Below are 71,943 nucleotides of genomic sequence, written 5' to 3' on the forward strand. Positions count from 1 at the left end.
GAACCAATATCCTACAGACAGATACCAAGGGATGACTTTATACTGGAAGTTTAGAATTTTTTTTTTTTTTTTTTTTTTTTGAGACAGAATCTCACTCTTGTCACCCAGGCTGCAGTGCAGTGGTGTGATCTTGGCTCAATGCAGCTTCAGCCCCCTGGGGTCCAAGTGATCCTGCCACCTCAGACTCCCAAATCACTGGGATTATAGATGCATGCCCACATACCTGGCTAATATTTAATATTATGTGGAGATGGGGTCTCCCTATGTGATCCTGGCTGGTCTCAAACTCCTAGGCTCAAGCAATACGCCCTTCTAGCCCTCCCAAAGTGCTGGGATGACAGGTACGAGCCACTGCACCTGGTCAAGTCTGGATTCTTAACTTGTCCACTATTAACACAACAGTGGCCAAGGGAGGGGTGGTCCCGCCTAAATGGAGCACCTCTGGCAGGAAACACAGACACTGAACAGGTAACTCCAGGAATTCTGAGTGCTATCCATAAAAACCAAGGTGTACAGTCACCATAGACAGGAATGCCTACTGTGTGACTTGAAGGAGAAGAGAATGATGAAGAAGATCCAAACACTGCCCCCAAGATGCTCCCAGAGTATTAGATGGTAGCCAATCTCATTAATCAAAGGGACTTACCAGTTCAGATGGGAAGGTCTTGTGATCTTAATGTGCCCAGGGCAGATGGAGTAAATATTTTAGATCTAGAATAGTAAAATAATGATGATGACAACTATGATAACTATCCTTTACTGAGAGTTTACCCTGAGCTGGATACAGTGTTAAAAGCTTAACACACATTATCCTGTTGAACCCTTACAACAACCTTGCAATGTAAGAACTGTTATTATCCTCCTTTCACAGATGGAGAAACTGAGACTGAGGGAGGTGAGCTCCTTCACTCAAGGCGTGCGGCTGGCATCAGTGTTGGGGTTGAGCCAGCTCTGCTGACCCTCAGGCTGATGCCCTTGTAAACCACCACCCTGCCCACCCTTGGCCCCTGCCCACAGACCCCTGTGCCAATATCTCCCATGGCAAGCTGAGTGAATGAGGCTTAGGTCCAAGGGGCAGCATGGGCCACACCCCATTCCCCAACAGGGCAGAGCCTTTGACATGACACAGGCACAGTAGATTTCAACACTCTGATTTCCTCATCTTCCTTTCCCAATACGTGACCTGCTGATCCAACATGTGACCAGGCAGGGGTAAGTGGACTGAAGACATAGAAGGAGATGGGCCTCACCTGTTTCCTGGACTCCCACACTCACCTTCCCACAGCTCCCATGGTCAGTCCCTGGCAATCTCTGCTCCACAGCAGCTCGAGGGAGCTTGTATTTTATTTCAGTTTTGTTTTTATTTTTTTGAGACAGTCTCACTCTGTCTCTCAGGCTGGAGTGCAGTGGTGTGATCTCAGCTCACTGCAAGCTCCGCCTCCCGGGTTCAAGCGGTTCTTCTGCCTCAGCCTCCAGAGTAGCTGGGATTACAGGCATGAGCCACCACACCCTCCTAATTTTTGTATTTTTAGTAGAGATGGGGTTTTGCCATGCTGGTCAGCCTGCTCTCGAACTCCTGGCCTCAAGTGATCCGCCTGTCTTGGCCTCCCAAAGTGCTAGGATTACAGGCGTGAGCCACCATGCCTCACCCGAAGGAGCTTTTAAAAGCGTCAGTTTGATTACGTCACCCCGCAGCTACATCTTTTGGTAATTTGTGCACTGCTCAGAATAAGAGTCACGCTCCCTGCTCTGGTCTCGAGGCCCCACATGCAACTGCCTCCCTGCAACCTAGCTCTCCTGACTGACCTCCCTCCACTCTGCTCCAATGTCCCTTCCCAATGGGGCCTTCTCAGGTGCATTCACTCACTCTCCATCTTCACCCAGTTACTCTCTAGCACATAACCTTTTTTTAAAAAAGTCATTTTTTTGGCTGGGCACGGTGGATCATGCCTGTAATCCCAGCACTTTGGGAGGCTGAGGCGGGCGGATCACAAGTTCAGGAGTTCAAGCCCAGCCTGGCCAACATGGTGAAACCCCCATCTCTACTAAAAATACAAAATTAGCCAGGCACGGTGGTGGGCACCTATAGTCCCAGCTACTCAGGAGGCTGAGGCAGGAGAATCACTTGAACCTGGGAGGCAGAGTTTGCAGTGAGCTGAGATCACGCCACTGCACTCCAGCTTAAGCAACAAAGGGAGCCTCTATCTGAAAAAGAAGTCATTTTTTTTTTTTGGTGGTAAAACATACATACATAAAATGTATCTTTTTAGCCACTTTTAAGTGTATGCTTCAGTGGCAGTAAGTACATTCCCATTGTTGTGTGACGATCACCACCATTTGTCTCCAGTCATTTTCTTCATGCCAAAGACAAACTCTATACTCATTGAACAATAATTCTCCAGCCCCTGGTCACTTCTACTCTGCTTTCTGTCTCTGTGAATTTGACTACTCTGGGAATCTCATATAAGCAGAATTACACGGGTTGTGTCCTTTTGTCACTGGCTTATTTCCCTTGGCATAGTGTCCTTAAAGTCCATCCATGTTGTAGCCTATGTGAGAATTTCCTTTCTTATTAAAGGTGAATGTAGATACCCACATTTTGTGCATCCATTCATCTGCTGATAAACGGGAAGTTTGTTTCCATCTTTGGGCTACTGTGAATAGCGCTATGTGCACTTGTGAACAAGTGTCTGTTTGAGTCCCTGCTTTCAATCCTTTGGGGTATTGCGCAAGCTTTTGTATTGTGTCTCTAACACACCACTGCCTGAAATGATTTGGCTCGTTGCTTTGTTTGCTGACTTGTTTTCTGTCTCTCTCCGGTCATCTCCTTGGATACAGGAGCCTTGCCTGTTTGGCATGCAATTGTTATCACAGGCCCACAATGGTGTCCTGCTCATGCTAGGTGCTCAACAAACTTTTTTTTTTTTTTGAGACAGAGTCTCGCTCTGTTGCCCAGGCTGGAATGCAGTGGTTCGATCTCAGTTCACTGCAACCTCTGTCTCCTGGGTTCAAGTGATTCTCCTGTCGTAGCCTCCTGAATAGCTGGGACTACAGGTGTGCACCACCACACCCGGCTAACTTTTGTATTTTTAGTAGCATTGGGGTTTTGCCATGTTGACCAGGCTGGTCTTGAACTCCTGACTTCAGGTGATTCGTCCAGCTCAGCCTCCCAAAGTGCTGGGATTATAGGCGAGAGCCACTGCACCCCGGCCTCAACACACATTTTTGAATGAAGGATGACTAACACCGCAGATGGCCCAGCCTGTTGGGCACGAGCCTAATCACCACTTCTAAGTGAGGACGTGTCTGAAACACTAAAATGCTCACAGGCATTCACAGGCAGTGTTTTAAAATTTTCATTTATTTGTCAAATTTAATACAACATTTCCAAAAGTAACATGTACCCTGTGGCCCATGGAAACGAAAGGTGTGTGTGCAATCAACAGAGCCACAGGGCCTGGGAGAGCAGGGTTAAATGTAGGAATCCAAGGAGTATTCCACCAATCCGCCGAGCGTGTCTGTGCTGCTTAAGTCAGATAAGGCGAAGGTTTGGAATGTCCTGAGACAAGGGAGGGGTATTCCTCTCCCTCATAAAAACTCACCACCATGTTTTGGGCACATGTTCTTTGCCAGCCTCTGATTATCTGGGACTGCTGTGAAGAGGAAGAGCATTTCAGGGGAGAAAGCAGCCCCTTAAGCCCCAGTGAGACAACAGCATCATCATGCCCAAAACTGTTTCCTCAGCACAGCAGTGCTAGGAAGAGGAGCCAGGACTCCTGCATTCAGCCTGCTTTGCCACCCTTGGTTAGGACTGGATGGGTGTTACTCGTTCTTTTTGCTATTCATGGCTTCTCACTTTTTCTGAGCCAACCAAGGTCCAATCTCCCATATATCCTTTTCCTCACATGTGTATGTGTGTGAAAGTGTGTGAGACAGAGTGCATGTGTGTATGTGTAAGTGTGTGAGTATGTGTGAGACTGTGAAGGAATGTGGGGTGGAAGAGTGTATATAAGTGTATATGTGGGCCAGGCGCAGTGGCTCACGCCTGTAATCCCAGCACTTTGGGAGGCTGAGGCGGGCGGATCACCTGAGGTCAGAAGTACAAGACCAGCCTGACCAACATGGAGAAATCCTGTCTCTACTAAAAAGACAAAAAAATTAGCCAGGCGTGGTGGTGCATGCCTGTCATCCCAGTTACTCGGGGGGCTGAGGCAGGAGAATCGCTTGAACTGGGGGGGCGAGGTTGCAGTGAGCCAAGATCACGCCATTGCCCTCCAGCCTGGGCAAGAAGAGTGAAACTCTGTCTCGAAAAAAATAAAAAATAAAAAATAAGCGTACATATGTACATGTGTGTGGATGTGTGTGTGTGTTTTAACTGTAGTGACATTGGATAAGTCACTTAAACTCGTTGAGCCTCTTTTTTGTTGTCGTTCATAAAAACAGACCAATGGAAAAACCTCCTCCCTGCCAGGGGATGTGTGAACTCAGCGGGGTAATATCTGTGGGCATTCCACATGGTGCTGGGCACATGGCGAGTGTTAACAAATGATACCTGTCACTTTCAAACTCTCTGTCACTCAATCTCTTGACCAAGAATATAGCTGTTAGTCACCTCTTAAGCTACATAAACTACACTCTGCTTTTATTCAGCTGGGGGTAGAGTGCAAACAGGGGATATTTGTCGAAGGAATGGAAGAGACAGGTTTTTATGCTGACATCCACTTTGTGTTTTGTGTCCATTTTCTCACCGGATCCTCACTTCAGCTACCTGTGAAGTTGTTTTAGTGATAATCAGTTTACAGATGGGAAGCCTGAGACTCAGAGAACAACAGATCACACATCCAGCAAGTAGCAGAGCAGGCATTTGACTCCAGACCTGGGCACCACAAAGCCACCGTTCCCTCTGCCCTCCAACACTGAAGGATGGCTCTGGAGTCAGCCAAAGAGGCTGCGGGGGAGCTTGTGTGCCAGTGCCAGGCAGGGGACACAGGATAACCAAAGGCCAGGAGAAGAGAGAAATAATAAATATGTGATTCTGGAGCCCAAAGAGAATGTGAGGAGAGAAAGGGTGAGGCTTGAATTTAGGGTGAGGTTGAATTTTGCAGAGCCTTGAAGTCTGCATTGAGATGTTTGGGATTTATTTCAACAGAGAACCTAGATCAGATTTGAGCTTAAACAAAGTGATTTTGACACATCCAATAAAAATGATCATAGAGCTACTCCCAAGGAAGAATCCTGGAGAAATAGCAGTGGGCTGGGGCAGCTCTCGGAGAAGCTGGTGGGGGAAGCCACCAGCCGCCAGGATCCTGCTGGAGCCTCACGCTGACCACCCGGCTCTAGGACCCAGTTGCTCCCTCTCCATCTCTCACTGCTGGGAGCAAATGGATCTCGTGCTGCAGGCAATAACTTCAGGAATCCACTCAAATGTCAGTGGGGGATCTACGTTCCATGGTTCCATGGCCACCAGGGCCTTCTGGAAAAGAGAGGTTTCCAGAAGCAGTGGGTACCATGGCCATTAGAAACACCCTAGTTGATTGTCATGATGACCAGTGGGGCGCTGCCTTTCCTTTCTGTGCTCCTATACTCCGTCTTCCTTCCTCCAGTACAAACTAGCCCCATGCTACCTAGAAGGTAGTCAACGACAGGCGGCCGCCTCTGGCTTTGAGTAAAAGCCTGAACTTGAGTTATTATGCTGCAGGGGAGGGAGAGAGTCAAGTGCCTTTGAGTGCAATGAGACAGGGAGATTGACCAGGACTGGGCGGGGGTGGAAAATTCGGTGACCAATAGGAGTGGCTGAGTGGCACATTTGATTCAGGGAGGCGAGACCCTGGCACAGCAGTACAATAGATGCCTACTATAGAGGCCCCCACAGAAGGGATGAGGAGAAGGTCAGCAGTAGCCATGTCTGCGAGGCTGGACTGAAGACCTATTTCAGGTGGGGGCTTCACAGATGGTGCACTGCCCGAAGAAGAGGGATCCTGGGCCCGGCGCGGTGGCTCACGCCTGCAATCCCAGCACTTCGGGAGGCTCAGGAGGAGGATCTCTTGAGTTCAGGAGCTTATGACCAGGTGGGTCAACATGGTGAAACCCTGTCTCTGCTAAAAAATACAAAAATTAGCTGGGCATGGTGGCACGCACCTGTAGTCCCAAGCTACTCCACTTTGGATTTTATGTCCATTTTCTCACTGGATCCTCACGAGAGGCACTAGAATCCCTTGAACCTGGGAGGCAGAGGTTGCAGTGACCTGCGATGGCACCACTGCACTCCAGCCTGGGTGGCAGAGTGAGACCCTGTCTCAATAAAATAAAATAAAATAAAATAAGGGGGTGCCCCCCATCTCATCTCACTCACAACTGACATCAATTTTTCAGGTACCTCAGCAAGAAGTACTTGCTTCTTGGAGTCAGGGTCAGATTTAATTAGACCTCAAGGAAATAAAATAGTGTAACATTTCTTGTGTAGTCAAGTTTATGGAGTAGGATGCATATCCCAGGATCTTAATTAGTAGGACATAGACATCATCATAACACTGAGGTCTTTATCAGGGACTGTCTGGTTGCTAGAAATGACTTTTACTCAGAAAAGTTTACGTGAATGGGAACTGGCCATCAAGATTCAAAGCAATCTCACAACTGAGGCTGCAGAACGTGCGTGGGGCTTCCAGAGAACGAAAGTGTCCTCTCCGTGTCTCTCTGGGGCTCCTGGAGTGCTGCCCTGCTTCTCTCTGATCACATGCTCCATCACCCTCTCTGCAGATCTGCATTGTGTCTGAGTGTTTTCTTCTCGCTTTTCCAGAACTTCAGCCCACCTGGGATTTTAATGTACAGGGCTTAGATCTGGTCCAACTCTCAGCTACCTGTGGGGGAGGCAGGAAAGTCAAGTGATAAAGACCCAGGTCATATTCTGTCTATGGAACTTTGTTACTGCAGGAGCCGGTGGAGTAGCATTGCAGCCAAATTGCAGCAATGCAGACAAACTACATCCACATCGCTCCTTTCCCCACCGATATATCCCGTGTGTCCATATTGCCGAGAAGAGTCCTGTGTTGAAAACGTCAACCAACAGATGCTAATGGTAGATACAGGCTCGAAAGATCTCAGGGAAGGTCCTTCCCGATATAGAAAACCCATGTTCACTTCACTCCTTAAATTCTTTATCTACAGTGTCAGTTTCCAAGAAACATTTCGTTTCAGAGTTAGTAGAACTTATTCAGAATTTCCTATTGGAATTTCAGTCCATGGTATATGGTATTTACATAAACAAAATACTATAGGTTCCTCTAGAGATATCTTACAATTATTTTTAGTGTATATACTAAAAATGGAAATCTTTAGCTTTTAGTATATTTTTAGTATATATAATATGTACTATACTCAACTATACTAAATATGTATATTAATATACACTAAGCTTAAAATATACTAAAAGCTAAACATTTTGATTTTTGTTTTAAACTTTTTTCTTAGAGAATTGGGATGCATCATAACCAGCTGCATGCCATAGTCTGACAAACATGGTCCTTCATTAAACTTGATTTCCTCATCTATAAAATGGGCGTACAAACAGAGCTTACTTTGCAGGGTTGATGTGAGAATGAAATAAAGCTCAACAAACACTAGTCTTTCTTCTTCTTATAATCTTGCATCTAAGGGCTAACACTATCTCATTGATCCAGGGCCTGGATCTCTTGGTTTAAATTCTCCAAAGGATTCGTCTGATTGGCTGTGAAGTGTGTCTCTCCAGGGTCAAGAATCTTCCAGAGTCAGGTTGGAGGAGAAGGATCATGTGAAGCACGCATGAGCGCACAAGCTAACCATGCGGTTGGTGGGGAGGGTGATTGCCGAGAAGCCAGGATGGGTAGGTCTGCCATGGCAGATGCAAGATCGACAATAAGAAGATTCTAGAGTCCCAGAGCTGGAAAGGCAATTGAGACCATCTGGCCCAGTCGCTCCAATTTTCCATGTTTAGAAACCAAGGCTCTGAGAAACACAGTGACCTACTTCTACTTGGGTATTGACCTACACAATGAATCAGAGGCAGGATCTGCTCTTCCCACCCTGCGTCCTATCTAAAGGGGCAGGACGCCTGCCAGGCAGGGAGGACAGCCCATCACTGACCCTCCCACCTCACCACCTCAGAGCCTCTGAGTTAGCTGGTGTTGCAGCCTCCTCCTGTCAACACCCTGGAATCCAGGCTGCAGGAAGTACTCAGTCTCCTGGCCTTCTGCTGCCCAGCCCTGGCCACCTATACAACAAGGTTCCACCCGTTCCTTCCAGCTAAGCAGGTTTGATGGCCACATGCATGCCTCCCTCCATACCTTTGCTCAGGTAGTTCCCTTACCTGGAATGCCCACCTTCCACTCCCCGCCCTCCTGAGTTCCACGGACTCTGCTGGAGGCCACACCCTCTGAGAGGTCTTCCTGAGGCATATCCCTACCCTACTCCAACCTAACCATTTCTGTGTCTTTTTCTCTCTCTGCACTCCGTCAACTGCCACCTGCCCCATCCAGGAGGCACATAATTACATGTTGCTTGCCAATTTTAATTCAATTATAAGTTCTCTGATGAGGTTAAAAACCTTGTCTTAAATATTGCAACAACAAAGCACTCAGTGCTGTGCTGGGTGCCTGGAAGGTGGTCAGTAAACATTCGTTGAAGGAGTGAGTGAATGGAGTGAGTGAACACAGTGAGCGAGTGAGTAATTGACTGTCAGTTGGGAATTGAACCAGCAAGAGCCTTCCTGCTCCAGGATATCCTGAGAAGGGTGGTGAGGTCCCTGGTTAGAGCGGTCCCGGCAAGTCGTTCACAGGGGCTGAACGCAAGCTCCGTATCACCTACTGCTCCCCACAGCTCACAACAGCCCCGTTATAAGGACACTGAGGCTCAGAGACGAAAGTGATTTGCCAAGGGCACTGGGGCAATGTGCACCTGAATGGGGATCAGGCTGCCGTTAAGCTGACTTCTTGACTTGGGCTCTGACCACCTACCCCATGCACGGGATGCAAATGAGGAGGACACGCTCTTGACCTTCAGGAGCACCTGGGGTGGGGGTTGCAGGGCTGGCAAGGCGTGGCTGGAGGCCAGTCCTGAAGAAACCATTGAAACCCAGGGGCCCACACACCCCTGGGACAGAAGCAAAACCAGGGGCAAGTGACCTCTCTCTCTCTGCATAACAAAGTCTCTGGGTTTCCTTTGACCTTCAAAACCTCCCTATAACACAGGCAGGACGAGGGTCATTAAATCTGGTTCACAGGATGGCAAATTGAGGGTCAGAGAGGTTGGTGGGTGGCCTTGGGAGCCACTTACAAAGACTAGATGAGGAACCCACTTTCCCAGCCTCCTTCCTAACCACCCTTCTCCCCACTGCCCTGTGCGGGTAACCCTGTTCCGGAGGGTCAGTCAACACTTGGTTCCCAAACACGCTCTTCTTTATCCTGCTGCCTGGCCTCTGTTACCCCTGCCTGAATGCCCTTTCCCCACCCCAAACTCTGCTACTGCAGGGCTCAGATCCCAGATCCCACCTCCTCTCCAAACTTCCCCAGGTCTCCTCTGATCAAACTCCTCTATGGACCTCAAAGTCTTTCTCTCTATATCATACCCTGATCTACTACCTTTTAAAATAAGAACACAAGTGCCTGGCCCATCATAGAGCCTGAGGCAGTATCCTCTGGAATGAAGTGGTGCTCAGCAAAGTTTGGCGTAAAGAACGTGTGAATGAGTGAATGAACAAATGAATGGGTCTCTTGCCTACGTTTCACTGCTGTTGAGGGGATTCATTTCGGTGAAGTAACCCACAAAGCTCCCAGCACAGAGCTGGGCACAGAGCTGGGCACAGAGCAGGTAGCTAGCCAGTGCTCGCTGGCATGAGTCAGTTTGAGGCAATGCTGTCTTCTAGGCCACACCTAGCCTAGACTTCCTGAATGGGCCAAATGCCAGCACGAAGGCCCCAGCAGGCATAGCGCCGGGCAGCTGCCTATGGATCTCCCAAAAGGAGCAGTCTGCGGCCCCGCCCGCCTGCCCACCCCGTCCGTCCTCCCAGCTCAGGTGCAGTCCGTACTGCCCCAGCCTCCTTCCTGGGCATGCAGTTTGGGGAAGAAAGAGGAGGAGGAAAAATCAGGTTAAACCAGATGGTAAAGCTGTTCTTTTAATCAGTAGTCGTGGAGCCCTGGAGCGGGGGCCAGGAGGTGTGGCTGTGAAGCAGGCTGGAATGGCTAGCGGACAGGCGCAAAAGCCCTGGCGTCTTCAGGAGCTGGGTTCAAATCCTAGCCTGTGGGCTTCCGCTGTCATGATGCCGGACAAAGCCCACTCCCTCTCTGAGGCTCAGATTCCTCACCTGTAAAATGCAATAACAGTAACTTGCCACATGCTGGTCTGCAGACGAAAACTGACTTGGGACAGGTTCTTACCCTATGCAGCATAAACTAATGACAAATTAATGTATCTCCCTATGCATGTATATATATATCAACATACTAGGTCACCAATTGCCCTCCCTTAAGAAGGACTGGCCCTTATTCTGTGATTATATCCTTCCTTTATTATTATTCTATTTTTATTACAGAAACGGTCTCACTCGGTTGCCCAGACTGGAGTGCAGTGGCACAATCACAGCTCACTGCAGCCTTGAACTCCTGAGCTCAAGCGATCCTCCCACCTCAGCCTGTAGCTGGGACCATAGGCACACACCGCCAGGCCTGGCTAATTTATGCTTTTTAGAGACAGTCTTGAACTCCCGGCCTTAAGCAATCCTCTGGCCTCGGCCTCCCAGTGCTGGGATTATAGGCATGCGCCACCTCACCAGTTCCCTTCTTTGATGATGATTTTTTCAGTGGAAAGGACTGAGGGCCTTTGTGCTGCTGTTCCCTCAGCCTAGAGTCCTTCCCCCACCCACCCCCACCCACAAGACTCACTGCCTCACTAGCTTCAGAACTTAACTCACACGTCTCCTTTTCAAGAACGCCTTCCCTGACCACCCTATTGAAAATTGCCATAAGCCCACAGTGTGCCTTTCCCTTGCCTGACCTGTTTTTCCTCCATAGCGCTGAGCCCATCTGACCTCTGATTTACTTCCTGCTTGGGCCACGGTCTGGCTGTTCCCAGGAGGGCAGGCAGTTTTGTCTGTCTTGTTCACAGCTGTATCCCAAGGCTTGAAAGAATGCCTGGCACAGAGTAGACCCTCAATAAGCATTTGTCAACTGAATAAACAATTGAGTGGATATTTGCTTTACACTGTCTTTCCATGGCAAGATAAAAAGCGAGCAGTCCTATGTCGGCTCCCAACATCGAGGCCTTGGAAAGGACAGGATTTCACTGGTCTATGAGGTCCTTACATTACCGAGAAAATAGAGGTAAAAAAATGCAACACGGATGGGCGCGGTAGCTCACGCCTGTAATCTCAGCACTTTGGGAGGCCGAGGCGGGTGCGTCACAAGGTCAGGAGATCAAAACCATCCTGGCCAACATGGTGAAACCCCACCTCTACTAAAAATACAAAAATAAAAAATAAAAAAGTAGCTGGGCATGGTGCTGCGCATCTGTAGTCCCAGCTACTGGGGAGGCTGAGGCAGGAGAATCATTTGAACCTGGGAGGCAGAGGTTGCAGTGAGCCGGGATCGCACCATTGCCTTCCAGCCTGGTGACTGAGCGAGACTCTGTCTCAAAAAAGAAAAAAAACAAAAAAAGCAACACATACTATGGCACCGGGAAAAACTCACTAAACAGTAATAATTAGTCCCCTCCTCCTCTGGTCCCCTTCCTCTCCCCACATTCAGCCTAAGGCCTTATCTGTCTCTGAACACTGCAGAACTTAGAGGCCCATACCAGCTTTTCCCAGCACTAAGTCAGCAGCCCTCTGTCCTCTCATTTTGCTTCATTCATTGATTTTCTTTAAAGATCCTGATGACGGACCCAGCTCGGGAGAACCAGCCAGACCTGTGAACAGGTCTGATGGAGGCCCGTCCTGCCTGGAAGACCTGGACACCGGGACAGGTGAGCCTTGTCGGGATTCCACAGCTTTCAGGATCCCAGGTCACAGGTGAAAGAAATAAAAGGTTTGCACGCGTTTGCTTGCTTTTCAGTTCCAGGCCTGCTGGGGAGGGAAGTCCAGGTGTTAAATACCAAGGCTGATTGTAGCCCTGGAGGTGCTGGCACCAGGCAGAAAGGTTTTACGAAGCTGATGACCCATACCCACTGGCCTTAGGAAGGGCAGGAGCAGCTTTAGGACGGTGGCCAGAGCCAGAAGGAAGTGCAGAGACTAAATTGTTTGATTCTGGGGAAGACTAAGGGCCAGAGAGGTTGTGGGCCTCACTTCAGATCTCACTTGGAAATAGCAAAATCAAAAAGCTGATTTCCAGCCGGGCATGGTGGCTCACGCCTGTAATCCCAGCACTTTGGGAGACTGAGGTGGGCAGATCACTGGAGGTGAGGAGTTCAAGACCAGCCTGTCCAGCATGGTGAAACCCCGTCTCTACTAAAAGTATACACACCAAAAAAATTAGCAGTGTGTGGTGGTGTGCACCTGTAATCCCAGCTACTCAGGAGGCTGAGGCAGGAGAATCATTTGAACCCAGAGGCAGAGGTTGCAGCGAGCCAAGATTTTGCCACTGCACTCAGCCTGGGTGACAGAGCTAGACTCAGTCTAAAAAAAAAAAAAAAAAAAAAAAAAAACCCTAACATTCTTGCATCTCCGATTCCCTGTCCAGCACCCTCTGATCAGGGCAAGAGGGGCTCCAGCCCTGGGCCCTGCATTTTGGAAGGTCTTGCTCAGACACTGCCCCTCCCTGCAAGTCAGGAGTCTTGGGGAACAAAGGGCTATGCCCATTAGGAACCCACATGCCTCCCTTCCAGAGGACACGCTGGGTTCCCAGGACCCTAGGGTTCCCTGTCCAAATGCCCATGCCCAGTTCTGAGGCCTCCTGGACCTCTCCCATTTTCCCTAGTGTGGACCACATGGCCAGTGGGTGCTCCAGCCCTGAAGGCTGGTCAAAGGGCAGCTGCTTGGGGGACCTGGTTAGAGCTCGGCCACGTAGGCTGAGTGCCTGGTATCTGTTTTTCTCTCGGTGCAGGAAAACATGGAGAATGGGGAAAGTAGCTGCCGCATGCCAATGTGAAACTCCGAGGAGTCTAGCCATTCTGATCTGGCCTTCTAGGTCAGCAGGAGGCTCTGCCATCACGTGAGGAGGTATGACATACTTTATCTAGCAGTTTGTTAGCTTGCTTTAAAACTTTTAATATTGAGACATTTGGTTTATGACCCTGCCAGGGAGAGCCTGCTGTCTGGAGAGCATGCTGGTCTCCAGCGTGGGGAGAGAGAGCGCCTCCGGGCTTTGCTGAGGAGGATCTTGGGAATAAAGAGTGAGTGGGCATCTCCTCGCACAGGTGTTTGGTTTGCTAGACCTAGGGTCATTCTCACATCACCTTTTCAGCTGAGGAAACTGAAAGTTCCAAGGTCACACAGCTGGGAATATACGACCAAATGGCCTTCACCTTCCCCTAAATGATAAGTTTCAAATAACAAAAACAGGGGACAAGGAGAGATGGTTTTGTCTTTCTTCTGGGGGCACCTTCAGTGCCTGCAGGCTTTCCTACCTGTGCATCTGCCCGGCCACTTTGTCCAGCCAGCCCGGGTGTGCAGGGCTGTGTGGCTTGTGTCTTTCCACCTGGCTGCTGCTACAGTCCAAACCTCCACTGTTGATTTGACTTCCTAGAAACGAGCCTGATTTGGGGGCTCTGGGGGTTTGAATGCAGGAAATATTGGGATGTGGTTTCCCAGAAAGTCACACATCCCTTTAGCTTTCCCAGGAAGTGCCGAGTCCTTGCTAAGACCATTTCCTGTGGAGGGAGACACTTGCTCTCCGTGAGTTTCTGTTTAATTGTTTTTGAGAAAATGATCTGCACCGGAGGGAATGAATCTGGACCAGACCTTGACACTGCCCCCGTTAAAGAACTTGTGAATACTGGTCCCATCTTTCCCTCTAATTTCCCTTCTTCCCATCGCTTCTGCTGGTGCCCTGGGCTCCACTTACAGTCCCCTAAGCAACCACTGCATGTTTGCAAATGCTGCTTCCACCTAGGATGGATGCCTTTTCCCTCCTTTCTTCACTCCACCAGCTTTCTCCTTCAGGTGCCAGCTTAGTCCCTGGCTCCTTGGGTCCCTCCCACTTGTCCGCCGGCTGTACCTTTTATGCCTCCTCTGTACTTCCCAAGCTCCAGAGTGTCCTCCTATAAACAGACTCTGTGTACTGTACTGTGGGCTGATTGCTACTTGTCTGTCTCTTGTCATCGCTGGCAAGCAATGTGGGGTAGGGATTACATTTTATTCACCTCTCTGTTCCAGTGTGCAGCTCAGACATGGAGGGCAGAAGGTGCTCAGGAAAGATCTTCTGCATGCAGGAGCTTCCTCTCTCAAAGGGTATTCTCCAATCATGAGCTTATTTGCTATTTACATGCCCGAGGAGGACTGACCTTAGCAACTATGATGACCTCATTTATCACTGTAAATAAGCACTTGACTAGGGTCTCGGCCGGCACCCCGGGCCCAGCCTCCTGGTCTACTCATTTCTGGGGGTGGGGGCACCTGCCCACGGTCCTGAACTTTCCTCTGCTTGGGTAGGGACAGGGAGCCCCAGCAGCACTTGTTCCAGGATGACCCAGCAAATTGCAAGGTGGCATTTGGCCTTTTTCTCAGCAATTGCCAGACTTTGTCCCAGGGTGAGGAGGAAGCCAATAGAAGAGCTGGGGTGAGGAGATCAAAGACCTTCCCAGAGACTCAGGCAGGGCCCAAACCGAGGGCATTTCCAGGCAGGCACTGGGGCCGGCCCCAGGGACACGCCAACGCAGTGCTGGGGCCAAGGGAAAAGGTTGGTTTCGAAACCACATGTGCGGCAGCCTCACCACTGAGTCATGCTTGTGAGGCCTGCTGGAGACCAAAGACAGGGGCTGCAAGCTCAAAACCACCTGGTTAAAGCTGACTCCATTGATTTCCTGGCCTCCCACTTCCAAACCTTCCTTGAGCGGCTCAACTCCTGAAAGACACACCTGTTTTTCATATTTGCCTGGTATACCCCACGTCTTTGAGTGACAGCACCCCAGAGAGCCCCTTCTCCACTCTCACTCCGTGTAGTTAAGGTGAGGTTGGATTCTCTCCTCCCTGCCCCCCAACCCCCCTGCCCCCAGCACTAAGGACCCAGGCTCAGTCAATCAGAATATCTCTCGTGCCCACCGTGGGCTCTAGGATGGGAGCATGATGGAAGAGTGGCCATTGAGGCTCAGTTCCAAGACTTTTGTAAGAAATGCTGGGGGAAGAGCCCCTCTCTTTTCCCATAGGGATTACTCACTGTGCAAATATGCCAACCTGAGGCAGCTGGAGCCTCCATGTGCACAGTGGAGAATCAGGTCACCCCACAGGAAAGCAGGACCATAACGGGGTACTAGGCAGAGATCCAGCCTCCTGGTCATGCATCTCTGAACTTTTCAGCTGTGTGGACTGATTCTTTTTTGCTTAAGCATGCTTTCGTTTTTATTTCATTTATTTATTTACTTCGAGACAGAGTCTTGCTCTGTTGCCCAGGCTGGAGTGCAGTGGCGTGATCTCAATCTCAGCTCACTGCAACCTCCGCCTCCCCGGTTCAAGAGATTCTTCTGCCTCAGCCTCCTGAGTAGCTGAAACTACAGGCACGTGCCACCACGCCCAGCTAATTTTTGTATTTTTAGTAGAGATGGGGTTTCACCATATTGGCCAGACTGGTCTCGAACTCCTGACCTTGTGATCCACCCGCCTCAGCCTCCCACAGTGCTGGGATTATAGGTGTGAGCCCCTGTGCCCGGTGAAGCATGCTTTCAAGTGGGGTTTCTGTCAATTGCAAACAGAAGATTTCGGACTAATATTCCCTGGATGATATTTATTCTATCTTCCTCTCCATTCTTACTCTCCGTGCCACAGCTTAAGCCTCCTCATCTACTTCCACATCTCCTACCTTAGATGATTGTAACAGACTACCAACACAGAATTACAACGGAATCCCTGCCATAGATGACTAACTGCTATTTGCATGCATGTTTTATTTGTGACAGTGATCTTACAAATCAATTTTCATGTCTCACTGATGAAGGCACCAAGCGTCAGGAAGACAAGGGACTTGTGTGCAGCCAGTAAGTAGCAGAGCTAAGACTTGAACTCAGATCGTCTGACTCCAAAAGGCATGCTCTTTCTCCACAGCTCACTGTCGTGTCTTGCTTCTTTCGACTCTAGGTACTGCCAACAATAAGGCCCAATCGTGATCCTCCCACAACAAGAGCAGATTGTGAGGTAAGAGCACTTTGGTCCCTAGGAAACACAGAGCCATGAGTGTGGCCAGACTCTGTCAAATATCTTAGACTTCACGGACACACTATAAGGGTACAAATTCTAGTTTTGGTTTATCCTTTTCCTCCTGCCCTCATCTGCCCTCCACTCAATTTCCAAGCTCATCTTTAATTTTGTTGCCATGGTCTCATGGGCCAGGCTTGGGTGACATGCCCATCACTGAGCAGTCTCTTAGGTCAGGGGATGCGCTGTCCGATGGGGTTGCCTTAGGTCATATGCCCTGCCTGCATCTCGGTCAGTCCCATTCAAGCCAGATGGATGGAAAGTGGGGAAGATGGTTCCCCAGAGGCAAATAAGGTGCTGTTACCAGGAAGGGTGGCCACTCCTTCTCACTCCCTTGCCTAAGACCTCAGCCACCCAAAGCAACAGTCATCTATGTGGTTCTATAGTGTGGCAAGCTCTATGCTGAGCACTGGAAGAACAAAGAGAGACTGGGCACAGACTTCTCCATGACCAGGTGATGAGGAGCTCACATCTGAGAGTATGTGACCATGGATGAGCCACCAGAATGCCATGGGATCCAGCTACAGCCAAGGAAGCACAGAGCACCATGGGAGTGATTTGTTGTGCTTGGGGATGGGGAAGGGGACATGGGAGGAGCTGTACTGAGAAGGTAACATGGGTACTTGGCTTCACAGAGTGTGGCAACTTTCATCAGGAAGCGATGGTGGGGGAACAGCATCTCTGGCGGAGGGAAGCAGCAGGTGCAGAGGTGCAGAGGCGTGAGGAATCTGTCATATTCTGGGAAGGGAGTATGGTTGGGCAGCAATGCAAGACAGAGAAAGCAAGGAGGGAAGGAGGGGCCTAGCCTGAGGAATAAAGAATGCTAAGAGTTTGGATACCTTTTTCTGGCCTTTCATCTAAACTTTACTAGCCAGTCCAAGAGAAAGCTGTCACTTCCCCACCCCAAGCTTCCCTCGAAGGAAGAAGGATTAATTCAGAACAAGATAAAGAAATGTCTGGGGACCTGAGTGTGAAAAGGAGAGACAGAGTCAGCCTGAAACCTGAAACTTGAGCAAGTGAAGGGGGCTGGAGAGGAGGACAGCAGGCCAAGGAAGGGACAAGTCAGTAGCTGAACCCAGTAAAAACTGCCATGTCTAGCCCTGCACTGGGCCGTGGGGCTACGGATACAATAAGACAGGGCTCCTGGCCCTATGGCTCACAGGCTGCCTGGAGAGGTGCACAAGGACCCAGGCAAAGACAAACGAGTGGGCTGAGTTCAGTGGCAGCAGAAGGCCAAGGGGCTTAGGGAGCACCAGGAGCATCTGCTCCAACACAGGGTCTGGGAAAAGCCTTCCTAGAAGACAGGACATTGGAGCTGGACCTTAAAAAATGAATAGGAGTTTGCTACTTAGACACTGAGGAGCTCTTAATCCCTGTATCCCACCTTGTATTGTGACTGGCCACACTGTACTGCCGGCCTACATCTCTCCTTTCTGCTGAGCTCCATCAGCTGTTCACCACAGCGGCTGGTTCATTGAGTTATCTCCATGCCAAAAATGGCAGCTGACACGTAGAAGATGCTCAATTAATGCATGTAGGAGAACAGCCTGTGCAAAGGCCCAGCAGAGGGTACAGACATGGAGCTTGGTACAAGGTGGGTGGAGCGGGTAGTGTCCAGGGCAGGAATGATCTTGTTTACCCATCTGAGTAGTTTGGATTTTTATCTTCTGAAAGAGGAGGAAGGTGATCAAATTTGCATTCATTCATTTATTTGACAAATACTTATCAAACACCTGCTATGTGCCAGGCATTGCATCAGGCCCTACGGATAACATGGGTAGAAGACCAACTCCTTCTCCACGTGGAGCCTACATTCTCATGGGAAAATAGAGACCAACTTGTAAGCAATTCAAAAATAATACCTTGTCAGCCAGTGATGAAGTGCTAGGTAGAAAAATAAAGACTGGTAAGAGGCTAAAGTGACGGCGGAAGACAAGGGAGGTTCAGTGGCAGGTGGGGGTGTCTCAGATAGCATTGTCAGCTGCAGGGAGCAGAAAACCTGCTCACAGCCACCCAGCATGTAGCAGGTTATTTATATCTTGCAACAGGAAGCCCAAGAGGTAAGCAGTCCCGGGCTGGCTGGAGACTCCACGGTGATGTCAAGAAACGAGGCTCCTCTTTCCTGGTCCACCTCCTCGGCATTATCTCTGATGCTTTAACTCTTTTGTCTTTGGAATGGACAAATGATAATTATACATATTCATGGGCTACATAGTGATGTTTTGATACATATAATATATAGTGAGCAGATCAGGGTAATTAGCATATCCATCATCTCAAACCTTTATCATGTCTTTGTGTTGGGAACATTCAATATCCTCCATCTAACTATTTGAAACTATATACTATATTATGTACTAGCTATAGTCATCCTGCAATGCTAGGGAACACTAGAACTTCTTCATCCTATCTAGCCATCTAGTAATTTTGTATCCTTTAACAAATCTCTTTCTATCCTGTCCTTCTCCCTATTTTTTAAGGAAGAGAATGAATCCATGCATGTTATATTTATTTAAAAGTACATAATTGAAAACACTGAAGTTGATATCTTGCTGACATATGAATTTCTCCATCCAGGAATATTCAGGAAAGCCCGATGCTCACAAAAACAACCAGCATGAGCTTTCTGGTGTGAAAAATAGGGGAAAGGGGCCAAAGCCACATCTGGGTGGGCGTGATGTGTGATTGGATGGCACCTGATAGGCATATGTGTGTGCGTGTTTGTCTGTGTGTGTGTGCACGCATGCATGCAAGGTGACTGATGCCTATACTACACTAACTCAGTGGAAGCGAGCACTCAAAGCCAGAAATGTCCATGAGAATATAACTCCCATCTCTACCCATCTCCCACAGAGAAACTTGGAAACATTTTAGGAAGAGCATCCGGCTTCCTAAATCTCATAGAATGGGAGCCGTGGGACAAGTCAACAGCTGCCAAGACATGGTTCTCGAAAGGATTATCTGGGACAGTGGGGAAGATGGATTTGGGAAGCAAAGTCTATAGGCAGGGACATAAAACAGTCCTGGGAGAGATGGGGAAGCCTGGAGTAGGGCAGGGGATGGGGATGAAGAAGAGGAGGCAGCTTTGAGAACGATGCGGGGAGAATGCTGGAACAGTGACCGCTGAACAAACATAGAAGTGAAGGAGGGCCACGGGGGTGATGGGACCCAAATGCAGCAGCAAGAATTGGCAAGCTGCTTCCAGTCAGCGATAATGTCAGGCTCCCCATCAGAGAGTGGCTTCTAAGAGGCAAGCCCCAAGAGCTCTCCGAGGGGTCCCTGCAGGGGCCTGCACTTCTTTTGTTGGTGACACCAGCCAATGATGGAATCCAAAGACTTGGTACTGGGTACTCGTTACTGCCTTGGGAGCTAATGGCACATTTGTTAAAAAATGAAAACACACAGCAGCAGCTCTTTGGGGAGTTTGGAGACAGGCATACCGAAGCAACCTAGGTCACTGGACACTTGAGTGACCGGGTCGCTGGTTAGTGGAGACCCCGTTAGGAAGTGGTGTAAATCGCTCTAAAAACTTAGGGCTCTGACTCTACCTTAGCAAGAAAGGGAGGTGGATTAGCTCCAGAAAGGTTTCTTTCCCATGCCTCTCTTTCTTTCTTTCTTTCTTTCTTTCTTTCTTTCTTTCTTTCTTTCTTTCTTTCTTTCTTTCTTTCTTTCTTTCTTTCTTTCTTTCTCTTTCTTTCTTTCTTTCTTCCTTCCTTCCTTCCTTCCTTTCTCTCTTTCTTTTTTTCTTTCTTTCTTTCTCTCTCTCTCTTTCTTTCCCTTCCTTTCCTCCTTCCTTTCTCTCTCTCTCTTTCTTTTTTTCCTCCCTCTCTCCCTCCCCTCCCCTCCCCTGTCCTCCACTCCCCTCCCCTCCACTCCACTCCCCTCTCCTACACTCCCCTCTCCTCCCCTCCCCTCCTATTTCTTTCTTTCTTTTTCTTTGTCTCTTTCCTTCTTTCTTTCTTTCTTTTCCTTCCTTCCCTCCCTCCCTCCTTCCTTCTTTCTTTCCTTCTTTTCTTTCCTTCTTTCTTTCTTTTCCTCCCTTCTTTCCTTCCTTTCTTTCTCTCTCTTTCTTTCCTCCCTCCCTCCCTCCCTCCCTTCCCTCCCTTCCCTTCCCTACCCTACCCTTCTCCTTCCTTCCTTCCTTCCTTCCTTCCTTCCTTCCTTCCTTCCTTCCTTCCTTCCTTCCTTCCTTCCTTCCTTCCTTCCTTCTCTCTCTTTCTTTTTTTAGACAATGTCTTGCTCTGTCATCCAGGCTGAAGTGCAGTGGCATGAACATGGCTAACTGCAGCCTTGGCATCCTGGGCTCAAGAGATCCTCCCGCTCCAGCCTCCTGTGTAACCAGAACCATAGACATGCGCCACTACACCCGGCTAATTTTTTTATTTTTTTGCAGCGACAGAGTCTTGCTTTGTTGCCCAGGCTGGTCTGGTCTTGAACTCCTTGGCTCAAACGATACTCCCGCCTCAACCTCTCAGATTGCTGAGATTACAGGCATGAACCTCTGTGCCTCACTGCATTTATTTTTCTTTAATGTAGCTAGTTAAACTGGTTTCAGTTGATCAAATATCCACCCTTCCTGGGCCAGGCACTGTTCTCAGTCCTGGGGAACAAAACAGGCAAAAATCTTTCCTCTCACAGAATTTAGATTTCTAGTAGGAGGCGACACCCCAAATCAAAAATAAACACTGTAGTCTATTTATAGTATGCTGGTTCCCTTTGTTTTTCTATGTTAAGCAGGGCTGTTAGAACATATTAGAGCTAAATGTTGTGCACATACATTCTTTATTACATAATAAAGGATGTAATAAATAAGAATTTACACTTATAAATTATTCTACTTTTTTCTTCTTTAACCACAAAATCAAAAGGAGATTTGGCCTATGACACATGCCAGTTAATCAGTAATAGGCAACGTTTTGGGTGTCTGTTGCTTCTATATTTTTAATTCAAGCATTTGAGAGAATTCAAGATGAAAGCATTGAGGGCTCAGAAGTGAAATGTCCGAAGATCAGTCCATTGGCAAACAAGACCCAGGGATCTCAATTCATAGACTCAGGTGGTACACATTCTCCACCACCTGCCTGAAACTGTCTGTTCTATGCTCCAGACGAAGCTGGTTGCTGTGGGTGCACACGCATACGTCTCATGGAAAAGTTATCATGAAGTGCACAGCTCTCCGTAGGTGACAAAGCATTTGTGCCTTTGTTATCTCAGGCCACACTCCACATAAGGTTGCCAGATTTAACAAATACAATCATGAGACACACAGTTAAATGTGAGCAGTATTTGAGACATGCTTGTACTGAAAAAAATCATCATTTATCTGACATTCAAATGTAACTGGACTTTCTGTGTTTTGTCTGGCAACCCTAATTCTACAACTCTCAGAAGTAGACAATATTAGCGTCCCCAATTGATCACTGAGGCTGAGAAAGTAAATTGCCTAAAGTCAATAATGGATCAAAGGGTGAAAGAACCGGGCCTTCGCCCTTTCACTGGTTGCTGGGAGAATGATCACTCCCGGATCTCATCTTCAGGCATCAGATGCGCTGGGGCCAACTGTGGGGATCTCAGGGCAAGGAGGGAGGGGGACTTTTTCAGGGAGGGCAGCCATGGAGGGACCGGCCACCATGAGTTGTGGACCACAAAGTCTTCATAACAGACGGCAGGGACGGGGAGACGTCGACGCTTTGTTGCAACTTAGTTTTGGTTTGCTTACTGTACCAGGGCCTGGGCACCCCAGCCAACAAGGCTGGAAATGCAGGAAGCCATCTGGAGCCATGTGCTGAGTCACAGGGCCCAGAGAAAAACAAGAACATCGTGACGCCAGAGCAGGGGTGGGGAGAAATCTCCCTCGAGATCTCCGTAGGCACCGGAAATAGAAACTGCTCCCTTTGAAGCATCTATTAGAAGATCCAAGTCTCTAACAGATCACCATGAGATTTCAGTTCAGCTCCTATAAAGCACCAACTGAACCCATGTGAGAATGTCAGGGAATCAGGTGGTGAAGGGGCAACCGTTTTAATTTAATTTTATTTATTTGAACAGAGTAAACCTCTGTTCAATCCTGACTCATCTTCTTTCTTCTCTTACTACCCATTTGCCCTTGAGCAGTTCACTTAAACTTCCTGACCCCGTTTCCTCTTCAGTAATAATAATTCTTGTCTCATTGAGATAGTGTGAGGGCTTAAAGGGAATTACATTTTTCCAAAGCATCTTGCACAGATCTGGCACCGTCAGTGGTAGGTCTTCTTAGCATAGGGATATAAAAAGATCTTTCTGTGAGGTTGGTGTGGGGATTAAATTGGATGACATATCTTTACTTTCAAGCAAGCTCTGGACTGAGCTCTTAGTAAGGTTTCAGCTAAGGAGAGAGATTTCTTTCTTCTTCTCTAGATACTGGGGTAACTGGTTCTGGTCCCCCAGGGTTCTAGTTAGTATAACTAAATACATACACACACAATGAGTGTTTACACAACATCCGCTCATTCCATTCCGCAAATATTTCTTTTAGCATTGTACACATTACTGGCTCAGTCTCTGTAGAGGTCTAGAAAAACAAAATTAGGACGAATATCTCCATTTTGTTGCTTTCTTTTAAAGATGGAGTTTCGCTCTGTCGCCCAGGCTGGAGTGCAGTGGCACCATCTCGGCTCACTGCAACCTCTGCCTCTCGGGTTCAAGCAATTCTCCTGCCTCAGCCTCCCAAATAGCTGGGACCACAGAGGCACACCACCATGCATGGCTAATTTTTTTGTATTTTAGTAGAGACGAGATTTCACCGTGTTGCCAAAGCTAATCTCGAACTCCTGAGCTTAGGCAATCCGCCCGCCTCAGCCTCCCAAAGTGCTGGGATTGCAGGCATGAGCCACCGCGCCCGGCATGCTGCTGATTTTTTAATAATCGTTCTGTGGGAGGCCCTACGCTAAGTACTTTGCATGCATTGAATGCTTGGAGTAATCTTTTCAAATTCGTGCTATAGTAACCCCCATTTTACAGATGGAGAAACTGAGGCTCAGAAGCTTTGACTGTGCTGCCCAAATGCACAGAGCTAGTGGGTGGCAGAGTCGAGACTCAATCCCAGCCCTGATTCTCTCAAAGGTTCTGACAGTCACACTATGCGTGAGCTCCCAGAGAGAGAAAAACACTCAGTTGAAAATTTAGAGTTACTCACGCACGAAGGTATATAAACAGCACAAAGTGGTGAGACGGTCAAATGCTGATGGAGAGGCTGGTAATAATAGTTATGGGCAGTTCTGGGCTGGGAGAGGATCCCTGAGACCTGTACCATGAAAAGGGGCTTTCTAGAAGGTGAAAATGAAGTTGGGGAGGAAAGCTAGACCTTGAAAAATGATGTGGAGCAGGTCACAAAGCAAAGGCACGTAGAGCAGAGGCCCATCTGGCTTGGCCAAATATGGGCAGAGCTCAGTGGAGGTCAGGTGACCAAGGCAAGGTGTGCTTTGGAGAGCAAAAGGAGGAGGGTTGAGCTGGCACAGTCTGGCTGGCTGGTGTTAGCTTCTAGAATGATAAGCTCCTCAGCCTGGCCGGAGTGACTTCTAGCTTCGGAACATCACTGCTTAGGGGATTCCTGTGTATCACACGTTGGGCCTCAGCAGCAGAGCTGAGAGTTGTTCCTGTTATTGGAAAGGGAGGAAGTTTCTGCAGAGTAAGTGGGCATGGTCTGTCTTGCTGGAGAGCCTCAACCTTTACTCTCCCGGGTAAGAGGAGAATGATATTTCCATGGTCTTCAGAGCATTCCACTAAGAAGCCCACAAGCTAAGGGTCATTACAGCAAACTCAGAAATGATACAACCTTTCTGCAGACCATGGTAATATATATAAAGAGGATTAAAACGATGTGACCCTTTGATCCCACAATTTTACTGCTAGGAATTAATCCGAGGGAAATGGTCATGGGACATCTCTCATGAGAGATGAGACAATGTGTGTATGGACAGAGATGGTCACTGTAGAATGTAATATTAACTTACAAACCCAAGAATCAGAAATGTCCCACCTAGTCAGTAATGGGGGCTTAGTTAAAAAAATTATGATCCACGCCGGACACGGTGGCTCATGGCTGTAATCCCAGCACTTTCAGAGGCTGCGGGGGGCAGATCACCTGAGGTCAGGAGTTCGAGACCAGTCTGGCCAACATGGTGAAACCCCAACTCTACTAAAAATACAAAAATTAGCCTGTGTGTGCCTGTAATCCCAGCTACTCGGGAGGCTGAGGCACAAGAATCCCTTGAACCTGGGAGGTGGAGGTTGCAGCAAGCAGAGATCACACTGCTGCACTCCAGTCTGGGTGACAGAGTGAGATTCAGCCTCAAAAAAATAGAAAAAAAAACAAATTTTGATCCACCCATACAAGGGAATGCTACACTTGCATTCAAAGTCAAGGTGGTCACATCATAGTAAGGGAAAAATCAGTTATATAAACATTAAATATAGTAAGATCCCAGCTCACAAGTATATTAATCCAATTCATTCACTTATTAACTATGTAATGAAGATGTTCTATAAGCTAAGCACCATTCTGGGTAATGGGGATATGAAGAGGAACAAGTTCAGGGTGGGAAGTTGTCTGGAGGAAGACAGGCAATAAACATACAGACTTAAGAACACACAAGATAATTTCTGAGCATCGCACACAATGCCATGAAGAAAGGCATGTAAGATGGACTAGTTTAGTGTGCATGAAGATGGACGGACTATCCAAGGAGGTGACATTTCGGCCATGACTTGCACACTGAAAAAAAAAAAAATCCAGTCATGATTTCCAGAGTCATGAAATCCAAAGCATTTCAGGCAAAGAGGCAAAGGCCTAGAGGGGCAAAGCCATTGGTGTATTAGGAGGGGAAAACGAAAGAGAAATAATGTGTGAGTACAGAGAAAAGAGGTAGGAGAGGCAAGCAGGGCCAAATGACACAGAGACTGAAAGTCAAGGTGAAGTGTTGATAAGGAGTTTGGATTTCCTTCCAAGTGCTGTGGAAAGCTACTGGATTCTAAGTAGGCAATCATTATACAGCTGACCCTCAAACAACACAGCTTTGAACTGTACAGGTCCACTTATAAGTGACTTTTCTTCCACCTCTGCCACCCCTGAGAGAGCAGGACCAACCCCTCCTTTTCTTCCTCCTCAGCCTACTCAAGATGATGATGACAAGGGTGAAGACCTTTATGATGAGCCACTTCTGTGTAATGAACATAAATATACTCTCTCTTCCTTATGATTTTCTCAATAACATTTTCTTTTCTCTAGCTTCCTTTATTGTAAGAATACCATATACAATACATATAACATACAAAATATGTTAATTGACTGTTTATGTTCTCAGTAAGGCTTGCAGTCAACAGTAGGCTACTTGTAATTAAGTTTTTGGGGAGTCAAAAGTTGTATGCAGATTTTCAACTGTGAGGGGGGTCAACACGCCAACTGCATATCGTTCAGGGGTCAACTGCCTTTAACTTTATGTATCCAGAAGGAAATACACCAACAGGTTACTAGAGATTATTAACAAGTAGCGGGGCAATAAACCATGTTTAGAAATCTGTGTGCTATTCTGTAACTCTTGAACTTTTGTAATTGGAAACAAACAGTAATTTCTGTTTTTAGAGGACTCATCAGAGAGCAACACGGACAGATGACGACCATCACCTGGAGCTCCAGTTTGAAGAGGCTTTTCCCTGCGCAATCTCCTTTGATTTTTCACAATAACCCTGTGAGTGAAGCCAGACCACTGTAATTAAGACCTCCATTTTGGAGGTGAGGAAATCGAGGCTGGGAGCTGCAAAGAGGCTGAGGCAGGAAATGACAAAACTGGGACAGGAATCAAGGTTCCACAGCACTGGTCCAAGCTTCCTGATTTTGTGGCCCAGCCAGGCTGATGGCTGAGTCTGCATCAGATTCACCCAGAGACCCCAGGGTCCCTAACAAGAAGTCTACGGGGTTACTCTCCTGCTTGGGGGAAGGCAGGGATGAACCTAGAGCCCCCAGCTGCAGATGACTGGAACAAAAAGAAGGGTCTTTCCCACATAGTAGATGCTCAACAAACATTTGTTGAATTAATGCAATAGCTTGCTTTCGGGGGAAATGCTACCTTTGGAAGGATGGTTTTGCTAACTTTACAATTTAGTAGCTGTGCATCCTCCTCTGTCAGTCCCCTCCACAAAGTTGGAGTGTAGGCTCTGGGGCCAGAATGTCTGGGTTTGAATCTGCCTCGACCACTAGCTGTGACCTACCCTTTCCACCTCAGTTTTCTGATCTGTAAAGTGGGAGTAATCATGATGGCCTCCTCGGGTTGCCGTTTGGACTAAATGAATGAATGAGCACTTTGAAGAGGTGTTGGCATATACCGTGTGCTCCATAAGCATCAGAGGCTACTAGCATTAGCACAATAGGGCTGTTGAAAGGGTGAGGTGAGGTTTTTGGCAGCACAGGCAGAGCTGAGCGGGGTCTCGATAGGTGGTGGCTGCTGTGGCTGCCCTTCTGCGCCCATGACTCCCCTTGCCGGTGCCTCAGTGGTTATTCAGAGGAAACATACAGAAATGCACTGCACATCATTTTTTAGAGAAGGGACACCCTGTTCACCAGCGGGGTCCTTTGCCAAGTCAAATCATAGATCTGCACTCTCTCATCTCAGGAGGTTTCTGTCTGTTCAAGGTCACGTGAAGAATTTCCTGGCACTTTCCAGCGTCTCTGACTCTAATTCATTTAAAGAGCCACCTTTTAAATTTCAGGCTTGACATTTGCTTAATAACATGTGCGGAGCCTGCTCTGGTGAGTGGCCCCAGGGTCACCACCCCATCCTTCTGTCCTCCACTCCTGTTTTCAAACTTCAACGGTTTAAGGTCCACTGATAATTTTGCTATTGCTATACCATGTGGTCTAGTCTCTCCCTCATTATTTTTCCTTAACTTGTCTCCCATTTAAAACTTAAAATACATTTCTTCAAAAGGAAAACTTACTACCATAGATGGAAAGCCAATCCCACCTGCTACAAATAGAAGCTATCCATAAAAAGATAGACCAAGAAAATAAAACGATATTATGAAATTCTAGAATATTTCATTCTAGAGGAATAGGGTTGCCTGTGGAAGACTCTGGGCTTGAGGCCTGTTTGATTCCCATTTGAAAGGGAGATTTGGAGAGGTGTTAAAGTTTGAGGGAGGTGTTAAAGACCTATTAGTACCAAAGTGAGATTTTCTTCTTGGTGTAATGAGAAGGATTGAAAGAGAATTTTCACAGGAGAAAAACTCTCTTACCACACGGTGAAATCTATTTGTTTCCCTGTCTTTTCACTTTCTCCTACTCCCCAGGGGCAAGGGGCTCCCTATTACATGATTCAGTTCTTTATTGAGAAGAGTTAAAGAGAGAGCAGTCCAGCCCCCGCTTCTTGCTTATTATATCATGCAAATAAGATTCTTTCCCTGCTTTGCAATGAGGGAGCTGAATTAGAGAGATGTTCTTCTCGGAGGATCTCCAGGCCCTGAAAGTCTGTGAGGCCCCATCCAAAAGTTCGTTTGGCTGCTGTCTTGGTCCATCCAGGCTGCCATAACATAGCACCATAGACTGGGTGGCTTGTAAACTACAGAAATGTATTCCTCGCGGTTTTGGAAGCTGGAAGTTGAAGATCAGGCACTGGTAGTTCGGAATCTGACGAGGGCCCACTTTCTGGTTCACAGACAGCTCCTTCTTGCTGTGCCCTCACATGGCAGAAGAGGCCAGGCCGCTCTCTGGGGTCTCTTTCTAAGGGCACTAACCTCATCAACGGGGCTCCACCCTCATGACCTAATCCCCTCCCAAAGGCCTCCCTACTAATACCATCGCCTGGGGGTTAGCTAAGACTGGGTTAGGGGCAGGCAGACAAAAACGCTGTCTATAGCAGCTGCACATACACATGTTCTCACCTGCTGAGCAACAGAGTTGAAACCTATCAAGGGGATGGCCCCGTTGCATGGGTTGTGTAGCTAAATCTTCCTAAGGAGTAAAGATGTAGGATCCATCACATACCCACAAATAAATTCACGTTTCCTGGGGGTGGATTTTCTGCTTGTTGAACTAGCAGATGGCTGTGCTTGAGATGAAAAAGGAAGTTGCTAAACCCTTCTCTCTGCCCAGTGCAGAATTTGGAAAGAAACAAGCAAATAACTTGCTAACTTCAGGTTCTGTCCTCTGTTTCAGTAGCCCCGCGGATTCCTCCTGCAGTGGTTTCCTTATCAGAGTCTCTGGGAGGAGCTGCCAATGCATCATTCCTAAAGTATTCTGTTTTCGCATCTCCTCCCTTCTCCAAAGTCAGAGGGGACCTGCCTCACCTGGGTGCTGCACGCAGATTTCTTAGCCTGATGCTCAAGACCCCATGCAACACAATTTCAACCTACAATCCTATGGCAGTCCTGGCTGCTGGGATTTCCTTCCTTGAGTCCTCTGCTTCTGACAAGCTGGTTACCTGGCACACAGCAGGCATGAAGAAACGTTTTTGCATGAAAGAATACGCCTTCTGTTGTGCTGCAGTTTGCCTCCGTTCATCTCAACATATATTCCTTGAGTGACTGGGACAACTGGTGCTTGAAGGCTTCCCGTATGCCAGACACTGGTAGGGAACAGACACTGTTCCAGTTTGCCCTGGACTTTCCTGATTTTAGCCCTGGAAGTCATGTCTCAGGAATCCCCCACCCCACCCCAGGCAAATTGGGACAGTTGGCCATCCTAATAAATGGGGCTCCATGCATTCTATTTTCCTGGGACTTCCAACATAGTGAGAGTAGATGACATTAAACAAATTACCCCACAAAGAAATGCATAATTACAAACCATGGCAGGTGCAAAGGAGAAGTCAACCCTGAGCTGGGCACTGTGGAAATGAAGAGAAAAAGACACAGTCAGGCCTTGGTGAAGCACCCTGCTTGTAACTAGGAGAGAGGGGGACACACAGCTTATTTATTGTGAAGTGATGAGCACAGTGAATTAGAAACCTCCACTCTCTTGTCCCTGTTCACATTATGCTGTTTCTATTTTAACTGGGGTTTCAAACATTAGAAACCCACTCTGGTGAATTAAATAGAGGGGTATTGAAAGGGATTTGGAAGGAAAAGCTGAAAAAATAGGCCTAGCAAGAGAGAGAAACAATTGCATCCTAGGGAGTTGAGATAGTCAAAAAATAATGCCAGAACAAAAGAACATGCTTTGTTCCACTTCCATTAGAAAAATTGACTCTAGCCGTTCAATGCCCTTGGGTTTCTCTGGCCAATATCCTGATTCCAGGAAGAAAGTATATGACGGCCAAGCTTGGGTCTCATGCCAGCCCCTTGGCCAGTCTAACGGAGCACCATGATTAGAAATTCCACCAAAACTGTGCGCAGCTGGGCATGGGGACGCGCAGTTGCTATGGGTAATGGAGGGGCAGGTGCTGGGAAGGTGACGGCCACAGCTGCCTGCTCTCTCCTCTTCAAAAAGGGGCCCAGACATTGCCTTCTCCAGGGTCTCTTACACCGTGGTCACTGCCCTTGGAGTGCTTCTCTGCTTGCTTTTAGTCCAGAATATTCTGTTACCATGGATAGCACGAGGCTGACAGCTGTTTTGTCTTACCCAGCCACCCTGACTATTATCACCTTGGAGCATGTGCTGAGTCCTCGGGCACAGCTAGTACAATGCCTGGCACAGCCAAGAGACTCCATGAATTTTGCTGAGCACTTTCTGGAGAGTTTTACAGAGCACGTGGCCATGATGATCCTGCCATCCTTCCCTGGCCCATTGCCCTCCAGCCAAACCGACCTTCTTCCTGGATCTCAAACACTTTGAGCAACTTTGCAGCCCGCCTGGCTATTCCTTCATCCCATGTTGCTGCTTTGCCGGTCTTGTGACTCTGGGGTTCTCAAGTGGGGGTGGTTTTGCCCTCCAGGGGAACACTTGGCAATGTCTGGGGACATTTTTTGGTTATCACCCTGGAAAATGGGACGCTACTGGCATCTCGTGGGGAAAGGCCAGGGATGCTGCTAAACATCCTATAATGCACAGGACAATCCCCCAACAAAGAGTTATGGGATCCACAGCATCCACAGTGCCAAGGTCGGGAAAGCCCTGCAGCAAGGCGCAACCCCTCAGCCCAGAGACCCTCCCGTTCAGGAAGGCTTCCCTGAGCATCACCCGTTTCTTTCTCTCATGCCCCCCACTGTATTTCCTTTGTGACACCTTGTCACAGCCTAAAATGATCCTGCCTGCTTGTTCAGTTGCTGGCTTGGTGCCTGTCTTGTGGACTAGATCGGTCTGATGAGAGGGACCCCCATGGGCCTTGCTCGTGGGGAACTCCCCCGCATGGAGAGTAGCACATGGCATACAGCAGGCTGCTCAGTAAAAATGTGTTGCAAGAATGTTGAATAAAGAAATATGACCTCAAGTTTTCTTTTACTTTACTTTTTTATTTTTTGAGACAGGGTCTCACCATCAACCAGGCTGGAATACAGCGGTGCAATCATAGCTCACTTCCGCCTCAACCTCCTGGGCTCAAGCGATTTTCCTGTCTCAGCCTCCTGAGTAGTTGGGACTACCGGTGTACACTACCATGCCTGGCTAATTTAAAAAAAAAATTATTTGTAGAGACAGGGTCTCTGAGTCTTTCTATGTTGCCCAAGCTAGTCTTGAACTCATGGGCTCAAGCAATCCTCCCATCTCGGCCTCCCAAAGTGCTGGAATTACAGGCATGAGCCATTGTGCCCAGCCTCAACTTTTCAAAAATCAATGGTCAGAGAGCTTGGCTGTGAAGTCCAGCTTCTTTCAGGCTGGCTGTCTTCACGTGTTTGTGTTTATTTCCGCAGCCTGTTCACATTCAGTCTTTGTTGTCGGCTGACTGTGTGGGCCTTTGGCCAATTTCTGAAGCCTCCCAGGCCTCAGTCTCTGTGTCTCTAAAGTGGGGGCATTATGGTCAGCCCCTTCATCACAGAGATGTAGTTAGAAGTAAATAGACGAATCTACAGCACTTAAGAAAGTGCCTGACTCAGAAAGGTCTCTGTAAACGTCATCTCTCAGCAGCAGCATCATGTTTTGGCTGGGGCAGGCAGTGGGGACGACAGAACGAGCTCTGGGGCCCTACCAGAAGATTAGGGGATTAATGCAGCTTGCAAGGCCAAAGCTGTCCCCATTTGGTTTTGCCAGCTCTTGTTCCATCCATGAAATAAACCGGATGAAGCCTTTATCCAGCCCTTGTTTTGAGAAGGAGGCAAGCAGAGAGCGTGGATTTAATGTGGCAGATGGTGCTGTTCTTGAATTATGAAACCAAAGGCGGAAATTAAAGTGCTCCATTGCAACAGATATGGGCCAGCCGGGGTAGAGGGCAGGAGGTGGGGCAGAAAGAAGGGCAGGAAGGAGGTGCTGTATCAACCGGGCAATGGCTATTTTCAAGGGCAGCTGGAGTCCTAAGATAATAGAATTCTGTAGCCCCAAATAATTTTAGAATCTTCATCTTACATAGGCAAATGAGGCTCAGAGAGGGAGAGTGACTGTGAAGGTCACACAGCTGGTTAGTGGCAGAGCAACTCACTCGTCCTGATTCCTCCAACAGTATTATTTTTTGCTACCCCAAGCCAAGGCCAGTGGTAGACCCTGTCCCAGGGCTTCCTGATTTGGGGCAGCTCTGGCTTACAGAGGACTTCTCTGGACGGGCACCCAGTGTCCAGAGAGAACCCAGGGTCAGGCAGCACAACCCCAGGGTCCTCTCTGCAGCTGCTCTCCTCCTAGCACACAAGGAGACACCAGCCACCGTCCCGGAGCCGTTCGGCCTGGGTCTGAAACCCAGCAACCGCAGCTAAGTTTTTTACTCCCCTGCAACGTCAGTTTCCTTATCCGTAAAAACTGGAAAAATAATAGGCTCTTCGTTATGGAGTTGCTGTGAGAATTTGATAAGCCTTCATCACATAAAGTTTTCGGTCCTCAGCTTGGCACATAGTAAATGTTCAATAAACTGTTAGTTCTCTTTGCAGCCCAGAATCGACTTCAGAGTCTAACGGCCCCCTAGGCTGTGAGCCCCTCAAGGCAGCTGTGTATGGTACAGCTTTTGTTCTCCGTGCCTTGTACAGCACCTGCCGCCTGCTAGGGGCTCGGGAAATGTCGGTGGCCAATGCCAGGTCCCTTCGAGGACACCCATTTCTCAGGCATGAGAATGGGCACCGTGGAGCACCGGGAAATGCTGCCAGCGGTGCATGTGACTCTGTCACTCGTTTAGACTTTAATCCTAAACGGATAAAGCAACCTTTCTGTCCAACGGTGAACCAGCCTCGTGACGAGGGCTGTTTGTTTTCCCAGCCTTTCTCTGTAGCAAGGAGCCTTTCCCCAACGACACCGTAGGCTATTTGCATTTAAATTGGTTTTCTCTCATTATAGAAATCTCTCAGGTCAGCTGGAGTTTCCATTTTCCTCCCAGTCAGTTTGGAGCCTCCATTTCTCGCTCGAGGGTCCCTCGTGCTTTCCTCCCTCTCCCTGGCAGTGAGATGTGATCACGTATTCTCACTGTGGAGACCAGATATCCTGAGAAAGGCGTCTGCATCCCATACGAACCTGGAGTGTGTCTCACAGGAGAAGGGGGAGGGAGGCAGGCGGGGAACGGAGTATCCTGGCCCCTGCAGTTGCAGGAGGAGACCCCGTGGTCCTTCGGCTTCAGGATTTAGGACTCATTTTCTCATTTATTCCAGAAACATCTGCGAAGCATACTGCTGGGTGCTTGGAATGCAGAGATAAGTAAAACACACTTGCTGCCTTCCAGGAGCTCCCTGTCTAGTGGAGGAGAGAGAAAAGCAAAATTTACAATATGTATAATATGTTCAAATAATTGCTTTAATATGGGTCAGAATATATTCCAGCCAGACTAGAGGCTTTCAGATAATGTTTATCATAAACTAGAGTCTCTCTCTCTCCCCCCCACTCTGTCTCTCTCTCCCCTGCTTTCTCTCTCTCTCCCCTCCCTCTCTCCCCTCTCTCTCTCCCCCTCTCTCTCCCCTCTCTCTCTCCCATCTCTCTCCCCTCTGTCTCTCCCCTCTCTCTCTCCCCTCTCTCTCTCTCTCTTCCCTCTCTCTCACTCTCACACACACACGTATCACCGTACATACATACACACACACACACACACGTGTGCATACATACTAGTTAACATGATTATAGCACTGCCTATCTAAACAGGTACTCTTGTAAGATACCTATATATATTTATATGCACACACACATACATACACACACATTCACATATGTATGATATAAATTATATGTTTATATATGTTAATGTAATATACATTTTTCACTTAATCTTCATGAGAAACCATGAGGAAAGTACTGTTATTATCATTGTTTTACAGATGAGGAACTGGAGACACAGAGAGATTAAGTCACTTACCAAGGTCATTGCTAATATTAGGTTGGGGCAAATGTCATGACGGTTTTTGCCTTACTTTTTAAAACGGCTAAAACCGCCATTACTTTAGCACCACCCGATAACTATAGAGCCAGACTGGAACCCAGGCAGTCTGGCTTCAGAGCCAGTGTTCTTCATCCTATGCTGGAACCACACAATAAAGAGTGATGTGTTCTTACATTTTCTCATCTAGTTCATCTTTCAAAAGGTGCTGGCCAAGATCCATTACCCCAATTTTCTGACCCGTTTTTATGAGCTGTGAGCCATGGTTTGTGGAAACTGAAGTGAACCCTGGAAGGAGTGCTCAAGTCCTCCCAGAGAATCAGGAAGGGTGTCACAGGGAGGAGACGCTTGTGTTGGGGCTTGAAGGATGACTTGGAATTTGGTAGATGAAGAAGAAGGGCAGAATAATTCATGAAGAACAACCATATACCAATCCGCAAAGTATGAGCAAGCATGGAGGCCTAGGGTCCAGGGCTCCCCCATTGTAGAGTGGTGCTCAGGTGTGGTGGAGGCTGAGCAGGTGGTGACACATGAGGCTGGCAAAGACCAGATCACAACAGGCCTTGAATGTCACACACAAAAGCACGGGCTTTTCCTGAGGGCAGTGGGTGTGAAGGAATTTGAGCAGGAGAGGGACATCCAGACAGGGAGACACTCAAGGCTAGGAAACAGTGTAATCAATAAACCTGGCCAATGGGTGCAAAGTCTGTCATTCACTGGGCATAATCGACAGGGTCATGGGGTTTCTGCCCAGCACACCAGTGTGTGACATGGAGCTTCATCTGCCCAGAGGGTTGTCTCTGTCTCATTCACCCACAGACACCTTACAGGATGGTGGTAGCCCTGACATGTGCTAGTCAATGGGAGTTGGGACAGGGCTGAACGGGGTAGTGGCATTTGAGGAAGCGATGGGAGATTAGTTGCATGAGATAGAACGAGGCAAAGTAACCTGGTGGCCAACCAGTGTCAGGGCTGAGGGAGAGCAAAGCGGTGGGAATCGTGCTCAGGTTTCTGTCTCGCTCAACCAAATAAACCCTTAATCCTTTACTTTTACACAAGGGGTTGGCAAACTTTTTCTGTAAAGAGCCAGATGGAAAATACTTTATGCTTTTCAAGCTCTATGGTCTCTGTCATAGCAACTCCACACTGCCATTTTACTGCTAAAGCAGCCAGAGACAACACATAAATGAACTGTGTTCTAATAAAACTTTATTTAACAAAACAGGCAAGGGGCCAGATTTGGCCCTAGAACTGTCATTTGTTGATCCCTGTACTATACCATGAGGTAAGAAAAGTGCCAAGTAGACTGCCAACTGGGTGTGCCAGGTTGCTATTAGGTGAGAGAAAAGCAAGAACACTTCTCAGACAGAGAGGGACTATCTATCTCTCCTTGAGGATGCTTACATGATCATAAAAAGATCCACCTGAAATTGCCCTACAATTTCTAGCAGGGGAAACTGGCCCTGGGAGGATGGAGAAAGGGTGTCCTGGGAAACTGGCTCTGGGAGGATGGAGAAAGGGTGTCTAGTCAGACGCTCAATCTCTGTTACAGTCAGAGTGGAGGTCCTGGTCTGATACTACCATTGGGTACAAATGCAACACAATAGTAACGCTAGCTAAACTTCATTAAATATTCTTTCTACACCAGGAACTGATCTTATTTAATTCCAACAAAAACCCAGCAGGGCAAGTAGGTACTATTACACACCCCCATTTTACAGATGAGTAGACTGAGGCACAAAGAGGTTCAATATCTCACCCGCATCATAGGGCTAGCAAGTGGCAGAACTGAGGCTTGCAACTCAGGCAGTCCAATCCCAGAGGCTGAGTTACCGACCACTCTCCAAAACGGAGGCTGTCAAGCCACATGGATGCCCACTGCCATCACGGCAAACCCACATGCTAGCCCTGACACTCAGGCTGAAGCTACTCAAGGACTTGAGAATCTTTTGTCCTCTGGCCTGCGTGGTGCAGTTGTTGCAAACAAGCAGATGCAGGGAGACAGACCCATCTGCTTCAAAACCAACATCAGCAGCCACAGAGGCGGCACAGCTCTCTGAAATATCTTCTATTAACCCAAATGGTTGTCAGAATGAGTTCAGATGAACTGAATATATTTCTATGTGAAATATAGGGGGGGGGTGTAGGGGGTGGGGGCAGAAAAATGAATGATCTTGGTGTGCTTGCTCTGCAAACATCCACCGAGGACTGCTGGATACCCTGTCCCTGACCTCCTGGAGGGCACCCTCTGGGAGGGAGCCAGGCACAGAAGCAGATGGTTCAAATGCCCTGGACGTCATGCACGGTGGGGTGAATCCAGGGTGCAGTGGGGACACAGAGCAGGGACGTCTGCCTTAGCCTGGGCACAGGAACCTGGAGCCAAGCCCAGATTGGCTGAAGGGTCGAGTGGCAGCCAAGGATATTCCAGGCAGAGGGAACAGCATCTTCAAAGACAAGGGGGATTTGAGGTTTTGCTGAAGGTGAAGAACATCATGTAGAAAGGATCTAGTTGGAGACACTGGGGACAGGTACTAGGGAATCTGCCACCCGGCCAGCTGGCCTGGACCACTCTGGGCTAGAGGCCACCTTGTTCTCAGCTCCTCTCTGCAACTAGAACAGCCTCTGAGTTCTAGATGAAACGCAAGGTGCTTGCCAAGAATGTGGTAATGCCAAGAACACTGTGCTGAGGTTGCATCTTGAAATAGTAAAAGCGAGTGATAGTAAATCACTTCTGTCACACTCTGCATTCATTATGCCCTGCATTTGCAGAGGTTTAATTTGCTACATTCACTGCGAGTGTGAAAGTTGGCAGACATTCATATTGCCATCAGCCCCTCTGTGGTATTAAAATTGTTAACAGCTCCCGTTTTAGGGGCCCTCACATTGGCCAGCACATTGGCTCAGTGCTTTATATATTATACTGTCCTATTTAACAGAGGAACAATCTGAGGCTCGGAGAGGTCCAGTAACTTGCTCAGTGTCATAAGTTGAGGAAAGGAAGAAGCCAGGACCCAAACCCACATCTGCCTGACATCTGAGCCCAGGGTCCTCCCTCTGGGCCCCCTAGCCTTGACATCCTATGATTTAAGGACTTTGTGGATTTCTGAAAATGTTTTCATCTACTGTTATATTGGCCCCTCCAAGGAACCTTCTTATAAGGTAAGGAATCTTGGCTCAGAGAGCTGAACTGTCCTCTCCAAGGTCACACAGCTTTTGAAGGGCAGGCTGGGGACTTGGACTGAGCTCTCACCACTGCAAAGCCGAAGCTCTGTCTTTGCCATGGCTCCCAAGTTCACAGCAAAGAAAATGGACAGCTAATGTTCCATGCAGCTATGATTCTTTAAAAAAAAAAAAAAAAACCCACATTCATGTTCTCTTGATCTTTGGCAGGTATTCGTTAAGCAATCAAAAGACAAATACCTAGGAGAGCGGAATGTGCAGGTCACAGCCAGAATGACATCCTACGGAGCAGACTGTGCCAAGCGCACTTCATTTCCTCTGACAGGACGGCAGGCTGGGAGATAAAGCTCAAGCCACTGACGCTGTCAGTTCCCCTTGTTCTGAAGGACAAGCTAGATCAGCTCCACAGAAGCAACTGAGGACAGAAAAGGGGACAAGTCATGCCACACACCCACAGAGGCACACCCATATAGACATTCACAGACACACCAACACACACACAGGCACAGAGAGACACGCAGACAGACACACCGAAAGATATATCAAAAGGCACACGCGTGTAGAAACACACAAAAGACCACCCACACATCCCCAAAGACATATGTGCAGACTCACAGATACACACACACGAATACACACACAGACACAGAGACAAACACACCTGCCTCTCTTCCACGTGTAGTCATGCAAATACACAGACAGGCACAGATACACACACATTTACACACTCACCGAAATGGGTACAGACACACAAACACACACAGACACACATACATGCATACATCCACATCACTTCTTGCTGCTACTCAAACCCCCTCCTCAGTAGTCCCGAAATTATGTTCTTCCCACGTTGGAGACGTGGGAGAAGGAACACCTCTGGTATATGTGCATTTTCTTGCCCATTTCTTGCCTGATGTCTTTATCTCAAAGCTTGAGAAATGCACCCCGGTAGATATGCATTGTTAAGACTGGGGGACTGGGAGAAGTCTCTCCACCTTTCTGAGCCTCAGTTTTCTCATCTGTAGAAGGGGCCAATAATAACTGTGATGAACCTGTAGGACTGGAATCCTTTGAAGATTTGGCAGTCAGTGAGGGAGGAACTGCCTATACTACTTATTTGTAGTTTTTTGAATGTCTGTCTCCCTTGCCAACCTGGGAGCCTAGCACAGTGTCTGTCAAGCACGTAGTAGGTGCTCAGTAAATATCTGTGAAATGAATGAATCAAACAGGTCTATATACTTTGTGTTTAGCACAAGACTTGGCACAAAATATGTGCCCAACTAAAGTGTGTCAAAAAGTAATACATGATTGTGTATTACATATAATTAGGAACCACGTTCTGTTATATGCCAGGCACCTCTATGACCTCATTTTATCCTCTCCAGACCAAGAAATAGACATCAATTTCTAGACTAGGAAAACGAGACCCAAGGAAATTAAATAAGTCACCCAAGTTTCCCCAGATTCCTGGGGAAGCCATTCAAAGCCAGGCCTCTGATTGCTAAATGGACACTCAAAACATAACAACTGTAGACTCCACGAAGAAATGGATGGATGAATATTTTCCCTGTGTGACACAACTCAGTGGATGACTTCCACAGCCGGCTGTGCCTTATCCAGGTGTGGGGTAACTCTGGAGAATGAACCGTCACATTGTCTTCAATCCCAGGGTGATGGCTTGGTCTCCAGCCTTTGGAGCCTTCCATGGTGGTGTATTTTGAACATATTACATTACATTTACAGATACATAGAGTGGATATCCACATATATATCCAAAAGCTGAGCACATATATATTGTATATGTGTCTGTGTATTATATGTACTATATATGTGACTATTGTCATTTGAGACCCATTCTATCCCTAGATGGTTTGCTTCTATGTTTGTGTAAACCACACAGCCCCACCCAGAATCTGTCAAATGTTTTTATTTCCTTTGCCTTGGTACAATCCGTGGGTTTAAAACTCAACCAACCCGTAGGCCAGTCAAGCTAGTTTGCATAACAGCCGCTTTTGGCAGTGATGAATGGTGCCTGGTTGAGCACCTTGCGAATCCTGAGGTTCCTACCTCTGTATTATCTGTGCTTCCGCATGCCTGAGACCTGCTCGAATTCCCCTCTTTTGCCCCCTCACCCCTGCAGTTTCCCTGAAGAAAGGAGGGCTTTGCAGAGAACCTTTGCCTCTGTCTGGGGCAGGCAGAATGGATAGAGACACAGAGCACAGAGGTCAGAATCTTTCCCCACATAGGAAAATAAAAATGTCCCAAAGTAGTGGCCTCCTGGTGGGCAGGGGGCCAAGGCAGGCGGTGGTGAATCATTAGGACACCAGGCGGCCTGACTCAGGGCAGAGCGGGACAGTGTCTCCTGCTCCTCCTGTGATGAACTCCACACGTACTCATAGCTTTGCCAGGTTAAGCGTGGAGACATCTGAGGGCAAGGGAGGCTCTATTTCTGAGAGCTTGACCCCAAAGATGACGTAGGTTGTTGTCTATCACTTTTTTAAAAAAATCACTCTGTTGTGGTCTGGCACAGTGGCTCGTGCCTGTAATCCCAGCACTTTGGGAGGCCAAGGCAGGCAGATCGCCTGAGGTCAGGAGTTTGAGACCAGCCTGACCAACATGGAGAAACCCCATCTCTACTGAAAATACAAAAATTAGCCGGATGTGGTGGCAGGTGTCTATAGCCCCAGTAACTCGGGAGGCTGAGGCAAGAGAATTGCTTGAACCTGGGAGGCAGACATTGAGGTGAGCCAAGATCATGCCATTGCACTCCAGCCTGGGCAGCAAGAGTGAAAGTCCATCTCAAAAAAAAAAAAAAAAAAAAAAAATCACTCTGTTGTTTCCCAATTGCAAACTCTATTCACCGGGGAGCCTTGCATGAACAGAGCAGAGTTTTAAACGCTGCTTTAAAAGCAGTAACCAAGTGGCCCACATTTTCCCTACGTTAGCCACCTCCAATGCCTCTCCCCACCGGCAGCAACCTGAAATTCCCCATTAGCAGTTCACTTCATGGGACTGAACTTAGCCCTCTCCTGGGATGTTCTTTAAACTACACCCTTATGAAGAGTAAGATGAGATGGAGGGAAAGGGTGGTGACAGAATAAAGGAGAGAGCTACTGCTGGCCCGAGCCAGGCACTTGACAAATTCATCTTCTGGACACCCACGGTCCCTAACTCTTCAGAGATACTGAAAGGGACATTTCAAAGAGGGGACACAACCTCCTGAATAGTCACAGAAAGGCTAGATTCAAATGGAGGTGTATGTGGCGTCGATAGACTCTTTCCACATATCCCTGCTGACTCCTGAATACTTTACGGTCCTACGAGAAGACCGCAAGGCACCACACTGTGTCTGCATCGGGATTACAGATAAGTGTCCGCTCAAGTGCCAAAGCTAATACACTGGTAGGACCCAGAAAAATGTAATGCTTCAGGAAACACTGGTCTATTTCATGGAAATATTGAAATTTAGAACACACCACCCATCTTGCTAGCAAGGAGACCAAAAGCCCGCAGCTAAGGATGGCAAAGCAGAAAGAAAGAAAGAACGTGGGTCCCCTGATGGGATAGCGAGCTGCTGACTCCAGCCCTGGAACTCTTTTCTTCAGCGAATCTTAGTGCCTTATTTATTTGGGCCATTGTCAGCTGCATTTTTTTTTCCTCTTTGTTGAAAACATCCCAATTGACCACCATCCATGGCAACTATTGCGAAGTACTAGAGTTCCACAGCTGCCTCTTGCATGTACTTCCAATCTGGGCGTTTCTCCTCCAGAACCTTCTGCTGAGAACTGCAGCATGGAGAGGTTTCTTATCCATGGGATCCTGGCTCCTGCCTTGATTTCAGACTAAACCAACCATCTCCTCCTTCCCAATCCTTTTCTTTTTTTCCAGACATGGTCTTGCTCTGTCACCCAGGCACACAGCCTAGAGTGCAGTGGTGCAATCAGGGCTCACAGCAACCTCGACCTCCTGGACTCAGGTGATCCTCCCGAGTAGCTGGGACCACAGGGGTGTGCCACCACGCCTGGCTAATTTTTTTTAAAAAAATTAGTTATATAGATGAGTAGAAGAAATTTTGTCCAGGCTGGTCTCAAACTCCTAGGTTCAAGCAATTCTCCTGTCTCAGCCTCCCAAAGTGCTGAGATTACAGGCTTGAGCCACTCCATCTGAACCTCAACCTCCATCTCTTCAGGTGTCCATCCTGTCAACTTGGCAAATGGCACCATTAGAGGACTTGGAGTTGCCCTGGATACCCACATCCCCTCAGACACCCAGTCCTGCCAGCCCTACCCTCTAATATGGGAATTTATCCCCTGCACATCCCATCCATCTTCCCAGTGCAGGCTTCACCTTGCCTTGCCTTGTTGGTATGACTGTCCCAGGCTCCTCACTGATACCCTATCTCCAGCCCATCTTCTACCCTGGCCCAAGAAGAACTTTCTAAAACACAAAGCCTGCCATATCACCACATGCTTAAAACTTCTCCCATGAGTCTACATTTCCTGAAGATAAAATCCAAATGCCTCAGCCTGACATCCAAGACGTCTTGTTACCTGATTCCTGCCCACTTCTCTCCAACCTTATCTGCAGCCATTCCTGGAGACACAACCTGCGCTCCCTTCAAGCAGACGCACCCACACCACTGGCCATTCAGAGGCTGTCTTCCCACCTCCCCACCTTCCGACGGACTCCTCCCTCTGCTGAACTCCCCTTTCCTTGATTCTGTAACTCCAGTCCATCCTTCAAGCTTAGTCCCGGGCTCCCGGAGGGTCAGCCCGCGCGGAGTGCCTCCTCTGGGCTCCCATACCCTCTGGTGTCTCTTATTGCACTGTGCCTGTCAATCTGTTTACAAGCCTGACCCCCACTTTTCCTCATTAGGCTGCAACTTCTGAGGACTGGTGCTAAGTCTTCATTTTGTTTTATTTTTATTTATTTACTTTTTATCTTTTGAGATGGAGTCTCACTCTATCACCCAGGCTGGAGTGCAGTGGTGTGATCTCAGCTCACTGCAACCTCTGCCTCCTGGGTCAAAGCAATTCTCTTGCCTCAGCCTCCCAAGTAGCTGGGACTACAGGCATGTGCCACTGCACCAGGCTAATTTTTGTATTTTTTGTAGAGACAGGATTTTACCATGTTGGCCAGGTGATCCCTGGTCCCGAACTCCTGGCTTCAGGTGATCCACCCACCTCAGCCTCCCAAAATGCTGGGATGAACCACTGTGTCCAGCCTTGGTGCTGAGTGTTTTAATGTTTTTGTCCTTGGCCCCCAGAACAGTGACAGACCCATGGCGGAGTGCACACTGGACGGATGTGAGGGGCAGATAGTGTTGAGAAGGTCTGTGGTTTCCTCTGGCTTTTTATTTTCCTGCCTTGGCCTTCCCTGCTTTAAGTCAGTTGAGGCTGTTCCCTGTGACAGCAGAAAGGAGACGAAAATGAGTCTTCCTTGGCTTTTCAGCTTTTGAGATGAGTTTCTCAGGAGATTGAAAAAAAAATTCATGGCTTAGCCAAAACATGCTGGAGGAGGACATCATGAGCAAAGGCTCTCCCCGCGGGCCTGGGGACCAAGAGAACGTTCCCAGGCTGCTGTGGAAAGGTTATCACGGCGGGTGTGCTGAGACTCTCGGTGTCCCGGGGAAACGGATTTTCGGTCTCTGCTCTCTCGGCCAGGTGTCAGGGCAAAGACAAAGTCCCTCAGAGGCACGGCCCGTGGAATCTCACTACAGAAAGGAAGAGGGGGTACCTAGGGATGAGGGAAGGACCAAAGGAGGTGGCCACATAGTACGTCTGGGAGACTCGGGGCTTAGACGCCTCATGGATCCTGTGAGAAACAAGAGTAAAACAGTGATGCCTGTAAGCCCCAGAATGTCACAGAAGCAGAGTCACCTGACTGGAGATAGGTTGCAGGCAGGAACAAGGGACAGCTCCATGGTGACCTGTATTGACCCACGACCCAGAATGACAAATGCTAGGGACAGGTGGCATGGGAAAGCAGGTGGCCATCCTTTTGTCACCTTTGTACACCACACAGAAATGCAATCTCTGGGAGAAGGAGGAGCAGATCAGGCGAGACTGATCTGTTACCTATCTGGGCTGAATGAAGGCTCAAATAGGAACTGAGCTCAATTATGATAGAGATATTTAGATCTACCCCACACCTGAGTTGATGGACTGAAAATTGTACTTTCTACAAGCACAGGACTGAACTCAGATGATAAAACCAACATGCCCCAAACACACACATATTCAGAGCTGGGGCCTTGCCTGAAATAAGGTCCATCTCTTTCCTCCATTCTGACTGCCGGGGCAGTTTGGCACGACACGCCAAGAATCCGTGAACTACATCCAAAGTCTCTCTGGTCGAGGATGACAACTACAGCTAAAGGTCCAAACACGGTAAACCATACAAGGAACGGGAGTTGAACAGTCAGGGTGCAGGCTACTGCTTGAAGACAACCTTTTGGGGCTGCCCAGGACTGAGCAGGGCTTCAGGCACCCCTCCTCCCTGTGACTCAGAAGCAGGGCGTCCAGGAAAGTCTTCTTGGAAAAAATGAGGTTGGGGATGAACTTTGAAAATGAGTAGAACTATGAGGGGAGAGAGGAAAGAGTCACCAGGAAAACAGAACTACACAAGCGAAGGCCCCATGGGAGGAACGAGTTGGGCTTGCTCCTGGAAGGAAACAGGTCCCATGTCTGGAGCCTGGAAGTGGAGGTGGGTGGATGAGGCAGGACCTCGCTTGGCACTTCCAAAAGCCAATTGGCACCTCCCTGCCCCGAGTGATCCCTTCTTCTGATGTTCATGCCCATGTGGAATCCCCGCCCTTGAGCTTGGGCTGGACCCAGTGACTTGCTTCTGATGGACAGAATAAAATAGTGATGGATGCCCCTTCCGAGATTTGGTTATAAAAGACTTCCATCTTGCTCACATTCTGTCTCTTCCTTTCTCACTAGCTCATTCTGATGAAGCAAACTGCCACGCTGTGAGCTGCCCTTTGGAAAGGCCCATGCTGCATGGCACTGAGGAGCCTCCAGCCAGCAGCCAGTGAGGAGCTGGGTCCTGCCAGCCACCATGTGAGTGAGCTGGGAAGCGGATCCAACCCCATTTCAGCCTTGAGATGGTCACAGCCCCCCGGACAGCTTGCTTGCAGCCTTGTGAGGGACCTTGAGGCTGAGGACCCAGCTAAGCCACACCCAGATTCTCAACCCAGAGAAACAATGAAATGATAAACTGTGCTGGCTTTTAAGCCACTAAGTTTTGGGGTAATTTGTTACACAGCAATGGACAACTAGTACAGCCAGTAACACAGGCAGATATGAGACAGTGCAAACTATTTTAGATTTTAGTGGTTATCCTTTGGGTTTTAGAGTTCTCCAGGCAGGTTCTTAACCTGGCACCCACATGTAATCCATCTGACCTTCTGATTCTGAACCTTCCTGATTCATAAAATCTATGCATCATCTGAAGTTGGATGGAAACCGATGTTGCTTTATTAACATCGAGGTGGTAGGTGGGCAATGGGAGGTTGAGAGAGATGGGGACTAACCTCGGGCTGACAACCTATTGAACTCTGGCCCTTGCAGGATGTTTTGCTGAATAAGTATCTCACTGATCCTTAAGGTATCCATGAATCCTGAGGTGTGCAGTTAAGTAACTCACCGAGGAACACCCAGTCAGTCAGAGGCACGGCCACGACCTTCCTGCAGCTCTGCCTTTGAGACCAGCTGTATGCCACAGGGTTCTGACCTTACTCCCACCAGTGGCCCTTTCCAGAAACAGCCGGTCCACTGAGTGAGGACTGATGGTGGAGAAGGCAGAAAACCCAAGACACTTTATTGTTCCGGGGGAAATATGCCCAGGAAACCTTTCCAGGGAAGTTGAAGAAGCTGCATGTTGGCTATGGCAGAGGTAACATTCTGCCATTGCCTTCTACTAGCAGAACCCCTGTTATGATTGGGAGGGTCTACCGGCCCCATAAATTTCCCAACCCCTCTTGCCATAGAGGGTACCCAATAAGATGTAAGTTGAAGTCAATGGGAGAAGCTTCTGGTCAAGAGTTTTAAAAGTGCTGACTCACCTGAGAGTTGCCTCCTCTTGCACTTCTGGCCCCTTCTTGGTGCCGGGAATGTGGACATAATGGCTGGAGCTGCAGCAGCTTTTTGTGACCATGCAAAGACCTTGACAGAGGAAGCCACTCTCTGAGGGTAGCAGAGCACAAAGATAGAAAGAGCCTTGGCTTCTTGGAAGGGATGACTGGGGAGCCATCATTCTAGTCTTTGACTGTTTGCATCAGGGCTTATTTTATATGAGAGAAAAGAAAGTAAACTCTTGTAGTTTAAGCCACTGTTATCTGGGTTTTCTGTTACAGGTATCTGATACTAGCCCTGAGTGATATATTTGCATTCTTAGTAAGGTATTTAAGCAGATTTGGGGATTTCATTTTTAAATGGCCAGGATCTCAGACTCTCAAAAAAAAGTTCCCCTTCTCCCTCTCTTAGTTAAATAGTTATTAGTGTACTCTCCAGAAGACGGGGCACTGCAATTCCTGAGCACCGACTTTACCCCATGCACTGTGCTCAAGTCGTATTCTTCGTACTTGCCTCACGGTGAATTTGTGAGATGGGATCACCATTCCATGTTATGGGTGAGGAAATGGAAGTTGGACAGACTGGACCACTGTTCAGGGAGACACAGCTAGAATTTGAACCCAGACCTCTCTGACTCCATGGCCCAGACTTTCTCTGTCTCCTGGATGTAGAACTCTGTGTTCCAGTTTGGGCAGAAGGTGGGGCCAGTTGGACCATTCAGAGGGCCCTGGCTCAGGGTGCCATCCCTACCCCCAAATCTTCCACCTGCAGCCGCAGGCCGAAGTCTGCTCCACTGCAAGGTGATAAAGCAGACAGCCCAGCTGGCCGTTCTCTCCTCACTCGCTGCCATCCTATTTAGTGGCCATCTGGCTTTCATCTCTGTGATTTTCTGACTGTCCCTCCTCAAGGTCCCTCTTAAAGAGGCAGACGCCCTGTTTGCCTTCAGTAAAGGACCTCCTCCCAAGCCAGTGCACCCCCAGCCTTTACCAGGGCAAGCCTGCCTGACAAAGAAAAGGCCACACAACAGGGGTTTCTGTTAGCAACACAAGTCTATTTCAAACCTCGGATTAGAGTATCCGAAAGGATTACCTGTTCCAAGCAAACACATTCCCACCCTCTGGCAGAAATGCGGCTGGAGCAGCCTGACGCCACGGCAGGCTCCAAATATTCTCCATTGAAGCTTGCTTTATCCTGTTTGAAACTCCTCTGTCTGTCCCCAGAGAGTCTGGAAATACACTCTTTCTAGGAGCTGGTGGAAAATGAACCCACATTGTGAGAGAGCTAGGTGATGCTGAATCGGGGACAGGAAGGTCCATTTGAAAGGGGGGGAAAAAAAGCGTGTTCTTTGTAACCAGGACAAGGCTAACCATGCCTTCTCTCTATTGGTCCAAATCTATGCCAGCCTCCCACTGGCATCTGCGGGTGTGCTGAGAGCAAGCTATGGATTTCTATAGCGATTGTCACCGTGGTACTAGGTATGTTATTCTGTTATGTCAAGAGGAAAAATAATCAAAAGGTCAAAAGAAGAGAATCTACCAGAGGGCTTTTCAATGTACAAATATTTATTAATGCTTTGGTGTGTTCCTGGCATCACATTAGATGCTAGCAAGAGCAAGATAGGCCCGGAGAGATCACCTGTATTGCAAATCCACCGTGAGGCTAAAAGGCAAGGCCAGCCACTGTTTACCTGTGATCCGATTTCTCTCTCCTGGCAGCATGGAAAGGGCAACAGAATAATCCCTGTTTTCTCAGTGGGGGATAAAATGAAGTGTAAGTGACTTGCCCAAGTGCATCTAGAATTTGAGACGAAGGGTGTGGTCTGGACCAGGCCATCTCAGTTGGAAATAGACAGTATGTGCGGTGGGGATTGTGAATATAAATGAATGAAAGGTCTAAGATGTGAGACAAAGGAACCCACAAGGGTATTAAGCACCTGCAACTAGCCACAGGGAGACTCTCTTGCCTCCCATTGACATGAGGGGCAGGGAAAGGAAACTGCATTACCAGAGCCCAGTGGGGGCTGCAGCGGAGGAAGGGGCCTGGGCTTGGAGCAGGCGAGAGCTGGGCAGAGAATGGACAGTGGGTAAGATGAGAAATCAGGAGCCACCAGCACAGATACGCTTCGACCAAGCTTGGGCCATGGTCCCTACCCTGGGTGTTGAAGGCCTGGGACAGGGGATGCCTCCCTGTAGGAGTTAATCTGCTATCACTGAACTAATTCTGGGGAACAACTACAGAACTCAGTGGCATATGCTAACAAGCCTTTCTATTTCTTACTCATGAATCTAAGAATAAGTTGTATTCTTGCTGGGAGGGACTGGGCTTGACCCCAGACTAATGCCAGACGTGGGTCTGTACCATGTCCCTCTTATCCTGTGTAGACCAGGACACATGTTTTTCTCACTGTGGATAATAGGGGCACACAAGACCAAATCACACAAACACGTTTAGAGCCGCTGCTCAGCTCGTAACCACTCATGTGCCGCTGGTTCACAAGAGTCACATGACCAAACTCAACTTCAGTCCCTTGGAGAGAAAGACTCTCCCCTTCAATGGAGAGACACTGAAAAGTCATGTGATAAAGGGCATAGATGTATAATTCTCTAACGGGGGAATGAAGAGTCGAGAGCAATATTCCAATCTATTATATTTCCTGGAGAAAATAAAAGGTTAACCCCAAACAAGAAATAAACATAGGCTGAAAACCACCAATGCCCACCACAATGGTTTTGTGTAATACCCACTCAGATCAGTTGAAGAAGCTTGGTGGTAGGGGGCGGGAGTGGGGATGTTTTCACTAGATTCCTTCTTGTTCTTGGATCAAGACGCGAAAAGTTCCGGTCAGTGAGACAACAGAGGCTGGGATGGGGCAGGTCTCTGATGGAGACCTGAGGAGTCTGAACACAACACTGTCCTATTTCTGACATTTATGAATGCCATGATGATCAAATTCAGAGAAATGACAAAGTTGGGGATCATACCCCGATTCTGGGTCCTGAAACATTTGGAACTCCAACACACTATGAAGGTCATGTCTGAGAAACTGAATCCAAACTCATTATTTTCACAGTGGTCGTTATCAGTCCTGCCCATTGGGCTTCAAAACCTGACCACATGGGCAAAAAGATTGGGAGATTTTGCTTAGTTCTGTGTTCCTAATTATAGCCCTTCTCTGAGCCTCAGTGCCTCATTTGCAAAATGAGACTAACAAGACCTGCTTCGGAGACACAGGGAGACAACTCAAGCAACACTGTGTGTGAACTAAGCTTGGAACCCAGCAGGTGCCCAATGCATGTTGGTGCCTAGGCACCCTCACCTCAGAAGCAGCAGATATGCCCATAACTAGTGTTTCCAGAGGACTCAAAGATCATGTTTCGTGGGGTGTGCCCAACAGAAAAGCTGGAGCAAGCCCTCACTATGGGAGATGGGCAGCCTGCTCGCTCCCGCACGTGAGCCCGCATTGGAAGTGGCCCATTCGACTCAGGCATACGGCTTAAAGGGACACTTTGACAAAGGGTAGCAGGCTCAGCAAGAGCCACAGGAGAAAAAAAAAAGGAGCCCAACATCCTTTCTAATGAAAAAAAAAGAAAAAAAAAGTTGAAAGCATAGAGGAGCATTAGGAAAGACAGAAATATAATGCCAAATATTTGCCAGAGTGGCTTCTATTTTGAGAATATAGAACACTATCAGATGCAAATGGCAGGCTGGGGATTCTAGCTCAAAGTAGGGAAGGAATTTGCACCCGTAACAGTTGCCTGAGTTTGGAACACACGGCCTTATCATGGGGCTTGGGTCAGACATATCTAGTTCAAATCCTGCCCTAGCCCCTCACTCCTCAGACAGCCTTGGGGCAAACATGTCTGCTTCTCTAGGCTTCAGTCCAGACCTGAGTTTTGATCACATTAAAAGCTAAGAAAGGGGGAACAGACAACAAAGATTATTGGATTTGGCCTCCAGTCATTCCCCCCACCCCCAGAACCAGAGAGAAGGCAGAAGCCATAGGAGGGGAAATACTGATCCTCTGGGTGCGAGAGAACATGGGACAATGGGAAGGTCATGGTGTATCGCCTGCACCTTGCAAGATGGCAGGCTCACAAGAGAGAGTGAAGCAGAGGGCAGCTTTTGCTTGGTTCACGCCATCTCTCCAGGACCTAGCACAAGACCTGATATAATGGCACCTTTGATCAATATTGGAAAGCAAGAAAGAAAGCGGGAGGGAAGGAAAAGGAAGGGAAGGTGAGGGGAAGGGAAGGGAGGGAGGCATTCTTTGTGCTAAACCCTCCTACTTTACAGAATCTAACCTTCCCAAGTACTTGGTAAATCAGGAATTATTATCCCTTATTTTCCCAATATGTGGAAATTGGGCTTAGCAATTTACCTTTTGCAATTTATGTGACCTTGCAATTTGCCTTTTGCAATTTATATAACCATTCTGTGCCTCAGTTTCCTCATCTGAAAAATAGGAGGTGACAATAATAACACTTGGCTCATAGACTTGTCATGTGAGTGCCTTGTCTGAGACATGATGAACTCAGATTCAGTGTAAGTGACTATTATCACATTGCAAAAGGCAGCTTTGGGACTCAAGGCCTGGTCTTTTTGATTGAAAGATTCTTTTTACCTTATCATGCACTTCTACAAACATTTAAAAGGGTCTACACTGTAATCAATGCCTAATACATAAATTAATTTCCAGTTAGTTTTGCTTCTCCCAGGTTGAGGCCTGAGCACGATTTTGATAAGCTACACATTTATAAATTGCTCAGAGCTGGATTTATTGGGGAAGGGTGGTGAAAATGTGGCACAGGGCAGAGGAGGAGAAGTAATTCCTATAAAGTAGTGTCAAAGCAATAAATGCAGGTCGTGGGATTCATGATGATGACAGCTCATCAGCTTCCATGAATATTTGATCAGGTTGGGTTGCGGGAGTATGACCTGGAATTTTCAGGCAGGCTGTGGCTTAGGCTTATAAATAGTGAACATGCAGGAATGAAATGGACTCCCAAACCTGAGTATCCCTCCCACCGGAAATTTCTGCTGCATCAACTGGGGGAAAGTGGTGGGTCAACTAGAGGGACCAAGGGGTGAGGAGGAAGAGGGGAGCTGCTAATCACCCACCATCACCACACCCCTCTACCCTGCTCCCCCCAGTGCCCCCAAATGACCAGTGGTTCCCCTGGCACTGATCTGAGATGGCGCCATTAACAAAGGCCAGAAGCCATTTAGTCTGCGATGGAATAGCTGGGATAGTGTGAGCCAATCTCCAAGCCCCAAGCTGTCCTCCAGCCCTCTCAGGAGCAGCTCAGGTTTCTGGCCCAGTGAATGGCGCAAGCTGGGGCCTCTCTAAGCAGATCCGGTTACACTCCTGCACTGCCTGCCTAAGCCAGGGACACTCAGTTAGAGGAGATCAGACTCTGGCTTGTTGGTGACCCTGAAGTGAGGGCCTATTAGCCCTAACCGTCTCCGCTGCATCCAGGCTTATGGCTGTGACCTGAACCTTTGCTTAAGAGGGAGGCCATGGAGACAGGAAAATTTGGTTTTCCAAATTTCCGAATCCTAGATCTGCTGCTTTCTAGCTAGGGGACTTGAGCAATGATTTAGCCTCTCTGAGTTTCAGTTTTCTCATCTTTAGTGTGGGGATAATGCAAGTATTCAGCTTGTACCTTTATCAGGAGATATAAGTGAGATGGGCCGTGAAAAATTATTTTGCTCAGTGCTTGGCTCATACTACGTGCTTGGCTCATACTACGTGCTTCGCTCATACTACGTGCTGCATTATTTTTATATTTTGCTATCATTGCAGCTGGTTAGAGTATGTTTCTAGGAAACAGAATTTTGTGCCACATTCGCCAAGGTCATCTTTGTTAGACTCAAATGGAACAATGAGATTGTCTAGTGTCCAACTATTTCTTAGGGGCAGACTGCAGCCCAGATAAGCAACTTCCTCCAGGTCACACAGTTAGCTGGGGGCAAAGCTGAGCCTGAAACCAGGCCATGTGAGCCACATCCTCCTCCTCCTCCTCGTACGCTATCCAGTGTACAAAATGTTTTCACATGTATCTGTCTCCATCATGCCCCGCTGCAGCAACCCACATGCAGAACAAAGAGAACTGGGCCCATGCAGCCTTGTCTGCCTCACTCCCAGTGCATTCTGGGAAGCTCCTCCAAGCCCTGGGAAGCCTTGACAATTAGCATCCTTCTGGCAGGCTTTTTAACGTCCAAAGGAAATCAGCATAGTCAACCTCTTTAGGATTTTAGTTTGAACTTTAATTTCAGCCCCAAGCCTCTTTTTTCCCTCCATTTAATTTTTTTTGTTTTCAAGATAGGGTCTCGCTCTGTTTCCCAGGCTGGAGTGCAGGGGCACAATCAGAGCTCACTTCAACCTCCGCCTTCTGGGCTCAGGTGATCCTCCCATCTCTGCCTCCCGAGTAGCTGGGATTACACGTATGTGCCACAATGCTTGACTAATTTTTGCATTTTTTGTGGAGACGGGGTTTCACCATGTTGCCCAGGCTGGTCTTGAACTCCTGAGCTCAAGTGATCCACTCACCTTGGCCTCCCAAAGTGTTAGAATTACAGGTGTGAGCCACTGTGCCAGACCTTACTCCCTCCGTTTCAAAGGAGAGCTGGAGAAATGTATCTGTCCCTGGGTGTGTGTGTGTGTGTGTGTGTGTGTGTGTGTGTGTGTGTGTAAAAATTAAAGCAAATGCTCATGGTACAGGACGTTTCCCCTCCAAGGAAGAGAAAAGGAAAAGCTGGGCTGTAAAACTTGTGCTCTAGGCACCAACCTTGCTGCTACAATACAGCAGTCACCTGTGTTGTTATAAATTTTTAAAATAAACCTGAACTGAATTGTAATTCAGACAAAACAGTGTTTTGCCTAAAAACAAAACCCTAAAACTGTAAGCCATGAGACACACTGGGGGTCAGCGTCAGCATGCGGGAGACACAGGCTTTAAACCCAGACAGACTTGAGTTCAAGTCTCAACTCTACCATGCACTGGCCATGAGACCTTGAAAATATCACTGAGCATCTCTGGGTCTCTGTCTTATCTGTAAAATAGGGACAGTACCAACCACCTCATAGGCTCTTTGTCGGACATAAAATGAGAGGATGTATAGAAAGTACCAGATATAGGAAATGTGCAGTCAATAAGAGCTGTCATTAAATGTGACTGTCACCATGGCATGACTTCCCCCAGTGGCATTTCTGGCAGAATTTCTAGATGGTTCTGCTGTGCAGGGGAGGCCTGAGAAAGCACTGAATTCTTCTACCCATTTTTCAAATGAGGAAACTGAGGTCCAGAGAGGTGATTTAGAAGGGAACTAGGAATATTAAAAGCTGGAAACGTCATAGAAACTCTGTTCTTGAGCTGTTTCAGGGCAGTCCTGCTGACTCAAGGGGCTGGGGAGAGATGGACAGTGGAGTTGAATTTTTGAGACTTATTTACAAGGCCAGGGCCCACAGCCTGGGCCTCAGTGATATCGATGCCACAGCCAACTGCACCACCTGTACCACCAGAGGACTGGGGGCAGAACCAGCCAGGGGTGGTTGGTCCCGTCTGCAAGGCTGTGGGTTGACTGGCTGGTCACTGCAAGGCGCCCTCAGGTCAGGTTTCTGGCGTAAAATGGGAATAATGTTTCCCCCTCAGACTCATTGTAAAGACAGATGCTACACGGGAAGAAAGGGTTGCTAACCTCATCTGTGTTCCGGGCTGGGCTGAGTGTTTCTCACACAGTAGCTCATTTGGTTCCCCTGGTACCCCCCAGGAGGCAGGAACCATCCCTTCCCCTTATTGAACAGATATAGAAACTGAGGCTTTGAAGGTGAAGTAACCCACTCAAGGTCACACAACTGCTAAGTGGAAGGAAGAATGGGGTCTTGGCCTCTGCCTGTCAGGATGCAGGTGTCTGCGATGCTGTTCTGGACATGCCCAGTGGGTTCTCCGTGAGTGGCCTCCACAACCAGCAGCAAGTCATGGAGGAAGGCAGAGAGAACAGCTAGCTCTGCCCCCGAGGTGGAAAGGAAGGCCGCCTCAGGGCAGCTTCCAGGACCCAGATTGTTTCAGTGACAGTAGATCATGCTCCCTAACACCTCCGCGTGGGATGGGAGGGCTGGGGACATGGAAGAGCAGGTTTCGTGCCTCCTGTGCTAGCTTGCTCCAGCTGCCATGACAAAATACCACAGACTGGGATGCTTAAACCAAAGACATCTATTGCCTCTTAGTTCTGGAGGCTGGAAACCCAAGCTCAAGATGTCAGCAGGGTTGGTTTCTCTTGAGGTCTCTCTCCTTGGTGTGCAGATGCCATCTTCATTCGCATGGTCTTCCCTCTGTGTGTGTCTGTGTCCTAATGTCCTCTTCTTATAAGGACACCATTCATACTAGATTAGGGCACACCATAATGGCTCCATTTAACTTCTTACCCTCTTTCCTTCTGGCTGGGTGTCATGGCTCATGCCTGTAATCCCAGCTCTTTGGGACGTCAAGGTGGATGGATTGCTTAAGGCCAGGAGTTTGAGACAAGCCTGGCCAACATGGTGAAACCCCGTTTCTACTAAAAAATACAAAAAAAAAAAAAAAAAAAGCCAGATGTGGTGGTGCACACCTGTAATCCCAGCTACTCAGGAGGCTGAGCATGAGAATCACTTGAACCTGGAGGCAAAGGTTGCAGTGAGCCGAGATGGTGCCACAGCACTCCAGCCTGGGTGACAGAGCGAGACTTTGTCTAAAAAAAAAAAAAAAAAAAAAAAAAATTGCTTTCTGTAAATATGGTCACATTTTGAGGTACTAGGGGTTAGGGCATCAACATATGAATCTGAGGCCTAAACAAGAGCTCCCCTCCCCTAGCCACACACATTCTCTTCACAGTATCTATCATCTCCTGGACCCGGGGATGTGTTATTTGCTGGCTTAAGTATTATCCTTCTCCCCACCGAAATGTCAGCTCCACGAAGATAGAAATTTTATTGTGTCCCAATAAAATGAAAAAATCCCCGGAGCCACGGGTTGGAAGGAAGGGGCGGGAAGGAGGGAGGGCTGAATAGGTGGATCACAGGGAATAGTGGCATTCTGCGTGTCACGATGTCTTTGTGCAAAGCCACAGAATGTACAACACAAAAAGGGAACCGTAATGTAAACTCTAGGCTTTAGTGAATAAAAATGTATCAGTATTGGCTCATCAGTTGTAACAAATGTAGCACATCCATGCCAGATGTTAATCACAGGTGCTAACAGGATGCGGGAGGCTTTGGAAGTAGATGAGAACTCTGTATTTTCCACTCATTTTTCTATAAACCTCAAACTGCTCAAAACAATGAAGTCTACTGATTTCTTAAACAGCACGTAGCACATAGTAGGTACACAGTAAATATTTGCTAATGACTGAAGGATTCAAATGGTCAGCCTTAATTTATGGAGGTTTACGCCATGCCCCGCATGGTAATGCGAAAAACCTAGGTGAGGTACGAGGCATAGACCCTCCAAAGAGTGACAGAACTAGCAAGAAAAAAACACAAGGTCAACGGCGATTAGGTCAATGGTAAGTAAAACACAAGGTCAGTGGCAGACACAATGTGAGTGGTAATTAATTCATTCTGAAGCTCCTGTAAATTGCCCGCAGGGAGGCTGTGCTGTTGGCCACCTGCAGACAGTACCCCAGCCCCGACCTGAGGCTGCAGGAATGGCTTGCAGTCAATAAAGCCGGAGCGACCCCCAACCACTGAGGATTGCCTGGGTAGGGTATTCCATGGCGTGAGCCACACGACTTCTCAGAGCCCAGCTAGCCTTGGCAATTACCTGTCCATCACACACCATCCCATGGTTTTACTCTGTTCCCTGTGTCACTTCCCTAGTCTCTCACCAAGATGCCTGGGGTCACCTCCCAAATAAAAACCTTGCCCCAAATCCTTGTCTCAGTGTCTGCTTCCTGAGGGACCTAAACTAAGGCACTACCCACTGTAAAAGGTGGTGCAGAGAAGGGTCTCCATAAGGGGTAATCACTATTATCATGCTACTATTAGCAACAGTAATAAAAAGCATCATAATGATGAAATAACTGAGACCCCGAGAGAGGGTCTCTTGCCGTAGTTCACTTCAGAAGGTAGATAGCAAAGGGATTTCTAATCTAGTCTGTCTGACTTTAACATCTGTGAGATCCCACACACCTACACACCCACACACCTACACACTCTGAGTTAAAATTCCTGCTGCAGATTCCCAGAGCTCCCAAGGAGCTGCTATTGGGGGTGAGATGATGAGGATGGTTGGAGTAATCCCAGAGAGCTTCCTGGAGGAGGTGGCATGGAGTCTCAAGGGAAGAATACAGATTCTGGAGTCAGGCTCAGATTTGTGATTGGGTTCTATGCCCCTGAGCAAGTCACTGTAACTACTTGGAGCTTCAGTAATCCCATTAGAAAAAGAAATAATGGGGCCCAGCTCACACAATTGTTATGAAAAGTGAATGTATTGGTGAAGAGAACAGGTTTTAGACTGAGAGAGCTCTGGGTTGGGATCCCAGTACTGTCACTGACAAGATTAGAAAATACTCTTAATCACTCTAAGCCAAAGTTCTTTCATTTGTAAAATGGAAATATCATTAGTTCCTACCAGTAGAATTATAGTGAGAATTAAATAAGATAGCACATGCAAATCCCTTAACATAGTGTATGAAATACAGTCAATGCTCACTAAATGTTTGGTACTTTTCATCAAGATGTTAGTGGCAATGGAGTAAATTGGTGCAAACTATTCTGGTTAACAATGTGGCACATCAAATTAAAAATGTACATACCTATGGCCCAGCGATTCCACTTTTAGGGGTTTATCCTATGAATATATCTAGACACATGTGTGAGAATGCTGAGTGGAATATCGTTTGTAACAGCAACACACTGGAAACAACTCTACTGCCTCAAGAGTGAGGGAACTGGTTACATCAATGGCAGCAGTACCCACAAAGAAATGCCATTCAGTTGTCAAAGAAGAAATGCAGATTCATGAGTGGGGTATACAGAAAGATGTCCAAGGTATACTGGTAAGTAAAAAGGCAAGTGATAAAAGAGGTGTATATATTAACCTGTCTCTTTAAAAATTATTTTTTGAGACAAGCTGTCTGTCACCCAGGCTGGAGTGCAGTAGTTCAATCACAGCTCACTGCAACCTCCTCCTCCCGGGCTCAAGTCATCCTCCCACGTAGCTGGGACTACAGGCATGTACCACCACACCTGGCTAGTTTTTTTGTATTTTTAGTAGAGATAGGGTTTCTCCATGTTGCCCAGGCTGGTCTCAAACTCCTGGGCTCAAGAGATCCTGTAATCCCACAGTGCTGGGATTACAGGGGTGAGCCACTGCGCCTGGCCTTGTCTTGTTTTTCGTTGTTTGGTTTTGTTTTTTGAAGGCATACACATGTGCTTCAAAATATTCTAAACATATTCTCAAGGAAGTGTGAACCCAAAGTATCTGAGACAGATCTTAATCAATGTAAAAAGTTTATTTTGCCAAGGTTAAGGACGCACCCGTGACAAAGCCTCAGGAGGTCCTGAGGCCAAAAATCCTTTTGCCAAAAATTCTTTGTCCCGAAGGCGGTCGAGATACAGCTTGCTTTTATATATTTTAGGGAGCCATGAAACATCCATCAATATGTGTAAGATGCACATTGGTTCGGTACAGAAAGGTGGAATGGGTGGGTTTCCGGGTCATCGGGTCATCGGTAGACAAGAGACAAATAGTCGCATTCTTTTGAGTCTTTAATCAGCCTTTCACTGAATACACAATTTACATGTGGTGGTGGGGCGTGGGGGCGTAGAAGAATAGTCACTTATGCCTTAGGCTGGCTCAGTGAATCAGCATTTTTACATAAACAATAGGGCAGAGGAAGCAATCAGACAGGCATTTGTTTCAGGTGAGCAGAGGGGTGACCTTCTGTCCCGCAGCTGTGAAGACTGGCTGTTGGTTGACATTGCCAGGATGCAATTCGACAGAACTGCTTTAGGGTGAAGATCTTGAAGCCCACAAGGAATTTCCCTGTGGGAAAATTGTGAGGAAGGTATGTAGCTTTAAAAAATCTTTGTAGCTATCTTATTCGGGAAGAAAATGGGTGGCGGGTTTGCCCGACACGGTTTCCAGCTTGACTTTTTCCTTTGGCCTAGTGATTTTGGGGTTCAAATATTTATTTTCCTTTCAGAAAATGATTAACAGTCATTCTGGAGCGGTGGTTCTTGCAGGGGCGATTTTGCCTCCTACGGGACATTTGCCAATGTCTGGAGTCATGTTTTTGGTTGTCACAGATAGAAGGGGTGGGGGTGCCACTGGCACTGAGTGGCTAGAGGCCAGGAATGCTTCTAAACATTCTACAGTGCACAGGTCAGCCCACGACAAAAAAAAAAAAAAAGAAAAACGAAAAGTCTGGTCCAAGATGCCAATAGTGCTGAGGCTGAGGAATCGCTGAGAGGTTTGAGAGGTGGAGCGCTCTCAAACGTGGGGAAAAAGACTCATTTTTCATATCGTGCTTCTCTGACGCCTGGATTACATTAATAGCAACAACTGCAAAATCTGCCCACTCTTAACTATGAGCGAATGCGTGTAAAATGCCAGCATATAGTAGGTGCTCACAAGGTGCTCCTTTCCTGCTGGGCTCTGGCTGTCACATCTGCAGAAATGGGTGTGCCAACACTTGCTCTGGGGGTGGCTACAAGTCTCATTTAAGGCTACACTTCAGGCCCTGACCACCTGGCTCTGGCCACAGGTGTTAAACGCTCACCAACCTGCCTGGGGGCAGCTTCCCCTATCCCTCCCTCTGCCACTGGTTATTCTTCTGCTGAAGTTCAAGGGCCCCCAGATGCTTCTCAAAGCAGCAACACTTCTGCAGAATACGCCCCGAATCTGAACAGCCACGTGGCTGTGTCTCCAACAGACAGGGCCGCCAGCCAAAATGCAGCACATCCAGCTAAATGTCTCATGCAATGTTTGGGATATAATTATACTAAAGAATTATTCATTATCTGGAATTCAAATTAAATTGAATTCATATATATACACATATGTCTTGGTTTTGTTGGTGGTTGTTGCTGTTTTAATCTGGCATCTCTACTGTCCGAGCAAGGTAGAGACGAACTGATGAACTGTGCGCTCTTTTCCAAAGAGCTAATCTCATCAGATAGAGATTTTGCCTTTGTTCCATCAAAAGTCTTGCTCACTTACCAAGCGAGCTTGGATCCTGCTGGGAGGCTAAGGTGGTCACCGCCTCTGACAGTTTCAGAAAAATCTCAGGCTCCTGGGGCTGGTTCAGGCAGGTTGGGAGGGACATTTCTGAAACATGTTTGGCCCGGTCATTACGGAGAAGGAGGGGTTGAGAGCAGAGAGCAGAAGCAAATGGAGGTCAGGCCTCAGGACGCCTCCCTGGCCTAGGCCCCATCAGAATTACGTTTGTAAGTTCAGATGCTCCTTCTTAAAGAGGGGGCTACACACTGTGTGGGTCCCAGGGTCCTCCAAGTCTGGGTCTGGTCCTGGCTGCGAAGGCAGTGCTCTGAAGCTGTTTCTCCAGTACCTGCTATGTGTCCAGTCGTGAGCACACTCCTGGGCCAACCTCCTGGGCTGGGGCTCACTGTGGGAATTCTACAAAGGGGGAAACCAAGGCTCAGAGTGGTGGAATAAGTCCCCCAGTGCCACCAAGCTGGGAAGTGGCAAAAAAAAAAAAAAAAAAAAAAAAGATTTGAACCTGGGTTGAGTTTCCTCTTTGCTGAGGACAGCACCTCAGGGTCCTGGCTCCTTGGGGCTGGTTTGCAGGAGAGAGTTGCCTCCCGGAGGGTCACTGCTGGGTGTAAGCATTGCAAAAAGGGGGCCATCTCCGCAGGGGAAGCGAGGGCCCTAGCCAGGGCCAGAGCAGGAGTAGGTTCTGGGAGCACAACTGAAAGTTTCAGAATTATGCTCAACATCTAAAAATATCAAGCGCCGATTTCATGGCAGGCACGGTTGCTAAGAGATTTCACAAGCTTCATCTCATTGAACCTCCCAGCAACCTTGTGACAGTCTGATCATGAGCTGCATTTTGCAGATGAGAGAACCGAGGCTCAAAGGAATGCCGTATGTGCCCCAAAGCACCCAGTAGGTAAGGAGAACAGGGATTTGAAGCCAGGCCTTCTGCAAGAAGGGAGGCAGCTCAGGAGGCAGGAGAGAAGTAGCACTGGGCTCCTGCGGGGGTGGTTCGGGGACTAACAGAATTAGTCTCCTGTTACTGCTGTAAAAGATTACTATGAGCTTAGTGGTTGAAAACAACACAAATTTATTACCTTCCGGTTCTGAAGGTCAGAAGTCCAAAATAGGTCTGACTGGGCTAAAACCAGTGTGTCAGCAGGATTGCATTCCTCCTGGAGGCTTTAGGGGAGACGCCATACCTTTGTTTTTCCCAGTTTCTAGAAGCCACCCATATACCCTGGTTCACGACCCTTCCCTCCACTCCAAAGCCAGCAGCATAACATCTTCCAGACTCTCTATGACTCTCACTTTCGGCCTCCCTTCTCCATGTTTTAAGGACCCTAGCAACTACCCTGGGCTCAGCCAAATAATGCAGAATAATCTCTCTATCACGAGATCCTTGACTTCATATCTTGAAGTCTCTTTTGCTATGTAAGGCAACATAGTCACAGATTGTGTGGATTAGGATATGGATGTCTTTGGAGGGGACATTGTTCTGGCTATCACAGTGCTGCCTTGGCCTTCTGCGGGCTTTACCTCTGTTCTGGGGGTAAGGGGTGAAGTCGTGGGACTGGAGGAGGGGGTAGGAATGGGGCTGGGCTGGTGGTTGAAGAGAGGCAGGGAAACAATTGTCCTTGATGTGAGACCACAGGGCAGGGGGGTCACGGGATGACCTCGCTGAGACGTCTCCAGCCAAGAATCTGAGGAGACCACTCTGGGCACTGCCCTCTTCCAAGGGGCACGGAACCATGCCAGGGGCCACATGGCTGGGCTCAGCACCTCAGGACTGTCGCCCAGGTCTGCATCATTGGGTGGGACTAGGGAGGGACTCAGACAGAAGAAGGATATGTGGAGTGGCCTGGCGGTTCATAGCCAGTTATGCTAGAAGAGTATAACCCTTTCACCCAGAAGTTCTATTCCTATGAGTTTATCCTGCAAATAGATCCATCCCTGCATGAAGTGACATATGCAAACTTAATTGCAAGGTTATTTATAAATTAGAAATAACCTAACTGTCCATCAACAGGGGACTATCCTGGTGATCCAGCCATACAGTGGAGTTCTACGTTGTCGAGAAGGCTCTTTACATATCACCATGAAAAAAATCTCAGACAAAAATAAGGATCAGGATACTATGTTCAGCATGCTACAATTCGTGCAAAACTGGATGAAGGGAAGAATGGATATATATGTAAAATTTATATTTGCATAAAACATCACTGCAAGATTATGCATGAAACTGAAAGCATTGGCTGCCTTGAGGGAGGAGGAGGAGTGTGTGCCTGACAGACAGGGTGGGAGGGAGGCTTGTCATGACTGACTCGTTTCACTTTTCAAATGTGGAACAATATGAGCATGTTCCCTGTTAATAAATGAATGGTCACAGTGTTTTAAAGAATCCTTTGAAACCATACGTTCACAGAATACTCGACTGTCTAAGTTGGAAGAAACTGAGCCAAGCTACCCCTGAGTGATGGTCTTGAGCATGAGCTCTGCCTATGACCCTCTTTAAGAGCCAGGGAATCTTTTCCTTTTTTTTTTTTGAGACACGGTCTCACTCTGTTGCCCAGGCTGCAGTGGAGTGATGCAATCACAGTTCACTGCATCCTTGACCTCCTGGGCTCATGCCATCCTTCCACCTCAGCCTCCTGAGTAGCGGGGACCACAGGCATAGGGCACCACACCTGGCTAATTAAGGGCCAGGAAATCTTGTTGCCCAACATAGTCACTTCCCTCCCACCATTCCCCACTCCTACACCCAGGGCCAGACAGCTGAGCAAGTGGCGGTGCCCCGGTTCACCTTGCTGGCATTCCTCCAGACTTTGGCACACAGTGATCCATCTATCTGGGGTACCCTGCCACCCGCTTCTTGCACTGCTTTCAACAATAGCCATGCGCTCCTTGGCTTCCTGAGTACACAGCTGAATTGCATTTTCTAGGCTCCCTTAGTTAGGTGTGGCCAAAAGTTAGGGCTTTTAGGAGGTCACTGAGGTTAAATAAGATCATAAGGGTGGGGGTTTAATGCAGTACGAGTTGTGGCTTCATAAGAAGAGGAAGATTCTCTCTCTCTCTCTCTCTCTCTCTCTCTCTCTCAGCATTATTTTTATTTTCATTACCATTATCATCTTTATTGGTTTAGTATATATTTTTTGACCACCCAACATCCCTCCTGTTCCTTCCCTTTCCCCAGGAGAAGCCGATCCAGGTATCTGTTCTCTCTTCCTCCATGTTGCCCTGGGCCCTAGGGAAGCTGATTTTTCTACCTTAGCTCAAGCAGTGCCTTTGATTGGTCAAGGGTCCTTCCCACCCCTGCGGCAATGATTGGGTCTGTCTCCTTTTTGTCTCTTCCTGGGTCCACCTCATTCCCTGCCTCTGCAGGTCGCAGAGTCAGCCTGTGCTCAGTCTCTGACCTCTTTGCTTCTCTAGCTGTATTCTCTCCCCAGGTGGTCACTGCCAGATCCTTCTCTTTAAATACCATCCTTATCAGAGGTTCATCAACTCTGGCTGCACAATGGAACCACTTGGTGAGCTTATAAAATTCTCAATGCCCCACTGCACCCCACCAGTTGTATCAGACTCTGAGGACTCAAGCATCCACAGTTTTTAAAGCTCTCCATGTGAATCCACAGAAGCCAGGTTTGAGACGTGCCACTGGAGGCAGGGGCTAGAAGACCCGGAGGTCACGAGGACCTCGGTTTGGGTAGCGGCAGGGCCGTGGATGTGTGAGTGGCTGTGCTTTCTGGGTATGTTTGAAGGTAGGGTGAGCAGGGTCTTTTAAAGAATCAGATGTCAGGTATTAAAGCAACAGAGGAATCAAGGATAACACTAAGGTTTTGGCCTGAGGAACTGGACAGAGGACATAGGAAGAACAGGCTTGGGGAGGGGTCAGGAATCAGATTGAGGTTCGATTAAATTGGAGATGATTATTATGATGATTTGACATCCAAATGGAGACCTAATTTGGAAGCTGACATCAAAATATGGACATCAACAGAGAGTCATGAGTCGAGAGTCAGAGATAAGGATTTGGGAGTCCTCGGCACATAGACCCATGCCTCTCAACCTCATCTGCACGTAGACTCTCCTGTGCCTATTAAAAATCCTGATTCCCAGGCCCTATCCCTGACTGATGACATCAGAACCTCTGTGGGTGGGCCCCAGGCATCTGTATTTTCTAAAAGCTCTCCAGGTAATTCCACTGTGCAGCCAAGATTAAACACCTCTGTTTTAAAGCCTAAATGAGATTGGGACATTTCTGCATTCAAAATCCTCCATGAACCTCCTATCTAAGTCAAAGTAGAGGCCGGGCATGATGGCTCACACCTGTAATCCCAGCACTTTGGGAGGCCAAGACGGGCAGATCACCTGAGGTCAGGAGTTTGAGACCAGCCTGGCCAACGTGGTGAAAACCTGTCTCTACGAAAAATACAAAAATTATCCGGGCAGGTGGCAGGGGCCTGTAATCCCAGCTACTCACTCAGGAGGCTGAGGCATGAGAATCACTTGAACCTGGGAGGCGGAGGTTGCAGTGAGCGGAGATGGTGCTACTGCACTACAGCCTGGGCGACAAGAGCAAAACTCCATCTCAAGAAACAAAACAACGAACAAAGTAGAAGCCAGAATCCTCACCAAGGGCCTTAAGGGCCATAGCTCCTGCCCCCACTTACCTCCCTGACCCCTCTCCTACAGTATCCCCTCCCTCACTCTGCTTTAGTCATCTGGCTTCCTTGTTGTTTGTGAAACACACCAAGCATACTTCTTCCTCAGGGCCTTTGCACTGCTGTTGCCACTGCCTGGAATTCTCTTCCCCTCGATGCCCTCATGGCTGACTCCCTCACCTCCCTCGGTCTCTGCTTAGACCACCCTAGTTAACATCGCTACTTCCCCCACGTGCACTCCCCTTTTCCCTTCCCTGCTGTATTTTTCTCCCTAGCACTGATCACATCTAACAGTATTGCATATTTTACTTATTTGTTTTTTGTCTGTATCCTCCTGCTAGAATATGTCAATTTTTAGAATTTTCTTCTATTTTGTTCACAGGTATGCTGCCTATAGCAGGCACTTAATAAATATTTGTTGAAAGGAGAAATATGTTAACCTAGTCTTTGCCAATAGGAACCACGAGGGCTGACTTAGGAATGGGCACGAGACCCAATTTAGGCAATGGAGATGCAAGGGAGGCTGACTGGAGACTTCTAGAAAAGCCTGGAAGAGATGGTGTGTAGACGTGTAGCTGCAACGCCACAACCACGGCTGCCTTGTGGGGGTGAGGGATTCGGGTCGGGGTCAGTGCTGGTGGCACCCCAGCAGGGTGGAACTGAAGGAGAGGGGACACCGGACTCGGCCAGTCCCCCGTTTACCACTTCTTTGTTGTTTATGCCAATCAGAGATTTTTTGCTTTTGTTTCTGTTTGTTTTCATTTTTAAGGTTGTCTGGGAGGTGGTTGTAGCTTTGTTTTTGTTTTTGTTTTTGTTTTTGAGATGGAGTCTTGCTCTGTCACCAGGCTGGAGTGCAGCGGTGCAATCTCGGCTCACTGCAATCTCCACCTCCTGGGTTCAAATGATTCTCCTGCCTCAGCCTCCCAAGTAGCTGGGATTACAGGCGCACACAGCTAATGTGTTTTTGTTTTTGTTTTTGTTTTTTTGTAGTTTTAGTAGAGACGGGGTTTCACCATGTTGGCCAGGATGGTCTCGATCTCTTGACCTAGTGATCTGCCCGCCTCGGCTTCCCAAAGTGCTGGGATTACAGTCGTGAGCCAACACGCCCGGCCGGTCATAGCCTTTTTAAACAAATTAAAACTCTCCAAGTATGACCTGAGTTTTTCTCAGGACACAATAAGGCTTCCTTTCTGAGGACAGCACTCCCTTTAGGGCTGCAGCTCTGGAAGCCAAGGCGTCAAGGAGTGAGTCCCAGTTCTACCATCAATTTGCAAGTCTGCTTCCCAAGCTGGGCCTCAGTTTCCCCGTCCTTGAAGGAGAAAAGCCTGAATGTCTCCTCCCAACTGGGAGAGTCTGTGATGATCCCCGATATTTTGGGATTCTGTTCCTTAATTCAGTTTCACACTGCTCGCAGAGTAGGCAACAGGACCATGCTTGCCAAATGAACTCTCTGACCAAGCAAACCAAATCAATGTGGTCCCGCCCTTCTCTCCAGCACACCATGCCAGGATGTAGCTATAGCTCAGGGTAGGGTGGCAGTGCAGGTGCAGCAAAGGGAGGTGTTGGAGGGGTCTCAACTGAAGAAGACACTGGATGGCCTGAGAGGGAGGTTGAAGGTGGCATCGCTTTTCACATGAGTTCATTGCTCACCTAATAAGCACCTACCAGGTGCCTGCTGTGGCCAGGCCCTGAGCAGGTGCTGGAGCCATGGGCTCTGATGTTAGAGTGTTGCGCCCTTATGGAGTGCCAGCACTTTCTATGCATTGTCTCACTCTGTCTTCACAATATCCCCATGGGATAACTACCAGTATCATCTGTTTGGTACTTAAGGAAATTGGAGCCCAGAGAGGGTAAGAAATGTGCTCTGTCTCTCATTGAGTGAGAAAGTGTCATGGCTGAGATTTGAACCCAGGTCATCAACTCCTGACTCCTGAGTCATGCTTTTAACTACTTCCCAATCGCTCCTGCTACAGGAATTTGACTCTGTTCATCCACTGGACATAGGCATGCCCAGTTTCTGGACATCGACTCTGGCCCTGTGCTGGCAACTGAGGGTATAGCCAAAAATTGGACCCTCCAGAGCCCATGGTGGGGCTCCAAGGTCTCAGCACAGGACCCAACTGTCAAGATGCACTTGAGAAAACCCATAGCCTATTGGCCTGGTATCACATATGGAGGCCTGTTCCCACTGAGGTTCAGTTTGGCCCACTCATCCATCCATCCATCCATCCATCCATCCATCCATCCATCCATCCATCCACTTACTTATTCATAGCTCACTCATTCACTTAACAAACATTCACTGAACCCCTGTGGCCCAGTCTGTTCTAGTCTCTGTGCTAAGACTTGGGGATAAACCTCACCAGGAGAGACCGGGTCATTGACTCACAACTGAGGGTATAAAGGAGAGTCAGGCAGTAAACACAGAAGCAGATGAGATGGTTCAGGGTGGGGTGAGTGCTGGGAAGACAATAAAATCAGGTGGAGAAGTAGAGAGTGACTGAAGAGAGACCAGGAATGAGAGAGGCAATTTAGGTGGGGCGGTTAAAGGAGGTCCCTAACGAGATGACTTTACAATGTGGCCAGAATGAGGAGAAAGGGCCAGCCCAGGGGAGCAGCGAGCACAAAGCCTGCAGAGTTCAGAAGAATTGGAGTGTGCTAGGAGGTGACAGAAGGCCTGTTTGGACTGGGAGCAAGTGGCCTCTGTGATGCTGGGGTGTGGTCAGGTCCAGACCTGCACACCCTGTATCTACAACTAACGCTCCATCCAGCAGCCAGTGCCTGGCTCCTTCCGCAGGGGCCTCTCTTGGAAACATTCCAGCTCATAGCCGTGACTGTGATTGAGGCCCTTCCTTCTCCAGGGTGGGGCTGGCAGGTGTCACCAGTCTCTGCTGTCATGGGTCAAGGAGTGGGGCCTTCCTGAAAGGGCGTCGGCCATGACTGGCCTTAGCTTGGCCTCTACATTCTTCAGACCGTGGGTTTCTTCCCCCAGCCCCAGCGGTGGGGCCTTTATGAAGCCTTCTGTGCTGCCGCAGAGAGAGGCCAAGAGACTGGCCTGAGGTCACTCAGCAGATCCCGGGGCAGATGAGCCTAGAATTCCTCCTTTGTCTCCAGTTTCTTTCCATGATCCTCCATCCTAGGTGGTCTCTCGCCAGGCAGAATATAGCCTTCCTTATTCCCGAACGTTTCACCCAGCCTGGGCTTGAATAAAGCAATATGTGGGGAAAAGGGCACAGTTTCCTTGAACCTATGCTTTTCTTATATCAATGTTTAATGTTCCCTGTAATCATCCATTTGTCCATTTATTTGTTTCCAGCAGTCATGTATTCATTCAACTAAAGAATCACAAAACATCCACTCTGTGAATTACCAGGAAGAACAAGTAGAGGCCTTATCTTTCATGATGTCACAGCCTAGCCAAGGGCTCAGGGCACAGCAAGGATTGTGGGCACAGGGTGGGGAGGGCAGGGCGGTGGGTTGGGCAGCAGTGGGTACAGTTACAATAATTACCATGCAATATGACTGGATTGCATCAAAAGCAAAAGCAAATTACTCTTGGAGTATAGATGACAAAGTCACCAGCCGCTTGGGGAGTCAGGGAAGGCTTCAGAGGAAGGGACATTTGAGCTGGGCCTTGGAGAATCAATAGGAGTTTGCTAAACAAATCATGCAGGATATTGATATCAGGGGAGAGGAACCTGCATGGGCAAAAGCACAGCCAAATGCTGTGCCTATTTAGGAAGGAAACAGGATGGAACCCGGCTAAAGAAGATAACAGCTATCGTGTGTTATTTGGAGTCATTAGTGTATCCAAGTGTTTTGCATCTACTTAATCATCATAACAAGCTTCTGAAGTGTCATTTGCCCCATTTTTACAGATAGAGAATTTGAGGCCCAGAACAGGGAAGTCACTTGTCAAAGGTCACACAGCTAGTAAGAGGCAAAACCAGGATTCAGGCCAGGTCTGCCTGACCCTTGTATCCTTCACTCCTCCCTCTCAGGCTGAGATGGCAGGGTGAGGACGGTTATGTCAGGAAACCCCAAGAAAACCTAGCTGGCTTCAGCATCTGCAGTGCAGCGGCCTGGCAGCCTAGCAGAAGACGTTGCAGGGGTCTCTCTCTGGATCCCTTCCTCACCCTCCTTGCCTGGACTGCAGTCTGTGCTCTGTCACCCGCCTCTCCATCCATCCATGTCCTGCAGGTCTGGTCTCAGCTGACCCCGAGTGAAAGAGGGTCACAGGAAGAACAGACGTCACCTCATTTCCAAGGATGGCTCTGTGCGCGGAGATGAGGTCTTGCCAGCGAGCAAAGGGGCCTCTGCAGAGGCAGAGGAGCCGGGTTGCTGACAGGCACATTCTCTGAAGCCAGGCGACAGTCTAATTACAGGCCGGCTCTGTAATGAGAAGCGGGGGCTGGCTGGGGCAACCCGGCACGGCTCACAGCTCATGGCTCTGACGGAAAGAGGGGCAGTCAGCATCCAGGCCTGCAGAGGCCCCTGGGAGAGACCACCAGCTCAGCTGTCTCCAGACCACACACGTGCTGGCTCTGGAGAGGGCGAAGGGGAGATGAGAGAGAACCAGGCTGAATACTGGTCATGGGCCAGGTGCTAAGCTGGGACTTTTACCTCCATCTCTCACGTGATCCCCCGACAACCAGGAGAAACAAGTGTAATTTGCTGTTTCATAGAGGAGAAAACGGAGGCTTCCAGAAGTGAAGCAAATTTCTCAAAGCTCACCACACCTGAGAACGGTGGCGTGGGCTTCCGACTAAGGTGTGAGGGAAACTAAACGCCTGTTTTCTTCCCCAGGGGAAATAAAGGAAGAGGCAGTTCCATTCTGGAGCTGAGAGAGTCCATGAGGAACAGGAAGAAACAGGTTTGGCTATGGCCCAACCAGGCGCCCCTCCCACAAAAAAAATATGTGGGTGAGACAGGAACGTGAGGCATCATTTTGGATATTAAAGCACAGGGTGACATCAGAAACCTGAGTGGCCTGGGAACATCAGGGGTGCAAATTTGGGCTCTTGACTTTGCTTTTCTTTCTTTGCGCACCTGTGCGTTTCTTTGGGGTATAAATCCCTAGGGAAGCGAACTGCCTCTAGGCCCCCGTGCCAGGCTGTGTCTCAGATCACCTCCCTCTGACAATCCTCGGAAAACTTCTCCCCCACACAGCTTCCTCCCCGGAACATCCAGGTGGTTCTTTGGGAAGAGAGCCATGCTTTTTCAGCTGGGCCTTGGGTCCTTGTTTGGAAGGGATTGCAGTGGGCAGCGGTTTGGATGCAGCTGTGTGGGCCGAGGAGCTATGACTAAGGTCCTTGAGCAACTGCTGGGGCCCGCATGGCACAGAAAAAGCTGCCACCACAGCAGGGTAAGCATTCTCAGCCCCTCTCAGCGTCACCTGCTTCTGATTCTGCATGGGGGCTGTGGGGGTAGCTGCCTCTTCCATGCTCATGTCACGACCTCCCAGCTGCCTCTTCCACGCTCACGTCACGACCTCCACTCCGAGCTCTGGCTGGAATCTGGGTCTCCCCGCCCCGTGGGACCCCTCGTATCATGTTTTGGCCATGCGTTAGAACTCAGGAGGGGGTTTCCTGCTTGCAAAGTGCCCGCTCACAGCAGGGCAGCCCTGTGTCTGACACAGCTCAGCAAAGTCTGGGACACGACAGAGCAGGTGTCACATCCTGGCTTTGCCACCCGAGCCTCCGTTTATGTAAATTGGGGAAGATCTCCACCCTCACACTTGTTCACAGCAGAGCAGCGGAGCCACATAAGACCTCAGGCCCTGCCGTGACGCTTCTTCCCTCCCAAGCCAGGCGCCGGCGCCCGCCAGCGGTGCTGCCTTGGCACCACCTTCTTTGCCCTCACCAAGCCTCAGGTTCCCCATTTATGAAGTGGGCATGGTGGTCCTATCTGTTTCACAGGATGCTGGTAAAGATCAAACGAGGTGACCCAGGTGTCCCCCGAAGTGCTGTGCCAGCCATTGAGCAGCCCTCGCCATGCGCCACCTGCATACAGCCTGGAATGGCAAAGGCCCTGAAGATGCTGAAGCTGTTGACCTTTTCCTCTTTTTCAGGAACATGGTCCCTGGGAGTCCTTTTCTTTCATCACCCACAAATGAGAAAAGACGTTGTTACATTAGATCCAAGATAGCTCTTTCCACAGTGGGAAATTTTTGCCGACAGTCACTAAGGAAGCACAGGCCCACCGGGCGCGGCTCTCCGCCAGCATCTCGAAGGCAGGCACAGGAAGCGACTCACTCATGACTTTGAGTGTCACCTAGCAGGTCTCCACCACCTCAGGGGTGGCTGGCAAGGGCAGTGCAGGCCTCCACCTCCGCGGAGCGGGCTCCATGCATTGTACCAGCAGGTTGGCTGCAGGATGGGCACCCCTGGGAAAACAGGGCAGTGTTGAGGGCCAGGAGAAGGTTGGCATTAGAGGAGACTGGGATGGACCCCAGGTGTTTTGTTCTCAGAGGCTCCGACCCCATTGGTCAGCACCATGGCCGCTCTTGGCTCACTGTGGAGGCAGCGGCAGCTGGCATTGCCATGGTAACCAGGCAGTACCAACTTCCAACTCACCTCTGAATTTTCTATGACAACGAACATGTTTGCAAAGTGAGAGCCATGAGCGGAAAATTATGCCAGGGAGCTGTGGGGAGCTGATAAGGAAGGGTGGTCAAATTTCCTACCTCCTTGGTTAACCAAGAATGCAGAAAACAGGCACAGGACTAACCCAAATTCAGGCGTGAAAGAAACGTTAGCTACACTTCCCTGTGTTGGGTTAGAGAGTAGAGTAACTACTGTTCCCTTTACACATAAATGCACTGAGCAACTGTGACCTCTCAGGCTCTGGTGCAGATGCTGGGACGCGGAGCTAAGGAGATGAAAAGAAAGACAGGACCTGGTTATCAGTGAGATGAAATCTCTGGAACCCAGGTTGGAGAGGACTTCACGGGAAGGAGGTCTTCACAGATTTTAAAAATTCAGGCTGGGCTCAGTGGCTCATGCCTGTAATGCCAGCACTTTGGGAGGCCCAGGCAGGTGGATCACCTGAGGTCAGGAGTTTGAGACCAGCCTGGCCAACATGGTGAAACCCCATCTCTACTAAAAATACAAAAATTAGCTGGGCGTGGTGGTGCACACCTGTAATCCCAGCTACTCGGGAGGTGGAGGTTGCAGTAAGCCAAGATCGCACCACTGCACTCCAACCTGGGCAACAAGAGGGAAACTCTATCTCAGAAAAAAAAAAAAAAAGAAAAGAAAATTCAGATTCCCAGAAGATGCAAAGAGCATTCCCTATGTGCCTGGCAACAGAAAGGTCATTCCACATCTCTCACACACCCATCTCATGATGGGCCTGGTCTCTCCAGACAGTCAGTCACATAAGTATTTTAACATCTCTAGTATCCACACTAATAAAAGGCAGAAACAGGTACAATGAACTTTAACCATACATTTTATTTCACGTAATGCATTCAAAATATTATTTCAACAGGAATCAATCTAAAAATGATAAAAATGGGCCGGGCGTGGTGGCTCACACCTGTAATCCCAGCACTTTGGGAGGCCGAGGTGGGCGGATCACGAGGTCAGGAGATGGAGACCATCCTGGCTAACACTGTGAAACCCCATCTCTACTAAAAATACAAAAACAAAAAAAAAAATTAGCCGGGCATGGTGGCGGGCACCTGTAGTCCCAGCCACTTGGGAAGCTGAGGCAGGAGAATGGCGTGAACCCGGGAGGCGGAGCTGGCAGTGAGCTGAGATCGCGCTACTGCACTACAGCCTGGGTGACAGAGCGAGACTCTGTCTCAAAAAAAAAAAAAAAAAAAAAAAGAAAACAAAACAAAACAAAAAACTGATAAAGATGATTGCTGTGATTTTTTCTTTTTTGAGACATGGTCTTACTCTGTCACCTAGGCTGGAGTGCAGTGGTGCGATCTCGGCTTACTGTAGCCTCTAACTCCCAGGCTCAGGTGATCCTCCCACCTCAGCCTCCTGAGTAGCTAAGACCACAAGTGCCTGCCACCACACCCAGCTAATTTTTGTATTTTTTGTAGTGATGGGGTTTCACCATGTTGCCCAGGCTGGCCTCAAACTCCTGGGCTCAAGCGATCCACCAGCCTCAGCCTCCCAAAGTGCTAAGATTACAGGTGTGAGCCGCCACGCCAGGCCTACTTTGATGTTTTATGTTCCTTTTTCTTCCTAAGTCTCAGAAATCTGCTGTGTCTTTTACCTTCACAGCACCTCTCAATGTGGACTTGCACATTTCAAGTGCTCCATGGTCACATGTGGCCGGTGGCTACCATACTAGACGCAGTGGTTCTGGATGCTGAAGGTGGAGGTGTGGCTACGTGATATACTTTGCTTTGGGTTGGAGACTTGTCCACTTCAGAGCTGAGAATCCAAGCCAGGACTGTGCCTAGGGGAAGGGGTCTGAGCAGCAGTTGTGGTCCCAGGAAGGGGGAGTCTGCTGCAACAGCTCTGCTCAACCTCTGTGGACATTTGGGCCAGGTCATTCTTTGTTGTGGGCAGCTGTCCTGTGCCTTGTAGAATGTTTACAGCATCCCCAGTCCCTGCCCACCAGAGGCCATTAGCAGTCCCTGATTTGTGACAGCCAAAAATGTCCCCAGATGTTGCCAATCTGCACTGCGGATTCTGGACTTGCCAGCCCCCATAATTGCGTGAGCCGATTCCTTAAGGCAAATCTCTTTAGAATACACGCACCCCCCTATCAGCTCTATTTTTCTGGAGATCCCTGATTAATACAACAGATTTTCATTAGCTACTTTTTGAAGAAGCAGGAGGAAAATAAGTTACGTTTTCTGTAAGTGTCAGGAAGAAACACAGTGTTTAAAGAAGGCAAGTCACAAGCGGAAACAGCATTTGGTAAGGAATCATCTCATGATTAGACACTGGAGATGCTGGAATGCCGGCCAGGGTGGGAGACAGCTTTAAGTAAGAGCAGGTTGAGGCATGGAGTGGGCCAGGCCAGGTCCCAGCTGGGCTGGGTGAGGGGAGGGGCCTGTGGGGAGGTGAAGGTCTGAATGTTAGTGCAGTGGTAGCTAGG

General features: G+C 48.4%; 1 long non-coding RNA gene across 1 annotated transcript; it reads left to right on the plus strand.

The window, feature by feature from the left end:
* Nucleotides 1–13,010: 13,010 nt before the first annotated feature.
* On the plus strand, nucleotides 13,011–30,774 carry LOC105480898 (uncharacterized). Its single transcript, XR_986657.3, has 4 exons — nucleotides 13,011–13,180; nucleotides 16,250–16,306; nucleotides 25,986–26,091; nucleotides 28,554–30,774. It is a non-coding gene; the product is annotated as an uncharacterized lncRNA (long non-coding RNA).
* Nucleotides 30,775–71,943: the final 41,169 nt, after the last annotated feature.

Source organism: Macaca nemestrina, chromosome 6 (assembly GCF_043159975.1).
Source record: "Macaca nemestrina isolate mMacNem1 chromosome 6, mMacNem.hap1, whole genome shotgun sequence".
Taxonomy (NCBI): Eukaryota; Metazoa; Chordata; class Mammalia; order Primates; family Cercopithecidae; genus Macaca; species Macaca nemestrina.